Raw genomic sequence first — 71369 nt, forward strand, 5'->3', positions numbered from 1 at the left:
CTCCACCTCCCGAAAAAAAAAAAATCAAACTTACATGCACATCAAGGAAGATGGTAGGCAGCATCTCAGCACAGGTTTTCTGCAACCCAGCAAACACGAGCGTTGAAATAAAGAACTGTTGCCATTAAAATGTCAAAAACGCCATAAGCGCAGACTTGCTTACCGTGAGATGGTAAGTGTGTATTTTATCAAGCAGCGTCATGATTTCTTTGCTCAGGTCGAGCGCTCTGGAGTAGCAGGTCGGAGGCGCGCACTCCGACAGCCACACAAGGCTGGAAAAGCACACGAGAGCTGCGAGTCCCAGTTTCATCATATCACTCTGCAGCACTACGCAGGACTAAAACTCCAGCTGCTTGTACAGTCAATCGAGTAGCATAGAGGAGGGCCGGCTGCTATTTTAAGGATGGAGTGAGAGGGGGGGGGATAAAAAAAAAAAAAAAAAAAAAAAAAAACACGATGACGTGGACGCGCAGCTCGGCTCAGGAAAACATTTGGGATCCGCTGCGTTCTGCAGAGCAAATCATCCGTCTCCAAATACCAGCGGGGCGATTAATCTCTCCCTGCTGACAACCGACACACGTTTTTTCCCCCGTGTTTTCCTCTCCCAGTGTTATTTTTCAAACCAAGAATCTGACCTGCAGCCACCAAGTTCATCAAGGGAAATCCCAGGTGTGCGTGTTAATGTAAAACAGGTTCATTTACGGCATATTAACTGCAACCATTAGATGTGAAAAATGTTGTCTGGAAACTTTGTGTTTCTGTTTGTCCAGTGTCGTGAATTTGGACTCTTACACGGATGTTATTAAGTATGAGCTTTTTCATTAGTACACAACTTCAAGGTTTGACTTCGGTCTGTTCTTTTTCCTATAAACTGACTACTGGAAGTGTTGCCTTTTGAGAAGATCTGAACCTGCGCCTTTGGGAAGATGCCAGTTTTAGACAAGGTCGTGACATAATAATAACCTGTTACTCAACCACTCATTTATGACCAGCTTACAAGCAATCTGAATTACTGAGGTGAAAGGGAGAAATAACTGGGAACTTAAGTCAGCTGCCTTTATTAAAAAATAAAACATCAGATGCTACAAACACTTTGAAAAGCACTGGAAACTGTATTTTTATTTTATTTTGAGGGGGATTTGAGCATGATCACATATAAAACAACATTTTCATTAAAGGAAAAAAAATTAAAAGGCCAGACCAAGCTCAAGGTAGGTTTGTTGGGGCCACTGAACCTTTCTTCAAATTGAGGAAATTCCTCTTCCTTTTTCTTTTAGGGACATCCACACTGTCACATGTTTCAGGTAAATCCTGGAACACAAACAACCTTTCCCCGGTTGCGGGGCTTCCCTTTACTGTGTCCACGACTCTCTCTCTTGCACTGTCGCTCTGCAGCTCTTTAACAGGTAACGCTGATTTAAAAACTGGCTGCTGTGCTTTGGTAAAACTGTCCTCCTTTCCCTTCTCCTTACTCAGCAGTGGTGCGGCATCCCCTGGAAGCACAAGACCGGACCTGGGGAGCAGTTTTTCCATCAGACCTTCCCTCTTTTCCTGGAGTCTGTGAGATTTGGAGAACAAAGGAGCTTTTTGTTAGCAGGACTGGAGTATTAAAGTGCTTACCTCATGCGTGTGGTCACCACAGCCAAACCATGCAGTCTGACAGGCGCATTTCACTTCAATTAAGGATCTGTCAGTAATATTTGGTGACCGCTAAACTACAAATTAGCTTTGGCAGTACTGTAATATGGTGGCTGGTAGAAGAACAAAGAAATGTGTTGAACTCACCTCTCTTTATCCACAGAAAAACCTGGCATATTCAGCATATTTTTATGCACCACATCTTCCCTCAGTTTGACAGGAAGGACTCTATTCAGCTCCCCAGCACACCTGGTCAAAAAGTCACCAACAGAATATGAAGCTGTCAGCTGCAGTACAACCTCTGCAGTCAATTGGTTTTAATAAAAAATATCTTGCTATTCACTCACTGTAATAATTCATCAGGTTAAAGGGAGAGTTCTGTGATCTCATATTCAGAGAAAAGGGATTAAATGTTTTATCTCCTTCTTAGTAGGGTACAATATGTTAAGCTGGGGAGTGTAATTAATAAATCCAGATAAGTCCAACTGCAAAGCCTTTAGGAGAATTAGTGTGTTCAAGATTGTCTCCAAAACACGGAGCAGCATTTAGACGGGCAATCTTAATTTTAACAGTAAACAATGCACATCTTCTGGTTTCTCTGTACTTAATATCAGTCAAAATGCAAACTGATCATCGACACAGCTTTGATTAGCTATGCAGCACTTCAGTGAATGAACCACAGTTGCTGATTTTGAAATTTTCACATTTAGACAAGAGTTCAGGCAACATGAGTTTTCTTGTTCACCTAATATCACCTTATTCATCCTAATGTACCTGTGAGGATAACAATGAACTTCTAGCTTCAAAGTATTTCCGTCTTCAAACAGAAGTTGACAGAAATTCTTGCTGAGTCAACATAAAAGTTTGGCTTTGCAACTTTCAGCTGCTCACGTATTACAGCAGACTGATCTGCATATTTGGTTTGGCACAGATTATTATTATTTTTACACTTTTAGAGGGAAATTTTAAAGATTGGTCACTTGGAAACAACTTGAGTGCTTTATATTTGTACTCAAGTTAGAAAAGGCCACTGACGGGACAAGGGAGACATTTGTCCTCAGAATGGCAAACATAACTGCCACATCTTCAAATGCAAGTTCACTGAGTGTATGTGGAAGCAAGGATATTCAGGTTACAGGGGTAAAAAAGAAGAAGAAAAAAAAAAATCACTTATGGCTTTTTGGTTTTTTTGCCAATTTTTGACCCCCCCCCCCGCCCGCAAAAAGGATACGTGGAAGAAAATGGATGGATGGATTATACTTTTTTTTTGGTCATATGACTGCCGTTACAATGGCCAAAATGAGGTCAGAGCATGTGCAAGTAATCCTTATGAGTCAAAAGATCAGACTTCAGACGGTTTGCGTACACTATGATGCCAATGTGAGCATATAATTCTAATATGGTCCTCAGCCTTGGCTCTGAGCACATAAGCTCCACCCATCTGCTGTGTGTATGAGGGGCAGCTGATGGAAAGAGAGCTGGCTTCATGGAAAGATGGTAATAAAGGGAGAAGAGCTGAAAGGGCTTCTTGCAGACAGAGGGGCTGCACTAAGGCCTGGCAGATAAATAAGAGTTATTTTGTAAATCGTACAAAGCTACTGCCCAGGAATAAAAACATGGAGCTGAAAATGAACAGATTAGTCACTTTTAAATATCAAACAATACTGCATACATGAATTCACTTTTGAATAAGATTGAAAACAGCTGTTAAGAATTGGTACACTCTATTCTCCAAACAAAAAGCAGAAACAAAAGAGCTAATGAAAAGAAAAACACATGTCTTGCATATTGTTCCAAACTTTTCACCCCCTTGTCCTTTAGCCAGAAGCTCAGATCCAAAGCATGAGGCATTATTCATCAGTAAAATAATCCAGACTCAGTGGGGTGCAGACAAGACTGTTCCAGTGTATCAGGACAAGAGGGGAAATTAAATGTTGAGTAAAATAATTTATCTGTCCATCTTGGCTCAGGGAAAACAGTTACTTAAATTTAAGACAATGCTCTGTGTTTCAACCGGCTGCTGGGAAAACACACATTTCTTTCTTTTCAAATCAGTAACTTAAGAAAAAAAAATGAATTTCTTAAACCACAGAACTTGAATTGCTGCAACTCTGGCAGTATACTTGCAGCAAAAAAGAAAGACCCATTATCTTTATATTCAAGTTGATCTAGCTTTTCTCTTAACAACAGAGAGAAAAGGAAAATCTAGGACACCGGTGCATGACAAAGGCACGGTTTAGCCTATGTATTTAGGTGGAGATCCAACTTCAAACTGAGGATTTTGCATGATGAGAAGTCATTTCATTAAATTAAGTCATCACTCAATTAAACAAGGAACAATCTTTACAGTTTTGGTAAATGAGCATGACACACATTAAACACTGTGTGGCTGTGGCTGCTTGCCATGTAAATCAGAGTAAGCCAAGAGTCAAACGAAAAACACCACGCTGCAATTTGTCAAATTTAAATGTCCTCAAAGCATTTCATTGCCCAGTGTTGTGGCCCTCATAAATTTGTATGTTTTATCCCTTTGGTGCATGCACATTTGGTTGGTTTCTCCTGAGTCACATCCTCCACTGGCCCTTGTGCCTGACTGGAACAGTATCCCAGCCCCATGTGCCAATCAGACGGCATCTGTAATTAACTCACCTGCTTAAAAGAGCCCCCCCCCAGGCTCTTCGGATGTGTACACACACACACCGTAGGTATCCCTATAAAGCCTGAGCACGTTTGACCTCCAAAGTCCAGCTCATTTGACTAGTGTGATTGCTGTGAACAGTGCCTGGGAACAGTTAAGTACGGCATGCCCTGGCGCAGTATGCATGCAGTGTGATCTTTAACTGTGCCCAGACACGGAACTGCAACAATTCAGTGACGGCTGCCTCCATGAAAAATCGCTGTGTTAAGTAAAGAATAAATCTATAATGCTGGTGGAAAGACAGCGTGTCGCCACATCCAAAAACAATGAAACCAAAAAAGCTCTTCCACTGTGTTTTTATTTGGTTTGTGCTGCGTTTGGTTGAATTGTTTCCAAAACTATTAATTTCACTCATTAAAAGATTACAATTTTGTTTTCAACCATGTCCACCTGGTTGTTTACATTATTTCCCTTCTCCTTAGTGAACTGTAGCTGTGACATTATTCTGTTCAGATATTCTTTCCAGGAACAAGTTACCCCACTGACATATGTACATTTACTGTTATGACACTAGAGTAAAATTCACTCTCATAAGTCAAACACAACTATCTAATATGACTTAACACTGTTCAAATGTGAGGTATGAAACTTTAGACTCTTACAAAAAAAGATTGCTGAGATATAAGCTCTGAACCTGGTTCTTACCCTGGGTGCTCCTGTTCTGCAGACACTGAAACAGGGTGCTGTTTGGGGCAGAGGGCATCGCTGAGTGAAAGGAGTTCACTTTCAGGTAGGGTTGGGAGAAGGAGACGAAGGGCCTCAAGGAGAACCTCAGCAGACACATGACACTGCTTCACCAGCCGAGATGCAAACTCCAGATCCTGTTACAAAGAGCAGTGCAGAGTAACCATAAGTACACATTTTGTCTGCATTACCTGGCACTCATACAAAGTTTCAACAGTTTTTATAACACATATTATCTAAACACTTATCCTGAAATAAACTCAGACCTGGTCACAGTTTGCATACAGCCTCTTGAGCTCCATTTGTTCTTTTAAATCATCCACGGTTTGACCGTTGGCAGTCATGAAGTGAAACCTAAAAACAGAGTTTCCACATTGTAAAATGTAATGGCTTAAATCAACCCCCCCCCAAATCCTCATTGCTCCCTAGGTAACACTAATGTCGCAGCTTACCTCTCAGCCATCAGTGTGATAACCTGCTCACACTTGTAAAGTGCATCCTGAAGGATGGCCACCATCCTGCAATCCATGTGCAGCTGAAACACGCTTTCTTCCTCACCAGAGTCCTCTTGATGGGTTTTACTTGATTTTACACTGAGCTGAGACTTTTGCAGGCCGTCCAACTCTGTCCTTTCCTTCTGAAACTGCTGCTCCGCTTCCTCTAAGCCCTGTGGCAAGAGTCAAAGTAACCCTCAAATAACCATGTCTCAGAAGAAACACAAAAATTGAAGTTAAAAATGAAAAATTTCACAGAATGACACCTTATATGGTTCAACATAAGAGCAGCCCCTGCAACCACGCAATGCTACCACACAGGGAATAACCACGAGTCAGATACTACCTACCAAGCAGTGGATTTGTATACTCTGAGCCATGTGTGGTATCTCCAGATGTTTTCTTTCTTTGAGCTGTTGAATGAGCAGGCTATGGAGGGTAAGCATTGCTCTGGAGGTCTCCAAAACTTTGGTTCGCCTCTCAGCCTTCTGGTAATGGATGGTCACCATTTGCATGGCCAGGCTGTCTGCATGAGAGCGCAGATCATCTTCACTCTCCTGCTTCATCTCTTCCAACACCTGTCATATTTAGAACAGACAATTTTCAGTCACCTGGTATAAACTCAAAACCTTCGCATGTATAATTTTGACGTTAAACTCAAACTGCCTTAAAAAATTATGGCTTCCCTACTCTATGAACTTAATGGATCACTTTGACATGCTGTAAAAATACAGTATAAAGGCCTTTACACACCGGACGCGTAAATTCCATGCAAATGTTTCGTGCGTTAAAAATATTTTTTGGACTCGCCTGTTCTTAATGCAGCCATTCACACCAACTGCGTCATTTCACAGGACGATTTTGCGACATTTATTTTTTCAGATCAAGTTCGATTTTTCTGAGTTTCGTAAGCGAACAAACAAGTCTGACCAATCAGAGCGCTGCATTTAGTAACATGTGAGCTCATAGCTCAAAATGTACTGAATATACAGTGATGTGGGAATAAATGAATGAATGAAGTTTTGAATGAATGAAGTTTGAATGAATGAACAGTAAACCCGTACTATTTTACCTCAGACACACAGCTACATGCTGTTCTGAGTCAGTGAGCTCTCTGATATTATTCTCTGCCTCCTCACATGTGGCCCCAACTCTGCCAAACAACAGCTCAAACTGTCCCACTGACATCCTGAAATATGCGCGAAAGCGGCCGTGATGCAGCTTCAACACCAGGATCAACCATGAAACTCTCCCTGCTGCTGATTTCTTATGAGCTGGATGAACCCAGAATCTCGGTTTCTTCCTTCTCTTGTTTAGAAACATCAGGACCTCATTACATCATCGTTTGATGCCTACTGCATTTTGTTTTTCACCGTGCATTATATTCGCAAAAACGCAAAGCGTCCGGTGTGAATATAGGTTACACGACAGGTTCGCATCCGAAAGATTCGGAATTTCGTGTCGTTTTTTATGCAACGCATCCGGTGTGAAACGGCCTTAACACCAACTAACTTGAAAATCAATATCATCAAGTTTATAGGAAACAGCTTTACCTCGATCATTATACTGCTCTCCATCTCCTTCTCCCTCTCAAATAGTTGAATCCTGTCCTTGAGCCTTTTCTGGAAAAGCAGCAGGTCGGATGTGTCTGTTTTCTCCGTGGCCTCCCTAGTTTTCCCCTTGGATTGCGTATTTGTCTGCAAAAAGCCACAGGATCCAGAAGGTGGTTGGGAAAGAACTCCAAGCTCACAGTTATGATGTGATTAGAAATGAAACCACACTGTGGATCCCTTTTCTAATTTCTGAATAACAATGTGCACTCATCCATCAGCCACACAACTGAGGCTTACAGCCGTGTAGTTTTGCACTGGTGGTAACCATTCTGAATTTCTTATACCCATGAGAAAACATTAAAAGCACCATTATCTCTGGCTGCAGTTTAATGCACATCGGTTTCTTCCTTTGAATCACCTTCAGAATATTATGAGGAGATTCAAAAACAAGGAGGTATTAATGGAAACTGAATAAATGTGGAAAGCTGCTATACAGGTTTCTTTTCAGGGGAAAAAAAAAAATGTCACGAACTGGTTGCAAAAAATGCTTCACTTATCAAAACCAGAAGGTCTGGTGATGAAAGCGAGATGTGCACTTGCTTTTACCACCATATTACATGCCTCCATAAAGTGATGTATGCTTTGATCAGCGTTTCCCAGGGAAATTTAATTCAGAGCACTGCATACAACTCAAGAACTGCAGTGCAAAGAAGCTAAATTGTTTAGCCATACTACTTTAGCTAATGCCTTTTAAAAGAAAAGCAAAGGAGAAATCTCTGACAGCATTGTTGATTTAATTTTAAAATTAGTGGGTGAGGCAGGAAAAAGCTTCTTTTTTCCCCCCCTCCATTCATCCATCCTCTTAACTGCGTATCCAATTCTGGGTAGCTGGAGCTTTTCTTTTTTTTTTTCAAACTATGAAATGGGTGACAGTCAGTACAATATGTAATTCTACACAGTGACTTTTTAAGAGCATATAAAATGAGTTCAGTAACATGTGATTATGTACTCACCATCTGTTTCTCACTCTCCTTCCTCCAAGCTGCCAGGGCAGAGAGAAGTTTAGTTCGGGCGACAGCGTGTGGCATCACCAGACAGCGATCGATCACTGAGAGACATTTCTGAAACTCCAGTTTCATCTTCAGCCTGTCATCTTCAGACTGTGTCAGCTGGGACAAACACAAACACCTAAGACAGAGAGGAAACAAAAAGAGGGACAGATGAACACACCTAGACTCTGTGTGAGACATTTTATGGCTGTTTTGGGACTTCGGTTCTCAAAGAAAATTCTTGGTACCATTAATCCAGTTGGTTCCTGTAGGAGTGAACAGTGTGGCATTTTCCACTGTGGCTGCTTTAAGAATTCCCACCAACTAACATGTCCTAACCTTGTGGAAGCAGTTTGACTTTCTTTCTTTGATTTTCCATCTTCTATTGGGACCACATACACAATCTTTAGTTTCTGAATCCTCTAAAGTTACATCACTGACCTGAAGAAATCTCTGCAGCGTGTCCTGAGTGCCTTCTGCTCTTGCAGCTCTTTCTCCATGGCTTCCTTCAGCGCCTCCCTGGTGCAGCTGAGGATGCGTAGGGCTGCCTTGCCTTCCTGGTGCAGTCTTTCTTGGCCCACCAGGAGAGCACTCGCTCCTTGTCCCAGGGCCTGTCCTGATCCTTCCTCTGGTTCCATCTGCAGCAGGAAGTGCTGCTCTTCTGGAGGCAAGAGCACTAGTACAGCCTGAGTTGCAGAAGGCTGGATGGCTTTGATGTCTGCTATGGCACCCTGGATCACACGCATGGTCACCTAAAGAACAGGTATGGGGTCAAGCTCAATTCACATTTGTGCAATTTCATGTTTGTGTGCCTCACATAAGAACATTCACACACAAAGTGCCTGTAGTGTTAGTGTGGTACCTTGCGGATATCTGCAGCAGCTTCCTCATCCAGGTTGTTGATAAGCTCTGCTAGCTCCAAGCTGTGAGCTGTCAGTAGGTTCTGCCAACAGTGCAGATGCTGCCCTACTTCTATCCTTTGCTCCAGACCCTTGCACATGTTTGACAGATCCTTCTGTCTCTGTTTGTGGACCCTCACCTGGACAAGGTAAGAACCAGGATTTATTTCACGGGGAAATAAATTGCAATGTAGATAATTTTTATATCAATCTATAATGAATATACTTCAATGCATGTTCTGCTCACCATGTCAGATATGAGTTCCCTCCTTTTCTTAATCAGTCCGCAATGCATGGCTCTCCTCTCTTGCTTCAGTGCCTCATCCAGTCTCTGCCGCAGCATCACCAGCTCTTTCTGAGTCTTCTCTTGCAGCTGGTCGATCTGCTCTGCAGGCAGTTTGCTCCCTCTGGTGGAGAAGGCGACAGAGTACCACAAAAAAACCTAAGTGTAGCATAGTGTACTTGTGTTCATAGGTAACAACAAGATTCTTAAATACACAGCAAAATTTATGTCCCTGAATTTGGTACTGTATATTTCACATAATTACCAGACATATTTAATTTTTTTTTTTAAACTATTAAGATGCAGAAAGATTGGTGGGGGTTTTTTGTTGTTTATAGAGCAAACTAAAATTGGCATTAACCCCCTGATGTGAGTGAACCAGGTGTCCAAGTTGCTTGAGGTGGTGGAGAAGGTGTCAGATATCAGGCTGTTGAGGCTGTGGAGGCTGTGCACCAGGAACTTCCTCTGTGCACTGCGTTCAGCTAGCACGTAGCGGAGACTGGCAAGGACTACATCCAGCACTTCCTCTAGCTGATCCTGGGCAAAAAAAAAAGTCATAACATATGAATTCATCACTACTTTCATTCTTTGTTCTTTCATGTTAACATTTCACCACAAATGTAAGTGCATATCATAACACATACAAAAGTTGTTTTTTTTTCTTTAATAGAGCATGACACTCAAATGAGACATTTTCACCAGTTCTGACTGTTCACCTGACAGGTAAAGTATTCATGCTGAAGATTCTTGACTGTGCTCTTCTCCAACTCCCCCATCCTGGTGGCCTCCTCCAGCTCCTCTGAGAAGATCTTGTGCAGCTCCACCCGCCGCCACTCAATGATCTGCCTCTGGACCTTCGCTGAGGCTTCTTCATGACGGACCAACAGGATGCGCTGAAGCTGACTCTGGCTCAACTTGTGCAGCTTCTCCAGGAGGACACTACACTGAAGAAGCTCCTGGTAACATTAAAAAAAATAAGTTTAAGGTTTGGTATTTTATCGTCATTTCCTGAAACAGCTGTTGTGTCATTGCCATAGTTGTTTGAGGATTACATTTTTTGTCAGCTGGGCCAACCCAACCCCAAGCAACACCTGGCATGAGCCGCTGCTTTTTCTGTAATCCTGATAAAAGACTTTTGTAACAGAAAACAAACCTTCTTGGCAGAGTTAACAATGCAAAAGCACATTATTACTACCTGTCGTTCTGCATGTTGACATAGCAGCTCAGCCTGGGCCTTCTCAGCTGCCTGTCTGCGGTGCTCTGCTTCCATTTCTTCCCTAGTCTCCAAGTTACACTGACCAGCCAAGGCAGCCATGCGAGCCCCTCGCTCCTCCTTGAGGCGTCCCTCCATGCCCAGTAGCTGTCCGTGGAGCACACTAAGCAGCCTCTGCTGCGCTTGAGGGCTGGCCTGGCCCTGAGATTGAAGGCTGGCAAGCAAGGAGGACATCACGTCCTTGTAAATCTGGATCCGGACGGCCTCCAGGTTATTGGTGGTATGAAGCAATGAAGACATTTCAAGACTGGACAGATAAAATATACAATAAGCAGGATAAGGTGGTATGCCACAGGTACTGATTTTTATATTCATTTGCACATCCGCTCATTTTTGTCTTTTGTTGCTAACTGGTGTTGGCATCAATGTAAGTGAACCCTTACTGGCCTGATCTACTCACTTTTCCAAAGCCTGGTACATGTTCTGTGGCTCCTCCAGAACCATGATGTCCACCATCTTGTCTTCAAATGTTGCCTCCTCTTTGACGGCCTCACTGAGGTTGCAGTCTGCAAACTCAGCATCTGAATCACTTCTGTTTCTCTGAGGCAAAACAAATACCATACAGCTAAACGAACAAGAAAAATTCAAACAAACAAACAAAAAAATTATACTGACAATAATAACCAATAAGAATTGTTATTGCAACTAAATATAAGTTTATCATTAGGATTAAAGGATGAACTTGTGATACCCTTTGCTGAAGAAGGCTCAGTCTAGTTCTGAGACCTATCAAGTTTATGGCCAGAAACACCAGCAACAGCAGCACCATAGTGACAAAGAACCCAACAACAAATCCAGCAAAATGAACACCGTGGTTAGGATAAATCTGGAAAGGTGGACAAATACATCACATTTACAATTAAGCCATTTTTATGAACACAATAAATTAAACACTGAAAAGATTACAACAACAAACATGTGGTACTAAGTGCTGTAGATTTTGTTTCCAGTTAAGGCGCTCTCCCAAACTCACCCTGTCTGTGGAATTCACCCTCAGGGTTAGATTAGCTGTTAATGGGCCGAACATGCTGACATCATTCTGTGGAGTCAAGAAAACAACAGCCAGGCTAACAAGGCTGGAAATGACCTTATTATCCTGCAAATTAGAAACTAGAAATTTTTTGGCTTGACATAGTTGCCAATTAACAAGATTGATCACCAAGTTAAAACAAGTAGGAAAAATACCTGTGAGGCATTAGAGAAGGTGAGAAAAGCTGGAAGGTCAAGGACTTCGCTCTTATGACTCCTTACGTGAGCAGTATAATTGACAACAATTTGAGATCCAGCTAAGTGAGCAAAATAAACACGTCATCAACTGCTAAAACAACATGTAGACATATTCAGGTTAAAAATAATCTTTTTAAACATTCTGATTCCCAGACATACCCAACAATGAATCAATGGCAAACGTTTGGTAGCCTCTTTCCACGACCCGGCCTTCAGATTTTAGAGGTACGATTCCTGAAATGGAGTCCCGGATAGCCACTTGAGATAGGTTGGTGCCACCCACGGGCCCCACATTGTGAATCAGCAGGAAGAATGTCAACTGAGGGGGATCAGTGTCCAGCTTCACCTAAGTCCCACATGATTGAAAATTAAAGTTATGGCAGATTAATTAAGCAAAATAACAGCATTAAATGTGCATATATCTAATGGTTTTAAATTCTTCCCATATTACTGATGTACCTGTGCACACTTGTGAAATTTTACCCCAAATGCGGATGGAGGCACCACACTCTGAACCTGCAGGATGAATAAAAACATGATATATTTAGTTACTTCCAACACAATAATCCTTTTATTAGCTGGTATTTCTTTGGAACAGTTTAGTAATAATCACTTAAAAACACACCTGAGGCAGTGAGAGGCCCAGGTCGTATCTGGTGAGGGTGCTCCTGCTGTTCCTGAGGTGCAAGACATTTGATAGATATGGAAATGAGGAGTAAAAAGAGTGCCCCCATGGACCAGCAGGAGCTGAAGAAGAGAGGGGGCTCCTCTCGAAAAATGCCTCAGCCCCACTGATTTCCATTGCACCTGTCAGGTAAATGTATATACAATGTGCTTGATGAGCTTGAAGAAAACAGTTGCAAAAGCTGAAACAGAACCTGTGTACTTCCCAAGGAAAATTATTATAGGTTTCATTATAGAAATTTACACTAACAGGTACAGCACAAGTAGGAAAAAGAAAATCACAACTGGACATTATTTTTCACATGAAGTAATATACAACTTAATCAACATATTATTTCATTATTTTAAAGTTATTTTTTGTGTTATTGCGTAAGAGTAAGCACAAACCATCCATCCTAAGTAATGTGTCTGCTGGTTTTATGCCTGGGTCATGTTGTATTGCATCCATAGTGGGAAAGGCCTGATGGGAAAAGAGGATTCAGTTTTACCATTTATTCTCTAATATATAATTAACTATTTATAGTTGTGGTCATACACTCATCATAGGCAGAATGTCATGGTAATTTGGGGCTTTTAATGATGTCTTTTAACTGTTCTTTTTCCAGGGTGGAATGATTGCACAGCATACATCAGGGATCCTCAAATCCAGGCCTGGAGGTCCGTTGTCCTGCAGGTTTTAGATGTGTCCCTGATCCAACACACCTGAATCAAATGGCTGAATTACCTCCTCAGTATGCAGACAAGTTCTCCAGAGTCCTGCTAATGACTCAAGTGTGTTGAAGCAGAGACACATCTAAAACCTGCAGGACACCGGACCTCGAGGCCTGGATTTGAGGATCTCTGGCATACATCTTTAATTCATGCCCATGATGAGTGTAAACTTCGGACCACAAGTGTGACCACAAGAATTAAATATGAAGGATCTGTTTCATTGTTTACACATGATGTGAATCAAAATACTAGTTGCTAAATTTAAGGTTATAGGTGACAGCTAAATAAACAATTTCACTGTAAATCTCAAGAACAGGGGTCAAAATAGAGGCATGTGGTGTATAGCTGTAGTAAATATTCCGACAACACCATTAAAAACAGAGATTGAACCAAAAGAAAAAAGTTCAGGCACTATTGATTTTTACAATTGAGTTACTCACCCTACGTTTCTCAGAGCAAGAAGCGGTGCCGTTATAATAAGGCTGGCGTCCAGCTGTGTCCTCCAACACACAGGCGCGCGGCGTTACGTCGGGACAGCAACATAAATATAAAGAGGCTGGATAAAAATACGGAACCTGGATATTCAAGAAATATATACATATTGCGACCGTCGCCACGGTAAAGTGTACCCGAAGCATTCGTGACTTGGTATGCTACCACCGATGGGAGCCGCTAGCTAACTGTCTGCATTGCACTGTGCAGGGCGACGAAAACATTTCTTTAGCCTTTCTCGAGAAACACCAAATCTAACAGCGTCTCTGGTGCTCAACGACATCTTCCTTGAATTTTAACATGTATAAGAGAAACGGAGCGTGCCATTTCAACGATTTATAGGTCTAAACAAAGACAAGCTACATAATCACAAAGACAAGCTACATAATCGGAAAAAAAAAAAAAAACTTCGGAAAACATCTCCAAAACTTGGGAAGAACGCCTCAACTCCAAGACAGTCAACAAAAACAGATTACACCAGTTAGTTTCCGGTTCTTCATTTCAAAATAAAAGAACATATGCCGCCTGAAATTAAGAACGCTTTTATATTGAATGAAAAAAAATACATATGCTAAGAAACAATACGTTTTATTGGAATTTTTTCTCTTCATTTTGTCGGTGTGGTTATAGGCACTGACGTCCTCATTTTTCAGCACAGACAATTCACCGTGCTTTAATATTGAAAGCAAATCTATTTAATTTCCGACCTAGCTACTCAGGTGACTTGCCTACTCTCAAAATCTTACTCGAGCCAAAACTTTTTTAGTTTGTCGCTTTAGCTAAAAGTTTTTACTGAGATAGGTTGCTAAATTTCAAAAGCGTATATGTTTTTAAAGAAACACGAAAATCTTTAAAATCAAACTCGAGCAGAAAGGTTTACCGTAGAAAGCCAGAAGATGGTAGAGATTCGTTTTTTTCTAGCTAGCGCCAGACGTTACCGTTTACTGGAGGAGTCCTACAAAATTCTTCATAATTTTTCTACAGTTTGAAGTCGGTGAGAGATGTCAGAGAGGGAAGTGATAGCGGAATGCACCACCGATGTTTTGGTCAGTTTCGCCGAGTCGCTGCATGTATACACAGGGCTGCTGACAGTGGCTACAGTGTGCGGAGGGCTGTCGGGAATATTAGCTGCTGCTCTTTTGTACGTTTTCTGTCTGAAGCCTTTGCTGTTGACGAGACAAGTAGGCACAACTGGCCTCTTCCACATTTCGCTCAAGCAATTTTATTGATTCCTTACACTTTCTATTTCATATTTGAGATTCTTTCCCACTTCTGTATCCCATTAGGGTTACAATGCAAGGAGGCTGCTTGAACCTGATGATGCGGAGTTAGACAACAACCAAAGTGACTGTGTCAGTAACAGCAAGAAGGAGGCTCGAAGTGGCACCACTAATGACAAAGTATTACTCTAACACCCAAATACTGAAAGTTAGTCTTGTTTTGCAGGGGTACATAAATAAGCTAAATACATCTGGTCTATGCTAACGTCCGATATATTTAAATAGGATGAGGTGAAATAGGTAAACTGATAGTTGTGGTCAGAGATTTGCAGACACTCCTCATGGGCATGAATGTCATGGTAATTTGGGATTTTTAATCATTTCTTTGAACTGTTCTTTTTCCAGAGTGGAATGATTGTACAGCATACATCTTTAATGACTTTAAAAAACAGGAATTGAAAAGTTTTAATTTATTTCGTATTTTTTTCTGTTCCACACAGGGTCAAAAGTACCTACAGATTCAAATATATACATACACTGGTTCATTTAAATTGGTTGGTTTCCTGGCAGTGGCCCGGCTTTTAAGCGTAGTCTACAAATTTTCAGTGGGCTTGAGGTCAGGGCTTTGGGAAGGCCATTTCAGAAGCTTAATATTAGCCTGTTTTATCCATTCTAAAACCAGTTTTGATGTGTGTTTGGGATCATTGTCCTGGTGGAGCAGCCAATTGTGTCCACGTTTTAACCATCTTGCTGTTGATTTGAGGTGAAGTTGATAAATTTGGAGTTAATGCTCATTCTTTATTATTTCATCCAATCTGTGCAATGTACCAGTACCATTGGCAGCAAAACAGCCCCAGAGCATGATGATGCCACCATGCTTGACAGTTGGTACAGTGTTCTTAGGTCTGAAAGCCTCACCTTTACTCCTCCGAGCATACCTCTTGACACTGTGCCCAAGTAGCTCAATCTTTGTCTCATCTGACCATAAAAATTTTCTCCAGAAGGCATTTAGCCTGCCTATGTGGGCAGCTGCAAATTTCAGTTGAGCTTGAAGGTGTCATTTTATAGCAGGGGCTTCTTTCTTGGTCTGTGGACAGTGATGCTGGTGTTCCAGCAGTTTCCAGTTCATGGCAGGCTTGAGTCTTGGTGATTCCTAGGTTGTTCCTGAATGTCCTAAACAGTCCTAACCAAAACTTCTTCCAATGAGTGCTGACAAACAAATCCATTTTATGTTGTCAGGGAGAAACTACCAGTTGTAGTTGTCAACCATGATCACTAATGAGAAGTTAACAGACCTTGGCCTTGGCAAGTTAAAAAAGCATTGCAGAACTGTCAGCACCACTTATTAAAATATTATCTTATTAAAAGTGAGTGTGTGTAAATATTTGAACCTGTATGTATAATTTTGACTTTGTGTAGATCAGAAAAAAAATCTAAAATAAATTCAAATCTGTGCACCCCAAATTACCATGACATTCATGCCCATGATGAGTGTATGTAAACTTCTGACCACAACTGTATATACATAAACTTTATTCAATGTCACAAAAATATTAATATTTAATACATGACTTCTCTTTAATCTTTTGTTTACTTACTGACCAGGAGAAGAAGCAGCCACCCATGAACAGTGATGTGGCTGCATTTGCATCCAGAGCAAAAGTGGTTTATCCCATCAACCAGAAATACAGAGTAAGTCCACCGTCTCTATAGCATATGGCAGAATTCCACATTCACAACTGCGTTTTATTTCAAATGTGCTAGTTTTGCCTTTTTTTGCCAGTTCTTTTTTAAAGCACAAATATCAGTAGAGTGTGAATCATTTTACATATGGAGATAAATTCACATGAGTGAGCAACACTGCAGCTGAAAGAAATCTGCAAAATATACCCACAGTACTGTTAAGTGCAAGTGATTGAAGAGTATTAAACATTAAACCGGATGAAACTAATTGATGGATATTTGGATTTGACTAACATATACTAGTAAGTAATAAATAAATAATGTAATCTTTCATTAACTACAATATGCACAATGCTAGTAAGAAACACAATTCATATCAACTATATGTATGTGTGGTGTTTTACAGTGACAAGTCTGACACAAGGCCAAGTTGGCTACCGATTGCACTATATTTTTTACTGTACCTGTCAGCCTTTAGCAGATGGAGCGTCCAATCCGTCTCTACATGAGCACTCAAAGTTGCCAGCGATGCCTAATGAGGAGTCATCCTCCTCCATGGACGGAGAGTCTCTGAGCCAAGAGCAGGACAACGATGACAGCAGTCAGTTTATCTCCTCCTCGCTGGTCCCCAAGAGTCTACAGAACCAGAGTTTTAACAGGGTTTCCCACTATCCCCACACACTGACACAAACAGGGTAAGAAACTGTGTTCTGTAAACTCCAAGATCCCCCCCACACACACACACACATTTCAACCACCCAGTAATCATGCACAGATCCAAGCAATAACACTCATCTGTTGTTTCTGCAGTTTTGAAGGTAGGATCAGCCTTTACTGTTTGGCCCTGCAGGATATACAACAACACTGCTCTCAGCTTCAAGACGAAAAATATCTGGTGTGCATTTGTCATCTGTCTTATGTACTGCATCTCCTGTCGATATTCAATAAAGAATGTCAACATGCTAATATTTTTTGTTTACTTCATACGTTAGATTTTTCTACAGATGGTGAAAATAATATTCAACTCTCGGTTTCCAAAAGACAAAAATGATGCTTACTTTTCCAAAAATATTCTTCAGATACAAGAAAAAGTAAGTGTTTATGACTTTTTTTATAAATAAATATAGTAAGTGTAGAATACATTTTAATGCCCATCTCAGTTTTCTGTATTTAGAAAGACTGGGCTTTAAAATTGTAAACATTAGGATCAGTAAATTATCATTTATCGTTTAAGGAACTGAATGAGCTGAGGAAACAGTTGCCTACAGGCCAAACTGTCAGTGACAAGAGTCACGATGCTCCATGCACATTGGAGGAAATTGAGAGAACTCAGAAAGATCTCCTTGAACGTGGCCTTCAGATGGTACAAGTCAAGAGAAACAACTGTTTCACATCTGTTAGATTCCCTCTCTTTAGACTGTCCTGTCCTGAATAAATAATTAATCATTTTTCTTCGTAGGCCAAAAGTTTCAGCAAGCAGGTGGAGGACTTGTGCTGGCATCTGCTGAAGAAGTCCAGCTTTTTCTCTCCAGATGAAGCTCAGAATGTGATTCTGTCTCTGATTCAGACACTTCTGTCAGCAGAGAAGCATCTGCTGAACGTTCAAGAAGGAGATCTAAAGGTAATCTAATCCTCATTTTGTGTAAGATTTATTTTGAGTCTCATCACTTTTGTCATTATTTGAGCATCTGGATGCGCTACTTACTAATGAATATGTCTGTTATTATCTATTTCTTAGAGAACACAACAGAAGTTGTTGTGGTGGGAGGAGTTGACGGGGCTTATTCAATCCCAGCCTGCCTTGCTAAGGCAGGAGGTGACGCTGAGGCAGGGCTTGATAGCCACAACTCTGGAACAGTTGACAAGTGATGACGTCTTGAAATTTAACCACATGGAAAAGATACTTTCAAAAATTCAGGCTACACTGATTGAAGGCCTTCAACAGTGCACTGAAGGTAAGATGAATAAACTGGAATTGTTTTAGTAAGTTTTATTTACATAGCATATTTCAAGATAAAAATGACAAGGTGCTTCACATCAAATAAAAACAAATAGACAATAAGAAAAAATAAAAGGCTACCCAAATAGCAGTTTAAAAAGATGAATCTTCAGCTGCATCTTGAATGAGTCTGTAGACTGGAAGGGAGAAGGGTCTTGTCACCTTTAGTTTTAAGTCTAGATTTGAGGATGGACAATAAATCAGAAGACCTGAGAGTCCTGGTGACATATGGCTACAAAAGTTCACTGATGTAGGTATGTGTTTTGCCATGCAAAGGCCTAAAGGTGAAAACGACAACTTTGAAGTGAATTCTAAATTTAGTAGGGAGCCAGTGCAGTGAGATCAGTGGAGGTGTCACATGAGAGCATTTGGAGGAGCTGGTAAGGAGCCTAGCAGCAGCAGGAGGTTTTACTGAGGCAGATAAGAGTGAATTGCAATGGTCCAGGTGAGATGAAATAAAAGCATGAATAACAATCTCCATCTCAGATTTAGAAATAATAGAACAAAGTTTGCTAATATTTCTCAGCTGATGGAAACAAGAACGAACCAAACTCCTAACATGCAAATCCAATGATGGGTCCCCATCAAAGAGATGGGCCTAAAACTGCTAAATGCTGAGGATATAGATTATGATTTAAGTAAGTTTTAGTTGAATCTCATGAAATGATTATGTGGTTCTATCAAATCAGAGATGTTTGTTACTTGAGGCATAAACTACTAAAGTGGAAAATGGGAAAAAAATAATGTAATGATACTTTTCCAAAGATTGACCAAATGTGTGTGGAGTCAACTTCTAATATACTCGAATGATTTCTAGAGACAAATGGAAACCTATAACATCTAACCTACTTTTTAAATTTAAGTGATGTACTCTCTCAAAATAGGCCATTTTCTGGGAATCCGCTTTAGCTTCTTAAATAAGGTCAAGTTCTTTCAGGACAGCACAGACTATCATATCTATTAATGCATCACAGACTCTCAGCCTCTTTCTGCATAACCCTTACTTTTGTCCTAGACAACAAACATAGGATAATGCTGTTTAGATGTAAACTGTGGCTACAGCTGTCAAGCAAGGAATGTTTTCTTTTTGGACTTATTTTCACTTTTATTTCCATTTGTGCTTGGGCTTTTATTAATTGTAAGAAACCTATGCAGTCTTGTGACATTTGTCTGTTGGAGGTAATCTATCACAACTACTCATTTATTACAACATGTGAAGCATATTATTTAACTTTTACTCTGTATTCAGCAAACTATCTTTACAGTGCAATATAGAAAAAAAAATGCATCTTATCTTGGTAATTCTCAACTGGACAGATTCACCAAAAGGTTCAGCCTCTATGTTGCAGATTGCATGAGAAAGACAAATGAGCTGGTGAGTGAGAAGTGCAGCCGAAAGGAGTCAAAGAGGAAGAAGCTTCAGAGGAGTCAGAGCAAGGAGAAGAGTCGTGCCTTAGAACTGAGACAGAGCCCCAGTGACCTACAGGAGCTCACCAAGGTCAGCTCCAACACCCGATTATCTGTTGATACTTGAGGATTTTCCCTCTTGTCTGTTTTAGTGACAGTAGATCCATATCTAGGAAAAAGGGCAAATGGAAATTTATGTTCCCGCTTATGTTTCCTTCAGGTATATCAGGAGTTGCTGATGAAGCACAGGCAACAGATTTGTGACTTGGAGCAGCAGCAGGACAATAGGGTGGCTGACGCCCTCTGTGACCTTTGGAAGGTAAATGATTGAATGCCAAATTCTGTGTGCTTACAAAACCTGCCTCTTTTTCTTATGTGATTTCTGTATCTTCAGAAACTTCGTACCTCTTGGTCAAAAAGGCTCGGGGATCTGGCAAAGGATGTTTTTCTCACCTCTGTTCCTGCTCAGACGAAGCTCTCTGCTGAACACTGTGAGAAACTGTGGCTGGATCTGGAGCAGGAGCTGTCTGCTCAGCTGCAGCAGGCGGCGTGCACTACCAAGCAGCAACTGGAGGACATTAGGGCTGAGCTAGATAAAGATGAACAGGTAGAAAACACACAGTGAATCGGCTTCATTGTATCAAATTGATTGGGGTTTGTTTTTTGCCTGTATTTTATTACATGATCTAATGACATGAGCATTTTACAAGATTGCTTTTCAGTGTCTCAGACTGAGTTTCTCTTTGTGTAGGTATGGAGTGAAAGGATTGCTTTAGGGCGGGCCTGTCTGCAACATCTGAGTGAACAACAGATGAAGATCATCCGAATCATGGTAGCCAGACAGAGCCACACACTCAACAGGTAAAATCATAAAAAAAAAATATTTATGGCATATTGAGTGTATAAAAAAAGTTTGATTTGCACTGTGGTCAGATCCACTTATATGAGTTAATAGAAAGTAATGGAATATAATATTTCTCTTAGTGAAATGGGGACGCTTATTGAGAAGAAACATGAGCACTTTCTGCTGGTGGTGCAGAGGTACTTTGTGGTCAGGCACTTCTGTCTGCACATGCTGAAAGAGATGAGGCTGTCCAAGCTGAAGGCGCTGTCTCAGACTGATTTCAGAGCTCTGTTAATGGGAGATCCCAGTAAAAGCCAGCCCTGTGTTAATTCAGCTCTCAAGGTGGGGAAAATGTACACGTACAAATACAGTATTATTTATTTTGTGGTATAGTAATACTTAGTTTCTTATTTCAGTAAATTTACCCTCAGTGAGGATAACACATCATATTGACCACTGTTGTCTGCTAACAATCACAGAATAGCAGTGCCAGCCTAGCAGAGAGACATCTGGGCCCAGAGAGCCAGCTGTTGGTGAACAGCTTCCAGCAGGAGTTCCTGTCTGAACTGGAAACAGGAACAGAGCTTCTTCAGAGCCACGCACAGCTGGTGCTAGGCAACGCCCTAAGCCACGCCATTCAGCAAATGATGAAAGCCCCGCCCACAGAGTCACAGACCTCTCCTAAACAAGAGGATAGCTTGAAGGTAACATCTGGGTTACAGTTAATTCATTTAGATTATTTTTTGTAAGTGCTTAATAAATTAAGAATCAGCTTCCAGTGGTCAGTTTTCCATACACTGCAGGCTATAACCTTTTTGTTCCGCTAGCACCACCTGACTGAAGCTGCTGCAGAGAGCGTTTACTTGACCAAAGATTCTCTTACTTCACTGGTCCAAAGCTACTATTCCCACCTACAGGATATTACCAGACAACTGCGCCAGGATGAGTCAAGCATAAACCAGGGTGAGATGACAGAATATTTAAAAATCTTGAAGGACCTTTTTCTAATTTGTTGAACGTTATCATTTTTGTTATATTTGTGCTTTATTTTGAATTACCATGGGAGTAAAGATTCTCCTGGACCTGTTTTTATGCTTTTGTCATAGACGCTCACTGGCCACTTCATTAGTTACACCTTGATAGTACTGGGTTGGATCCCCTTTTACATTCAGAACTGCCGTCATTCTTCGTGACACAGATTCAACAAGGTGCTGGAAACATTCCTCAGAGATTTTGGCCCATATTGACATGATAGCATCACACAGTTACTGCAGATTTGTCTGCTGCACACTGGTGACAGTGGAGACCATTTGAGTACAGTGAAATCATTGTCATGGTTAAGAAACCAGTTTGAGATGGTTTGAGTTTTGTGATATGATGTGTTATCCTGCTGGAAGCAGTCATCAGAAGATGGGTACACGGTGGTCTCAAAGGGATGGACATGGTCAGCAGCAATACTCAGGTAGGCTGTAGCAATTAAATGATGCTCAGTTGGTGTTAAGGGGCCCAAAGTGTACCGAGAAGATATCCTGCACACCATTACACCACCACCACCAGTCTGCTGATACAAAGCAGGATGGGTCCGTGCTTTCATGTCATTTTATGCCAAATTCTGACCCTTCCAATCGAATGTCACAGCAGAACTCGAGATTCATCAGACTGGGCAGCGTTTTTTTTTCTTTCCTCCAATCTTCTCGTCCAGTTTTCGTGAACCTGTGTGAACTTTAGCCTCAGTTTCCTGTTCGTAGTTGGCAGGAATGACACCTGGTGTGGTCTTCTGCTACTGTAACCCTTCTGCTTCAAGTTTCGATATGTCATGCATTCAGAGATGCTCTTCTGTACACCTTGTTTGTTTCAAGTGTTTTTGTTTTGGTTTTTTTTTGCTCAAAGCAGTCTGGCTGTTCTCCTCTGACCTCTGGGCATTTTCTCCCAGAGAACAGCTGCTTAGTGGATATTTTCTCTTTTTCACATCTTTCTACATCTTTCAATCCTAGAGTTGGTTGTGTGGGAAAATCCCATTAGATCAGCAGTTTCTGAAATACTCAGACCAGCCTGTCTGGCACCAATGACCACGTCATGTACAAAGTTAATCATATTAAACATGGCCAGAGTTTCAAATAACACATTCAGCATGTGTTCAAGTATTAACTGTGAGCCAAAGCTCAGGATTCAGACACTTTTTTCTATTCTTGGCTCTGTGTGATATTGAATTGAGTAGATATTGCTAATATGGCTGTGAGCACTTGGTGTCTGCTAAGAGTTGTGATAGTGCAGGGTTGAAATGAACTGTTAACAGATGATTCTCTGCTGGACAGATGTGTTGTAATTGCTTGAGGAATAAAGGTTTACCTGTAAGGAGAGAGAGGGACCTAAATTGAAAGCCCACCAAGTCCCAGTATAAGAAACATAAAGCTTATTTTGAACTGTCAGTCATGTAAAGCAGCATGAGTAAAGTCAGAGAATAAAAATATAGAGCTAGAAAGACGCATGCTAGGTTCCAGCAGTCTGCATAAAATGGCAATTTTTACATTTAAATTTGTAAATCATCTTTTAGTTAGACAGAAAATCCACTTTACTTAACTTTATTCTTATAAACATCTTTCAGAGGTGAATGAGAGGCAAGAGAACAGCAGAGCTTTGCTGAGAGAGCTGATGAACTGGGGCAAGAAACCCGGATCTGCTGAATTTCAACAGAGGTACATTATGCTGGCAGAGCTGGTCATTTTTGGGGGGGGCTATCCATGTAATTTTTTAGAATAAAGGAACATAATTTGCCATTTCTTTCTTTCTTTCTTTTTTTTTTTCCCCCAAACGTATTAGGGTTGAGCTTCACAAAAGGAAGGTGCTGGAGCAATATGACCTGGATCAGGAGATGAGTTATGAGCAGCTGAGGCAAAAGAAAATAGCGCAGGATCAAACCATGCAAAGGCTCAAAAAACAGTTAGTGGTTAGTATACTTCATGTGTACTGTACTTCTTGATGGTAGGTGCATGAATAGATTTACAATCCCTACAGTTGTCTTCTGTAAACATTGTGATGCTTTGTCCATTAGGAGGCAGAAGAAAGCTTCATAACTGAGCTTGCAGCTTTGGCCCGGATTTCTGTCCACAGTCCTGAGCACAGCAGTGACGAGGACGACATTGGTACACACCCTTACCCCAGACAATAAAAATGTTTATATTGCCATTACACTGTTTCATGTCCTTTTTAATGTGTTTTTATTTAAACAGGTGATCGAAGTGCCCCAGTACTGGACCTGCTGGCCCTGAATCCAGCATTAGATCCAGCCTTGAACCCTTCACTCACCCCGACTATGGCAGCACCAGTGAAGAAATCTAAACCAGAGAAGGAAAGAAAACAAGAATCTCACCAGAGTTGAAATCCTACCATAACATTTACATTCAGTATTCTTGCAGTAATAGTCTGTAAAAGGTTGACTCCTTTTTTATAGTCTGCCTCTTTTAAAGCCACAGTGCCTCTGTTGATACTAGTGTTGTTACCATGTTGTCAAATCAGATTTTACATACTGCTGAAATGTTTCCTTCAGTTTGTCTGTATTTTTTAAATGTGTAATAAAATAACTCCTTGAATGTGTTGACTTTTGTCTTTCTATCATGCCCGGCTACAAGAACTGCCACTCAACAGGCCTGACAGTAATACATTACTGCCTACACCCACGCTGCCTTTCATACCACTGCTCGTTCACTGTATTGATTCCTGAGTACATGGGATGATGGATGCTGTTCTAGTGAGTTGGATGAATTAGAGATGTCCATTCTCATTGTAGCAGAGTGCTACTACTCAGCGATGAAAGCCTTGCATCTCTCTTGGTCTAATGGGGTTTTAAGTACAACCCTTTATGGATGATAATGCAGAGTAATGGTGAAAAGTCTGGGAGGGCTGAAGTCTGCCAGACACTTTAGTGTGTGCACAGCAATCTAGCAGGCAATTTAGCCTCCACCTTATGGTTCACTGTCGGTTTAAAGTTGAAGGAGTGTCAATTAGCAAACATCAATTTTTAATCTGCCCTTTATTTTCATGCTCAGTTTGCACACAACCAATTATTGCCATGGCAGCCTGAGAAAATATGCTGTAGGTCTTGACCCACTCAAAGACATCAGTGTCTCGCCAAGTGTCAGTAAGAAATGTCGGTGTTCTGTTGACGTTACACGTGTCGTCGCTGATCTGCGGTGAGGGGAAACCGTTTGGATGTATTTTGAGGTCCCTTAGGGGACTGCAGGGACTTGTGGGAAGATGACCTGATTTCTAATTTTCTCCTCTCCTTCCTGGGCTGTGGGCCAGTCCCTGCTTCAAACAGCGAAGCCCGTGAAAGGAGTGCGGTCAGAGCGATGCTACCCGGATCTATTTGGAATATGACTTTTCTGTCAGCGTGAATTTGGATTTTAATGATGGCTACAGGCGTGGCTGTAATTCTGCGGTGGTAGATTCAGGTGAGTGGAAATACACTGAGGTTTACCTTGGCATATGCTACGGTGTCACTGACGTGTTAACAACCCACTTTGCATCAGCAGCATTGTCCTGTAACTGGTTTTATTCCAGCTGACACACAAATCCAAAAGGGGCCTTTAAAAAGAAAAAAAAAAAGGGAGAGAAAATGGTCCGTCCTGTTTTTATCTCACGATCGTTTACAAATGCAACAATTGGTATAAAGTTTCTAAATGCACGTTAATAATATGTTCATCCATATGGTCTGCATTTGTTCAGTAAATGCCCCGAAGCTGTTAATAGAAAAAACTGGATTAGAAATGTCCAGTGAGGTAAATGTGCGCAGTGTGACGGCGTCATCAGATCAGATGATCGTTTATTTTAGGATCCTAGAATAAGGTCGCTTTCCAAAACTGAAAAAAGTATCCTCTGTCATACAGGAAGAGTAAATCACTCCTGTAACTAACAGAAACTCGTAACCTCATAAGAAACTCAACACTACAAATGTGATTGTAAAGTGAGCCACATAGTGCCATTTAGAAACGTATACTCTATTTTTAATAATAACAATAATAATAAAGACATTGTAGAGCAGCAGTAAAGATTAGGCTACAATAACTTCAATTACATCATATTTTTATGAATACAGTGTATGGTTGTTATTCTAATTTAAGTTTTATTAAATGAACTATTAAAATCAACCTGTTTTCCTGGGGAACTTATTTTCATCTCCATTCACTTTACATCTGGTCTGTTATGGGACTTCAGTTCCCTCTGCAATCCTGTTTAAGTGGCTTTAATATATTTGTATTACTTTTATACCTTGTCTTTCACATCTGAAGCAAATTAGTTGTGCAGAATTGTCTTGCAGTTGAGAGGTGCTGTACTTTTACATGTACCAGGCGTCGCCTTGCTAACTGCTTTCTTCTGCTTGTCAGGTCAGCAACCATGGCTAACCTGCAGCAGGAATACCCTGGAGTTCTTCTGGGGATCCTGGAGGAACTGGCCAATATGCGCCAATGGCTTACCTTCCAGGATCTTTGTCGCATGGTCAGCAGCCGCTTTGACCTCGAGCACCTTATTGAGCTCAGGAGTTTGCTGTTTGCTGCTGCAAGCAGGGATCCCTGTTTCCCAGCCACCCTGTTCAGGGACAGAGTTTCTACAAGAGGCCAGGGGCTATCACCCATAGGTGTCGCTGCTGACATAGTAACTATCTTCAATCTTATTCAGATGACGGGTGGGGTCTCTGAAGGCAGCCAACCAATGAGAGCCCAGACTGTCCTGCCTGTTGACCAGTCCCCAGGCCCCAGTCTGCCTGGAATCCACCAGCTGAACATTCCTGGTCGAGAAAGAGCACGCGCCCACTCTGACTCCAGTGGCCAGCCTATTGACCAGCACTTGCTGTTTCCAAAATCAAATTACTCCATACGGAAGCGAGCAAGTCTTCCCCCAGATCCCATCTCACTTGTGTCCTCCCCTCCAATAAGGGCGAGGGCCGTGTCTTTCGACTTGCCTCACACCACGCTCCTGTACCCTAGCAGTCAAATCCCCGACGACGTGATGAAGAATATCTACCTACCTTTGGAAACGGACAGCGAGTCTAGTGGAGAGTCTGCTCCCGTGGAGGTGTTTGAAGCTGAACAGGGAACATCAGTTGACCAGAAGAGAAACATCTTTAGGAAAGACTTCCACAACCAGCCACCTTTAATACCCCAGGTCACTGTTAGCAGTGAGTCTCCCAGTCCCAACAAAGTGCAGAAAGGATTTGACAATCTCAGCTTTGAAATGATCCCAAATCCTTACCCATCACCCACAGCACTTCACCAGGCACCAGAGCAACGAACTAAACACGAAAGCTTGGATGACCTACAGGACTCAACTTATTTTGGACCCGGCTCTATTCCAGAGCCATCCCCACGGCACCTTCAACCTCCCAGGACAAAAAAGCCTGCGTGGAGCAGTAAGAGTCACAGTCTAGAGGATCGGATAGGGCTAGACAGCATTGGAATGGGCATGGAATCACAAGGGGGACAACTTCCAAGGCGATCAACACCTGCTATCAGCCGTTTTGTGGGGTCTTCAGGAGGTGAGAGTGGAGATAGTGGATTGCCAGGTGGAGGTGATGGATTTAAAGCTCAGGGAACACAGACAGACCCACCGGACCCTCGGCGACTCCGTAGCCTTGTTCATGCTGATCGCCTCTCTTTTATGACCTCATTAGATGACCCTGAGTTCTGTGAAGATGACATCAGTGCCATCTTTCGTTTCTTAGATGACATTAGTATGTGTGGCTCCACGGGAGTCCTGCACCCCAGTGATAGCACCGCTAACCAAGACACCCCCGAGGCCCGACGTGGTCGACTAGGCCAACTCCAAAGGCTCTTCCACTCTCTAGAAAGCAGCGATGATGGGCTCAAAGCTAGTGTCTGTAAGCTGCTACTCCGTATGAGCCAGATAGAAAGACAACTTGAATCACTGAATGATGTGAAGTCTGAGATTTCCCAGGTACTTTCTGCTTTGCAGCGACTAGACGAAAAGATCCAGCAGCCCCCTGGAAGTGGCGGACAAGTTACAGGTGGGAGATGGCTTGAGCCTCTCAGTGGTGTCTCCTCTTTTATGAGCCACCCTTTAACTCCTTCTGAATCATCAGAGCCCCAACCTTTGTCTGCATCTGGACATCTCTTTCCAGGTACAAGCTCCAGTAGTCTGGACTGGAGCCGATGGAATACTACAGGAGATCAAACAGAAAGCAGCAAAGGTCAGGCAGAGTCAAAGGGGGCGAAAGAAGGGAAGAAGGATGCACCTTCTACTCGTGCCCCTAAAACCCAGCCCGAAGAGAAAAGTGTCTCTGACTCTAAACAACTGAATGTCTCTAACTCTGCAAGAGACTGGACAGTGTCGTTCTCGAAAAATAAAGATGGCAAAGTTTCACAAAGAAAATCTGGACAGGTAGAGTAATTCCACATAGTACATTTTACACTCATTTTGTTATTTTTTTTTTCTAGATTTTCTATGATACAAAAACTAACTGTTAGAGATTAGGTCAATAGCATATAATTATTCTCCCTTAAAACGTACTTAACTGTCACTCATTTTGAAGGCAAGCACACAGTTTGAACCATGTATGTAAACATGCTGTGCAGCCACAAAAGCCTTTTCTTAGCCCTGTACTTTGCTGACTGTGATTATGTGGTTATTTGACGAGCTAATTAGACCACTTTGTGGACTATTGGTTGAAACTTTTACGGTGACTAAGATTTGGTCAGCGCTGAAAAGAAATACAGGCCATCCATTCAAATGTATATACACAGTGGTATTTAGCTGAGCTGACATTGTTGACCTTCCTGAATTTTAAATATTTGTAAAAGTTTAAAGATAATTATGGTATAAACAGCATACATAAAATCTATGTTTGGTCCATATTTATTCTAGGCAGATCAATCAGGCAGCACCACTAACCTACTCTCCCAAAAGCCCACCAGCCTGGTGGAGCAAGTGTTTAACTCGTCCCTGTTCCACCACAAAGACAGCAGTCTCACAGGGGGGCTAAGCTCCGGAAAGGTCATGGACCCCAGATTGGCTGAGGGAAGGGGACGACCAATATGGACTGTAGATGACAGAGAGGCACGAATCTCACCTTTGGACTTACAGGCAAGAATTAGTGATTCTTAAAGAGATAAAATTGTTTAAAAATTTTAAAAAACTGTTGTGTTTCTTGTCTTGTTTCTTGAATTAAGTCGATGACTGTAGTGGATAAATGACTAAACCAAAGAATGTAAGTTTTTTTATAGCCTAACATAAATGCATAATGCAGACCGAAGAAAAGAAGATGAAGAAAGACTATACTGTACATCAGATAGATTGAGATATTATCTCTGCTGAATCCACATTCACCAATCAAACTTTATTTGTATTGCACATTTTATACACATCACTACAAATTAAAGTGGTTTGCAGATGACTGATTGGCCAGTAACAAGTGTGAAATAATAAAACAGATATACAGTTATAAGCGTTATAGAAACTAAATGGCATTATGTCCCTCAGGCTCCGGAGTCTCTGAACCCCAACAACATGGAGTTCTGGATGGACGACATCTACACTCCAGGCTACGATGCTCTGCTCAGGCGGAAAGAGGCTGATCTCCGCCGGGCCAAGATCTGCAAGCTGGTTGCACTCATAGCCACTGCAGTGGCTATCATTCTCATCATAGTCATTCCCATTTGCACCATGGGCCAATGAAGACCCTTGCAGAAGCTCACTTTAATTGCCTGATTTAATTTAATGAATATATTTATTTTCAGCAGCTATGAGCTGTACCTAGGAACGTGTATGGCATTTTTATGGAGATCAGTAGAGGAGAGACGGTGACTTTAGAGCAGGTTTGGTGAGCTGCGAACGCTCAGTACCTCCTTTTATTTCTCTGCATGCAGCATCGTTATTTATGACTTCAGAAAAACAGGAGGATTTTAACTGTAACTGGAAATTACACCTAGTCATTCCCTTGTACACTTACAGACGCACTGTAAATCATCTGCCATGCCATTTTTTTCTCTCTCCCATTTGCTGTGATTTATTTCATGACTTCTGTTCCTACTAAACTGAAACGTCTGTCAAAGGACACAATTCATTTTAAAGGTTTTAAACAGTTCTACAATAACTCATAGCATATGTTGAAACTAGTAATACTGAGCCAATGCAAAAGGGACATTTTCCTTTTACTCGCTCATCTTGTCTGCACTTTTCTGAGAAACAACACTGATACTGTTGCATTGTGAATATGCTTGAGCACTGAACACTGCCTGACATGTTCTTGCTGTTCCCCTGAGAACAAACTAGGGCTTACTTCACCTCTCTGTAAGATAATAGTTTCATTAGTAAATGAGAGTTTAACATCTGTAATTTATAAATAGAGTTGGAAGATTTTTTTAATTTTAGTTTCATTTCAAAAACTTTTCTTGTACTTTAAAAGATATACTGCTCAAACAATATTAAGTTATTAAAAAAATAATATTTTTATAGAGTTATCTCCCATTTTTCAAACTGTTTAATCCCCTTGTGAATGTGTCTGACTTGTGGGGCAGAGTGTTTACCAAGTGTTCGGTTTCAGGAAGTGAAAGGTGGTTGTAGTTGCTGTTGTTGTTTGTGATGCTTTGGCTCGGGAGCAGTGAAAGAAAGTGGGGGCCCTTTCCAGTAACCACTCTCTGAGTGGATGATTCCACTTGTAATTTAATTGATGGGATGTTTGGAGTCCACCTATGCCCATTATCTTTTCACAGTACTCACTTGGCAATAGCTTTTCCACATTTTTGCAGACTCACTTAGCAGATTCATCTGCTGTCCTTTTAAATCTGTTAACTAAGGATGTTAACTTTTTGTCCCCGATTAAAGACTCCAAAAGGGCTCACATGAAATCTGTTCAGCTATAGTAGAATCCAACAAAGTATCTCTACAGCATATACTACCTGTGTAAAGCTTCTATAGCTCAGTTCTTTTGCTGAGACTGTCAGCATACTGTCGATTGAACTCCGAGGTGAGGCTGTAATGTAATGTGCGGGGTTCCCTTTATTGTGGTTAAAATATAAAGCGCACTTACAGTAGACTGTAATCTAATACATCCCCATCAGAAACCACAGCCTTAAAATGACCAAATAATTGAATTAAATACACCGCCTCAACAAAAATGCGATATTGTGAGCCCCGCAACTTTAATATTTATTGCAGGGCTAATTGGATTGCATTACATCTTCTAGGTGTGCATGCTTTTGTGCCCACTTCCTCTGATATGGATTGTTTTGTTTGTTCGAGAATTGTCGTGCCATAAAAACTTCACTTTGCTTCAGTACACAAATGCACAGGATGTATAGAGAGAGTGAGTGGGTTCTGCTTCAGTGTATGGTCCTAAGTAGATGCATTGTATACCTGCCAAGTGCTCCCCATGAGGCTGTTTGTGGATCCATTACATTTCCAATGGTGCCACTGAGAAGACTTAACTCAGCACAATCTGCAGGGTGTTTCCTCTGAAACTTCTGTGCATTAGACCATCCTTGTACTTTTTTAGTCCTGAAATGCACATGACATTTTTTTGTTTGAAATGTTGATGCTGTTTTTTGTAGTATCCGTGCAACTTTTAGACAGACAGATGAAACCTTTGAACTTGTTATTCGAGTAAACAATGTCTAAAAAAAACAGTTTAAGAAAATATGCGCTGTACAATTTACTGGTGTGCAATGCTTCAGTGATGCGAGGGCATTTGTTGGCTGGCCTGTCTGTATAAACTCGACAAAGGGGTGTGTGCCTTTTACAGCATTTTGTCTGATTTAATAAACAATAAATGAAAACCTAAATGGAATATGTCATAATCATGCACTTATAACATTACAGAGAATGGAAAAAATCCTCCTGAAAGGAACTGCACTGCAAATTTCATTATTTCTCATTTTTCCTCAAGTGTGTGGCTACACTTGCAGACAGGAGAATAAGTCCATCCAGTTTAATAAAAGGCTGGTGGTAATTAGAGAAAAACGAGAATTCTGGCAGTTAAATGAGCTAGGACTAGAGGAAATGTACAAATAAAGATGAATAATTGATAAAGACATAGATGACATATTGACTGACAGGTCAGATTATCTCAAATCAGCTATAGTGGACTTGCAGTGCTCAGACAGTTCTGAGGTAATGCAAATCAAACAGCTAGTACATCAAAAAACAATCATACAGGTGAAAAATGTTCTAATATGGACACTTACATGTAAATTCTGCAGCTGAAACTGTGTGTGTGTGTGCATGTATGTGTGTGTATGTGTGTGTTATTGTCATTAAATCTGGCATAAAGAGCTGCTGCTGCGCCCAGATATGCCATCCGCGGCTGATTAATGATGCTGTTGTGTGCATCCCAGTCGACACAATGAAGGCAACAAGATACAAGGCACAATTACTGACTGTTTCACAATTTTATGATTTCACACATAATTTCACATCACTGTATTGCATTCGGTGATACACACAGAGAGAGCAGGGAGTACATATATTGTGGTGACTCACCCTAAATAAAACTGCCTTTTTAATATATTGTGAAAACTGCATAGTCTTTATATAAAATCTGCTGATATTACTAACAGTCAGAAGGCATTTCAAACTAAGTGGCCTCATGTGGAGACCTGAAAAAAACAAAAACAAAAAAGTTTAATACGTTAAACTACAGACGCAGCCACACTGAGTTGGAATCATTTATTTGTAACCCTTTTGATGTTCTTGTTTATATTAATACACTGGAGCTGGTGAAATAAATTACAAATTAATGGTGACTAGATCAGTGGGTAAAGTTACAAAAGCATCCTATATGATGATAAAAATTTGCAATTTTTTATGCAACTATTCATTGTTTATATAATAATAATGATGATAATGTTGCATTAATTTATTTTTTAATACAGTAACATTGCGGTTAATGACTGCTGCTTGCTGTTTGATATTCATATGATAAATGCGTTTTGATTGGACACACAAGACTGCCTTTTGGAATCGGACGTAATGCCCTTCATATTTACAGTGCAGTTACAACTCCAGGATCCGAGGGGGCGCCAGTGCGCATAAGCTTCCGGCTTCAGCCGACGAGGAAGAAAAGCGGCGCTGATTTTGAACTTTGGAGAAGAATGTGTAAACTTTATCGGACAGGTGTGGCTTTGTTGCTGCTGCTGGGATAAACGCTGCTTTTAGCATCGAATTTTGTTACAGTACCTGCTCGTCGCACTGTTACAACATTTTTATTTATAGGTACGTTGTTTTTGTTGTTTTGGTTTATTATAATGGTAGGTTGTAAAGTCTGTCTTAGCACGCCAGTAGCTTCATCATAGACACAATAACCAGAAACCTAGCATGGAGTTAGCGTAGCCGCGTACGAGTGTTTGAATAAACTGACAATACTAGTGCTTAAACGTTACTGTCCATTCTGACTCGCTTCAGTACTGAGAGTATGAGGTGTAATTTAAGGAACATTATTGTTTCTAACCCGTTTCTCTTCAGCTAACACATCTACAGGGAGACACCATGGAGCTGTCTGCAATGAACCTGTACAACCAGTTTGAGAGTCTCAGAGTCCAGGTGGACGGTCTGAATGAAAGCATTGAACCACGTAAGTTATTTCCTCGCGTTGCTTTGGTATTTGGCACCTTTGTAGAAGCCTGTCGGCGACACTGTGGCGTTTATGCAGTAATAGTATTAAGCTCATCTGCTGTGGCATTGTGTTATAGTTAGCAGATGCGATAAGCTGGAAGCGTTTCAGCAGGCTTATTAACACCAGCCGGGTGTTTCCATATTTTAAGTGGTGTAAAGACTTATATAAACCGCAGACTAGGAACACAGAAGCAGTACTGATTATAGAGGCTCTGCATTAGTAACTTAAAGGTTGACTGAGTCAGGGTTACAGAAATCTAGTGGATATTGAAAGTGCACCTAATGACACAAATAGTAGTTGAAATAACTATTAGGAGTATAAAAAGAACAGAAAATCAAAATCATTGTTTTTTTTATTCACTTCACAGTGGAGCTGTCTTGTTTTTGTCTGTCTAAATAGTAAGATAAGATAAGATAAAACTTTAATGATCCCACGACGGGGAAATTTGCGCATTACAGCAGCTCAGTACAGAAAACTAAAAATAGAATAGAATAAAATTAAATTAAATTAAAATAGAAAAACACTATACACATATACATAAGCACTATATACAGAAAATATATAGTCAATACACACATGTACGTATACACACATATACACACACATCAAAACACTATATACAGATATCAAAATATTATATACATTTGTAGCTGGTAAGGTACACAGCATACACGGTATGCATTATATGGGTGAGTGTAATAAATAAATTAAAAAAAAAAAAAGTATACATGATAAATAACAAATCTAAATAGAATCCCTAATAAATAATATATTGTGCACAGCAGCAATTCAGCAATCTTTTTTTTCTGATGTCTAAATTTCCAGAGTTCCTGCAGATGGCAATGAACTTTGAGGATTGCCGCAAGAAATGGCTACAGGCAGGTGAGGAGCTAGTTTCCTGTAAAGAGATGCTGGCTAAAGCAGAGACCGAGAGGGGAGCTTTGGAAGTCAAACTAAAACACGCCCGAAACCAAGTGGACGTGGAGATCCGCCGGCGGCAGAAGGCTGAGGCTGTATATGAGAAGCTAGTTAGTGCCACGCTATTTTTAAATTTTGAGCACATGCAATATAAAGAGAAAAAGATGGCAATTCAGATGATGAGTGTTGTTTTCTCTTTATAGATCACTGAATTTATAGTTGTTGCATATAATGCATTTTTCTATATGAACTTGTCTCTTTCAAACTTGGGTGTAAAAGGAGCGACAGCTACAGCTGATCCGAGAGCTCCTGATTTCAGAGAACAGCGGTGGCAGCGTCCACCTAAGTGAGGAACAGCGCTCAGCCCTGGCCTTCCTCAGTGCCCACTCCCAAGCAGCACAAGCTGCTAAAAGCAACCTCAACTCCAGCCGAAGGTCAGACTTACCTAATCTGGTTGTGAAACAGTAAGAGTGCATCCTTGCTTTAAGGGAAAGAATTTCATGTGTGAGAGAAACTTGTATAATCTACCTAAACACAATGTTATTATCATACTAGACATGGATGCAGGCAATTGATTTGATGTGTCTTACAGACTGACTACTATTGATGAATCAACTTCTTTGCTGTCAGACATCAGCTATGACCAAACAGATGACTCTCTGGTAAATTGATCCTTTCTCTCAAAGGTTTATTTTATACGAGAACTGCTGATTAAATGGTGTGACAGCAGGACTCTTTAAGGGACAACAATAAATTGGCCCGATAAGTTTAAAATGCTCTGTGTCTCTGCTTTTTCTGCAGGACTGGGATTCCTCTGTGATGAAGAATGTCAGACTGCGCAGGCGACAGAAACGAGTGAGTGATGCCTTTACTCACATGTTGCACACATACCTCTTTCCTTGCATTGATTTTTAATGGGTAAAGGCAGTCAGTGTTTTTATTTTATATCAGATGTCTCTTGATATTTACTTTGGTTTTGAAAATTCCATTTTAATCCATAGCGTTCCTCCAGAAAACCTTCTGAAGGTCACTTACAGACAGTGAAGAAGCCCCGCTCTACTGGATGTACATCAGATAGGGTAATACTGACATCTGCAGCTGGCTGTGCTTAATAACATTAAAAAATCTTGGGTCTTTAAAACAAGTTGAGGTGGTTGCATGTATGAATTATGAAAATCATATGAAACATCTCCTTCCATACAATTCAGATGAATGAATCCATTGTGGCCAAAACAACCATCACTGTGCCTGTAAATGGTGGTGCTGTTGAGGCTGTCTCCACCATTGAGACTGTGCCCTACTGGACACGCAGCAGAAAGAAGAGTGGTGAGAATTTTTGACATCTTTTATTTATTGCTCCTTACAGACACACTGATCTAACAGAATGCAACATAATCATACTGAACAGCCAGTGTACTCTTGACATAAATGCTTTTGACTGGTGAGTTTCCTCAGTGTTTTGGGGTTTTGATTAACATGTTACTGTGCTTGCAGTTGCTCCAGCATGGAGTGATACACCAGCTACTGATCACTCTGAAACGGTCAGTGAGGCTCCCAGCACACCGGTCTCTGAATTTCCAGCCCAACCCCAAACCCCCAGAGCCAATACAGGAGGAAAGAAGCACCACTTCATCTCCAAAACAGTATGGCTAAATTCCTATTGACTAAATTGAATTCATTGTAAATAACTATTCTTAAGCCATGCCACCCTGTTTAATTGAATTGTGTTCCCTCTATCACTAAGGTGATCAAGTCTGAATTCTGTGTGTCATGTGGAAGAAGAACAAAGTTTGGCAAGCTGTATCTTCGCTGCCAGGATTGCAGGGCTGTGACCCATCCTGAGTGTCGTGACCTCTGTCCCATGCCCTGTAATCCCACAGCTGTTAATACTCCCATCAACAACACAGCGGTACACATTTAAATACTTTAAAAAGAGAGAGGGGAAAAATATATATATATATAAAAATATAAGTAATTTAATTGATGCAATTTTTATGTAGGCCACTCTAGCTGACTTTGCTCCGGTCACCCCTCCAATGATCCCTGCTTTGGTTGTTTACTGCATTAAGGAGATTGAACAAAGAGGCTTACATGAGGTGAGAAAAGCATTATTCAAGCCCTGTTTATGTGTTGCTTTCATGTTAACACTCTAATCTTTTCCATTGAGTTATAACAGTAGATCATTTCCCTCTAATGCAGTATTTTATTTCAGAGTAATCCAAAGTCACAGGCAGGTTGCACACTAAGAGTTGGTTACTTTTTTTTTTTTTTTTTCCCTTTACCCCAGGTTGGCCTGTACAGAGTCTCTGGCCATGAGCGTGTGGTGAAAGAGCTGAAGGAAAAGCTCATTAGAGGAAAGACTCTACCTCCTCTTAACAAAGTCGAAGACATCAATGTCATTGCAGGCGTCCTCAAAGACTTCCTCAGAAACCTTCCAGAGCCACTGCTCACCTTCCACCTCAACAAAGCCTTCATGGAAGCAGCAGGTGAATTTGTGAGACCTTGGGAACTGCTCAGAGATTTCTGTATCTGCAGGAATCCTTATGTGTTTGAATGTTCACACGGCATTTTTCTTCTGAGAGAACTGAATTATACTGAATGGTTTAATTTTCTGCACGGGCAGCTGGGATGTACTCCAGCTCCCCTGCAACCCTGAAAAGGATAAGCAGAAGAAGATGGATGGATGGAATAGAAGGAAGAGCTATGAAGATTAATATTAAATGTATGATCTGCATTTATTTTTTTATTTTTTATTTTTATTTTTTCAGAAATCCAGGATGATGACAACAGTCTTGCAACGTTGTATCAGACCATCAGTGAGCTGCCTCAACCAAACCGAGACACCCTGGCCTGTCTGATGATCCATCTGCAAAAGTAATTTTTTAGTGGTGTTAAGAACCCTTTTATCTTATTTTTTTAGTTGCTTCTGCTTAGTACATAAGATTAATAGTGGTTCAAACATGTGAAACAGAAGGACTTTGGTCCACATTCTGTAAGGCTTTGGACTTGGGAACATGTTGAAACCTCTTGAATCTCTACATTAAAAAAGAAGTGATTTTTAATTTTTTTTTTCCTCCATTTATTTCATTCTGTTCTTAGAGTGTCTCAGAGTGTGGATACCAAGATGGATATAAACAACCTGGCCAGGGTTTTTGGCCCTACCCTTGTGGGTCATGCTGTTCCTGACCCAGACCCTATGACCATCCTGCGTGATACCAACAGACAACCAAGGGTGAAGTGAAAAATAAGGAACAACTTCTCTGCATATATATTATGTTCAGAGCCCTAATGTGTATCTTGTAAAGTAGCACATAATTCATATATATAGCTGTGCCTTTGTGATCAGTGTTTCTGTCCTTCAGTGTGTTTGACTATAAATAATGGATTTATTTTCTGTCTTCTTAGGTTGTAGAGCGCTTGCTCAGTATTCCAGGCACCTATTGGAGCCAGTTTGCTTATCCAGATAATGCAAGCATTGAAAATGCACACAACACGGACACTCCAAACCACAAAGGTAAATCAATGAAATGTACATTAAGGCTCCTCTAAAATGAATACCCTGATAACAGTGGGTTTAATTAGATTTTAGAACTGGTAGAACAGATGGGTATATGATAATAAGGGAATAAAACCAACCAGCATTAATCCTTTTTTCAGCAAACTGAGATTCTGTTGATCTATGGGTTTATCTGTAGTGAGCATACTGGGGCCAGTGACGACTCCAGAGCACCAGATGATGGCCAAAACACCTTCTTCCAGCTCGCTGTCTCAGCGCATGAAGCAGACCCTCACCAGTACCACCTTGTGAGTTCACTCACTCTTCTTCATAATAAACAAGGACAAAGCAGGGCCACTAGATCCATACATTTCTTAGCCTGAGCCAGGCTGAAATATTAGCTATTTAAATGAATCAAATTAAAATCTTGACAGTTTATTTATTTATTTATTTTTATGTATTTCTGCCCTCAGTAAGATAAGCTTCGGGAAGTACCAAAACACACACTAAGCTAAGCTAAAGGCAGACAGATTTTCTGGAAACTGTTGGGATTTTTCTGTTTTACTATTGGCTAGTAAACAGGAAGTTGGTCCAAAGTCAGCCAAGAACGTGAATTGGATAAATGGTCAAGAAAATAGATGAATGGATGGATATTGGCTAGAATTTGGTTGGTTCTGTATACAACACGTCAATTGGCAAAAGGACTTAATATCTGATGTAATATAACCTTACTGAGCATTATCATGGGAGCAGTTAAGGACTTGTCATTATGTGTGAGAAACATTTAGGTTGCTTTGATGCAGTTAATTGTAATGGACAAAGTTTTTTTTTTTTTTTTTTTAAATATTTTTTTAATAGTATTTAGTTATTAAGACAATAATTCAGCCAAAGTAGTGCTCCTGTAACAGGAACCACAAAAAAAACTGAAGACACAGTTTAAACTTGATGGCTTTCAAATTGCTGTTTTGTATTGAGTGTTGTGATATAACCATTGAAATATCATGACTGATTCAAAACGGATTGTATCATAATGTGTGGTTTTGGTGAGACCTTCCCAAAATCCACATACTTGATTTAAAAAAAAAAAAAAAAATTGCTATTAGTTTTTTCATTCATAGCAGCCAAAAGATAGAACACATGTTAATGTCACACTGTAGACAGTACAAGTGTTTAAAAAAAAAAAAAAAAAAACTCAGGCAAATAATTTATGAGTAGAACCTATTTAAGCTGCTTCAGTGGCGTATTACACATGCTGGGGTACTGGCAGGACTCTTGACTAGAACAGACCCATTGTTATCCTGGGAAATAAAACCTCTTGTGGGTACCCTAATACAGATTCATGGCGTTAACTCAAGGCTGTAAATTTGAGTTAAATTTGTACAGTAAAGAGTTCAGATCTTTACATTAAACAGAAGTGACTGATATTCACAATATCTCCACAGAAAAAAATTGGATTCTAAAAGTTTTTCAGGTCACTGCAAGTCATGTGAAAGTCACATGACTGCCTGCATGCAAAGTGATCAATAATCAAATGAACTCAGTTATCTAGATATAAGGAATGGATTCCTAGTTTTCCCTCTAAATATTCATCTTCACAGTGACTCAGTTTGTTTTTTTGTTTTTTGTTTTTTTTGCTAAAATTACTATTATTAACCTGTTAATTCTGTGTGCTCTCTCTGACTGTGACCTCCTCACCCTTAGGTTTGGAAGCAAGAGCAAAGCAACATCTGCCCCTAATCGCCAGGGAAGCTTCTTCGCTTCTCCCCAGCTGAAGTAATGGCAAATAAAGGGAAAACCGCCTCACTCACATTATACTTCTAGGTTACGTACTGCAGTAAATGAACATATATATTTATATAATCATGTTGGAATACCACTATGCAATTTTAGCACATTTTATTACTAGAGATTTTTTTTAGAGGACTTTCTAACAAGATTTATTTTGTTTTGAAAAAATGATGAGAGAATGTAAGTTTTTTGTTTTTTCTATCGTTGATTACTAATGTTTTATTGTTGGCTATTATTGTAAGAGGTTTTAATGACCAAGCAACCATACCACACTGATTCAGGGATTGAGATCTTCTGCTTCATGTGACGTTCAAAGCTGTTTTCAGTGGTTTTGTTTGTTTTGGTTTTTTCCCCCTTGAACATGTGATTATAATCACAGCTATTGATACACTGTAAGAAGTCATTGGTATGCACCAGCACACATGAAAAGCACACACAGCTAGAATGAACAAAGACTTAAGAAGCAGCGTTATTGGCTCGTCCTTTTATTTTTATTTTATCTGATTATTATTTTTATTTATTTTTTTTGCTTTGGTTGCCTTGTCATTAAAACAATGATTTTATGTTTTGTTTATATATTAATGTTAATATGCTCTGATCTATACCAATCACGGCAGTTTTTGAAAAGAAACAACTTTTAAATACGTTAAAAATGTAAACACTGAGGTAAACACTGATACCAGTTGGGAAATTAGGATGCATTTTGCACACTGTAAAAACCAAAGTGTATTTTCTACATGATAACATTTACCACTAGAGGCTGCTGTTGCACCACTTTCCATATGCAATCCTTAACCAATGAAGACACCATACTGTATGGTTATGCACATAACCAGTCAGACATCCTGACACTCCTTTAATTTGATATATTTAGAAGAAGTTACTCTGCTAACGTAGAACAGTTACGGCAAGAGACTCTTGACTCACATTTATGTGGTCATCACAAAAAAGCTTGAGCTGCTTAAATGCATTACTGTGAAAACTAATTTGCATGCGTATTTGTAACCACAGAAGCTTTCTTGCACCATTAAACTAACAAAACAAACAAAACACACACCAAACTAAAAGGGTCAGTCTTCTGCTCTCATCACTTGTAGCAGATGTCAGTGCGGTGACGCCGGGTCAAATGATGGTATTTAGGGTGAGATGTCCATTTGGCCAAAAACTGAAATGCCATTTTCACCCATGAAAACTACATCCAGCTGTTCGTAAGAACCCTGTAACACTGCATTGTTTTATACATATTTGATACATTCTTGTACATGTATTCTTTTATGTGCCGCTGTTTTTTATCTAAATAATATGTAAATGATTGTATTCTGCCAGAGATTCTGTGAAACGAACATTAAGATTCACACTTTTGTCTTAGCACATATAAGATAAAAGAGAAATCAATGCCTGAACTAAAAATTAAACATAAAGAGTATTTCTTTTGTGTTAGTAGGTGGTGTTCGTGCATGAGATTGGAAATGTGGTTTGAGGCACCCTGCTGAAATAAGACTGTAGATCACGAAAGGCCAGATGTGCAGGATATGATTATGTTACTGGTAATTCAACCTAAACAAAACCCCTCTTATACTTGAACATGGATTAGTATTACACTATTAACTCAGTAGGTTATTAATGCACAGCCTCAAAACCTTTCATGTTTAACGCTTCATTTTTCCTGGTGTAAATTGAATGTTGGCCATTGCTATTGAAGATCTTCAGTGAAAGGGCAAAAGCACAGTACCAGCTATTCCAAAGCTGACGTGGTGCTGAATGATAATGCAATTTGGCTCATTGTTCCAATAGTCATTACAGCTATTTCCATAATCTGTTGGGCTGAATGGGCAGGCGATGAGGTCCAACATTATTATGAATTAAAGCAGTGATCATTTATACATCTTATAGTTATTCCATTAACAGTTACTGTGGAGAGTGCTAAGCCAGGCTGAACCCATTGACATAGATTTTCTATGGCCTCATTTAATACAGAGCTTCAGCAACACATCAGGCCCTCAGAGATCTAAGCCCAGCTGTTTTGAGTGAGTGCGTGTGTGAAAATAGAGTGTGCATAGTTCATCCAAATTGGTTTGTTCTCTCTTCCCTTCATTCTGTCTCTCACACGCTGAGCCTCGAATGACTGCAAAAAAAAAAAAAAAAAAAGACCCTCCAAAAATGTTTGAATTTCAAATCAGCATTAATAGTTCATTAGCCTGAAATAAGGTCTCCTGTGTGTCGATCTGTCCTCTCATCGGGGGATTGTGTGTTTATTTATGCTGTACGGTGCAGCATACGCTCGGCGGTTGCAGACATCAAACAGCTGGCTGTGTGCAGTGTGTCTCTGTAGCTCCATATTCCAGCATGCCCTAGTGTGCAGTGATAGAGCTCCGTTCTGCTATGGGACCAGCGAGGGCCAAATGAGTAAGTAGTCCAATTAAGACCTCTTAAATAAATTACAGTGTAAGCTGGTAAACACATAACAACAACAACAACAACACTGTTTAATTCCTCTATTTATACAGTGAATTGCAGGCAGTGATGGCAAAGGAAGCAACAATACTACCACCACCATCTCTGGAAGCTGAATATAATCAATACATTACTCAATTCATATGGTTTAGTTATTGCTGTTATTGAGTGAAAATAAAGTGTATGTGTCAACTTGTCTACAGCAATGCCTGCTTAAGGTCAGGGTAATGCGAAACAAACAGATGCCTGTCAATTCCAAGGATCTGATCATGCATCTAATCAATACATTTCTGAAGGCAAAAAGTCAAGTTAAGCGCCAGACAAATGCTGTTTGCATGTCCCTCCACCTTCACCCTGTGTTTTTGGAGAGCTTCATTTTTCAGAGTGGAAGATTTATATGTGAATTAGGCAAGGCATCATTGAGGTGTACTTCTAAAATCACATAAAAATAAGCTGGGCTAAAAGAGCTGCTAAATCAGATTTTGTGGAGCAAAGGTACAGTGCTGCATATTTATAATAAGGGCCAATATACCGCTTCCTTAGCAGGCTAAGCATGTGCTTGAAAAGTGGTCCTCCAGATTTGTTTCTGACACTCTTTTCAATGAATTATGTGACAGATTGTGTGATCAATATGCTTTCCATTTGGCGGATTAAATGCACAGCACTGTGAACAGCTGAAATACCAAACTATGTTCTGCCTTTATAAAACCCTGAAAACGGGACAAGAATCATTGTGCAATCTACACCCACCTAAAGCCGGTGTGTCTTTTTTTAACTGCAGATAATTGCGTGGCTTTTTGACTTTCAGAACTCTTGTGCTCTCTTCTCCAGCTTTATCGCTTGTCCCCCCCCTCTCCACCCCTCCTTTGAATCGAACCGCTGTCTTAGCTGGCTACCATTTGTGGTCGATACCTTGTTACCACAGAGAAATCAATTATCTCAACCAAGCAGCAGGGGAAAGAGGCAATAATGAAAGAATGCACCTCCTTCCCAGACGATGGCAATGGTCATTAAATATGAATTTATCATTGGTTGAGGAGATTTATGTTGCGAGATGTGGGCACAGAGTTTGCGCTGTTTTTGCCGTATAAGTCCTGGTTACAAGTGTAAATGGAAACGTTCACAGGTTAGCAGACTGACATGTCCTACAGCTCAGCCAGATATTTGATTATTAGAAGCTGCCCTGCATGTTTAAATGACATCTTTCAACCAAATAAGTGGAAGAAGTGCAGGACAACAAAACACAAACATTATTTTGCACCTGTAAGGTTTAGTATATGATAGCTTCTTGCCGCAACATTTTCATGACATCCATGAAAACTCCAGGTTCTTTCCAGTGACGTCTGACCGCCATTCACTCAGGTGACAGCGGAGAGGGTAGTGATGGCTGACTTGTGGGCAGGCATGCCTACAATACCTGCCTGTTTGGGTCTGTAATGAGCCGTTCTGACTTGTCTGACAGCTGGTGCAAGAATTGGAGGCGCTACCATCACCACAGCCGGAGAAAAAGAGAGTGCAAATGAGGGAGAAAGAGAGGGGAAGAGAGGAGAATGGAGCAGAGAGGGAAAAATGTGTAATTCGGGCTTGCTCTTAAGGCAGCAATAAATTCCATTTTAATGGGGCACCACAAGCAGTAGCAAGCACTCAGCAGTCTGTTGTGTTTGATGCCAAATTATGCAGAATAAACAGATTTGCTGTGCAGCTGGTCCAAACACACACTTTCTCTCCATCTCTTTCTCTCTGACTTGCTCTGTGCCCATCTTTTCCACCGTACACTCACAAATCTCCATGCCACACACACAGCCCTCTCCTCTTCCTCCTACCCGCCCCCCCCCCCCCCCCCCCCCCATGGACATACAAGAATTAGACAAATCATCATGAAAAGACGGCAACTGTGCTTTGATTTATTTTCTTCCACTTAACTGAGTACTCATCTCCAGCTGTCACGCACATGTTCAAGGCAGAGTATTTGTTTTAAGAGGGAAAGGAGTGAGCTGCACGCCACTAATGAGAAACAACATGTCACATCAGGCTCATTTCTTTCACAGAAGACGAATTGTTGGTCATCCTGACCAATTTTATGGTAGACAAAGTTGCACGTGATGTATGGAGCCTCTGTGTTTGAAATCAGCATTGCACACTAACCATAGTGCAGGTGATGCTTTGGAAAAAAGAAAAGATGTTAGTTGCCGAGAATGCTTTGAAAACTCCCAGAAACAATTTACTCTAAATAATAATAATAAAAAACAGTCCTTCAAAGGTGGACTACATTCATGTGTATGGTTCCTGACAGCTGAATGAGTGGCCTGTTTGGTAGCTAACACTGTTAGCATTGGTGGATGCATCCACACACACACACACACACACCTATGACTGTATGTTTCTATTGTTTCCATGATAAATTTTTTTTTTTTTTCAAAAACCAGCTCAGTGTGCAAACATACACACTAAAAAGTCCCACCTGTACGTATGCAGCTGAATGCATCTGTGTGCCCTCCTGCACCTGTGCATCTGAACACATGTAACTGAATGTGAATGTGCAATATGGAATATTGGAAGAGGGATGTATCCATGAAAAGCTTAGTGTTTTTTTTGTAGTCACTGTGTATATAATGGCCACATGCCTCTGCCTCTGATTTTGGGATTGTTTTTTTTCTGCATGGTAGGACACAGATATAAATACTGCATGATATCTTTCAAAATCTCATTTTTGCATTTTTTTTCTTTTGTAGTCTCTTTTCATGAGTGTGAACCTCAATAATTACCAACTGCCTTTGCCAGGATAGCTAAAGTTGAGCCTTAGCAGCATGTCAGCATGGTTCCACATGTTACAAAGGAAGCTTTTAACAAGCTGCGTCTAAACATGTAATATAATAAACAAAAAGGCATCGGGTCACTGTGCTGCTGCACTTTAGGATCATTTGAAAAAAGGCTTTTTCCACCAATCTGACACTTAACTAGAGCCCATTTTTAAATGCAACCTATGATTTTCCTCTTGGCCACTAGAATGCACTGTTGCCTCCTGTAATCCGCTTGCTGCTCCATCTGAACACACCCATTAATTTCACCCATCTCCACATCTCTATCCTGTAGGACTCCCATATGTGGTTGTTAGGATGTGGGAGTGGTACAGCATTGTCAGTATTTGTATCATTTGCAGCACTCAAGCTTTAATTTGAAATGATAAAGTATTGCTTTGACACTGGCAGTCTGCTCAGGTGACAGATATTAGCATTTTCCTCCCAAGCGTTTCACCTCTAGGGAAAATTAAATTGGCTGGATCAGAGTTCATACATAAATGTAAGCTTAACAGGCATCAGTGTATGTAGGAGCTCTATCACATGTGTAAGCCACATGGTCCTTGTTTCATCTTAGCCCTAAGGGTGACAGACATTTGCTGATCCTGCATATAGCTGATGCAAACCACTACATTTTGGATAGAACATTGTCATTCAGATCCATAAGTTTATACACACTGATATGACTTTTTCAAATTCTGAGGCTACAGTTAGTCATGGTTACACAGTGACACGGATAAGTTACAGAAGAATGTAGTACTGGCCAGAAAAGAGCAACTGCATCTTTTCCGCTGTTATATTTGATAGTTTGATATGAACTGAGTTTGCCAGTTGCCAGCTGAGAATATCTATATGCTCACACTTTAATGTCTGATACTGACAAAAGTGTTCCCTGTATGCCTCCAACATAGTTTTATACAGTATCAAATTGACTGTCAGCAATTAAAATGAAAGCATCACAGCCTTTAGCAGTGTACTGTATTTTTCTTGATTTAAGGGGAACAGGTTTTGACTGACTTAAATGTGTTTTCCCCTTTGGCTGGCTATATTTGCTTGCTCTTGAGGCTGTTCAGTACTACAGACCCATACAAAACTGTACACTCAACTGATCTCCATTGGTGCTGATACAAGCTTGTACATCCCAAACTGCAGCCTGTACGATGAAGAATACCAAACAGACTGCTTTGGAGCCTCGGGGCTTATAGAGAGACAGATAGTAAACTCAGTGCTTGTTAACCTGTTGGCTAGTTAGTCTGTGGATGCTGCTTGGCTAAGTCGCACAGTCTTCAGGGCCCTCAGTGCCAATAATGGTTTGACATTTTCATTTAAACACTTTCAGCACCTTAAATGAGTCAATGTATTATTTATCATATGCAGTTATATACACAGCATAGAATAGAACATGCAAACATCCTGCTGCTATAGACCGGTGCCTCAGCTGTGCTGGCTCCAAAGATGTTGGATGGTCAGAAGTGGAATATTCCACCGTCTCCTTTTTAATAAACTTTGGTTGCAAAAATGATGCAAAACTATTTCAAGCTGCATATGCAACAGACAGTTTTCACTATTGTCAGTTTTCATGGGATTTCCTGTTATTCTCTCATAAAAGTGTGTATGTGTGTGTGTTGTAGACTGATTTTTCTATGTTGTAACATTCAACAAGTTCATAACTCCTTTTTACCAAAACACATCTATGAAATACAGCTTCAGTTTAGTTTTCAACTTGTCATAATATATCAACACACTTTTGATTTCATTTTATTGCCCCTGAATTTAAAGGTTTAATTTTGTTATTACAGTATTATAACAGGCTTATTCTTTAGGTAAACTATGTATCATGGGAAAATGATGTGACTCTACATTATTTAGTGTTGCATTAATGTTTGTGCAGATTTTTTATTTTTTTTTTAAGTTTTCCATGTTAACATACTATTGTTAGGAAACTATATCCTGCATGTTGAGAGAGAATGGCCGTGAAACACCAGCCACGCTGCCTGTCAGCTGTGCAGCCTAACACTGGGCTTTGGAACACAACAAACAAACTCTTCTGTGCGCCATCTTTTTTTCTCAAAGAGTTTCATGTGTTTACATGGAAATCACTGCCAGCGAGAATGCAACTCATCAGTTGGTTTCTCACATGGGCAAACATCTGTTGCTTTTCAAGTGGCAATCAAGGCTTTGGGAATAAAAGCATCAGTTCATTTTTTTTTTTAATTCTTGTCCATACCTCCTTTTCTTTTTCTTTTTGTTCATGCTGCAGATGGAGATGCATGTGGTGATAGAGCTGCTGAAAGATATTAAGCCTTGATTCTTAATGCCAGGTGATACTGCGGGCTGCTCTGGAAGAACCTGTTACCTGTAGGTCTGTAAGGCATTGCAGGCAGAAAATAACAGGAAGATGAAGTCTATATTTCCTCTTTTTAAAAAAAAATACATTTTATTGTACAACTCTCATATTTATTTGTTTGCAATATTTAAGAATTTGCAGTATGTTTGCATAATACTACTGTATTACGCTGCTACAGTTGTGTATTATTTAGTCACTTGTCTGCTTTCTGAAGCCCTGCGTGCTTTGAACATAGCTGGCTTTGAATGCAGTGATGACGTTTTGGATTTGGATGAATGCATACCTTTAAGAACTGCATGCATACAATTGAGAAAACTGCATTATGGCTGAAAAACAAAACAAAAGCCCCTCAGGGCTGCAACATTAGCCACATCCACTCTATTAAGTGTTGGGGGGAAAACAGTATATAAACTAATTTTGTATTTTTAGAGCTTTTCAAAACTGTGATATATTAAATCTGTTCCATCAGTGGTATAAATGACAACAAGGCAATGACAAAATGAAAATGACATTTTGGCTTGAGGGTGGAATTTGATGAAAGTGTATTGAGGACCCCCAAATTAAATAGATTTGTGCTCTGGGGAGTATAAGTAAATGCACTCAATAAATCTGTTGAACTCCTTTGATCAAGATCATTCTTGTGTGATGTGTTCCCTTTCTTTCTCCTTTTTACTGATGGTTGCAGTAGATGAGAAGTAGGTTATCACCCAGATCGTTACGACCTTTCCCTGTGGCCCATGGCAATCCATGCCAAAATTCGTAGCAATCTGGTGGATATTTGTTGATAAAATCTTGCATATCAAAAATCATGCAATAAACATTTTTACCTTTGTCCTCTAAAAGAATCATAGCTGCCGACTGCCATCTGATCACCACATTGATTGAAGCCCCAGACAAAATGAAATGCTTGCTGTTGCTGATCAATTTACAACGAATCTGACCAGCCGGGTTCAAGACTGTAACAAATTGGTTCTCTGTTGAGTTCGTGACCATTTTAAGCTGCATAAAGATTCCAGTCTTTAAAAAGGTGGGTGGATATTTCATTTATTTAAGTAAACACGTACACATGATTAATTAACCATGGAAATGGAAACTTATTTCTGAACTAAAATGAATTCAGTTTCGTCTTTCCAGAGTCTGACTCATCAAACATCCAACCACAATCTTCGGACTTCCTCACGACAAGATCATCTTCTTCTTTTTTTGAAAATGCTGTCAAGAAAAAGTTTGAGTAACAACAGATCCACGGCACAGAGACTGAGGTACCGGCTCACTGTGAGTAGATCCCCATGGCTCAAGAAATAGAGCTCTCTGAGTATGGCACGATACATGAGCATGGGGGTAAAAAGGAAAGTGAAACTGGAACCGCCGTCAACTCTGAACAATCAGGTATGAGAAAATGCAAACTAAAAAGAAACTAACATTTTTGAGGTAGCAGTGTCACAATGCTATAGAACGATAAACTGCACTGTGTATATATTTGGTTTTGTGTTCACAGAAAGACGACTCCTGAGAATAGGGCTTTTAATTTTAGGAGTGTTGTGTATCTTACAAGCCATCCTCAATGTCTCCCTGCACCTTGCCCGTAAGTTGTGAACAAAAATATGATGGAAAATTTAAAATACCACAAGTGCTATAGGGTGTTTTCTTGTGGAAGGATTTTTAAATTATGACCCACAATTTCTGCTTACTTGCAGTGTATTCAAAAGAGGATATCAATCAGTTTCCTTGCAACATCTCTGTGATAGAAGACGCTTGGCAGACCGAGCTATTTCAGCGGAATTCAGCCCAGTTGTGTTCCTGCTGCAAAAATCTGCTGCAAGAGTTGCTGAGACAAAGAGACCTCTTACAGGACACAGTCAGACAGTTTGGCAAAGAGGGAATTGGAGAGGATTACGAGATCTCTGGTTCTGGTTCTGGTTTCTGGGAGGAGTTCTGATCGATTTGAAGATGAATGCAGGCAACGCTCACGAACTGACGAAAAGCAAGTCGTTCTTCAGCCAGAGGACTGCATCCAGTTTCACACTCTGAAACTCTCAGGCAATAAAACAAAAAGATACAAAATCAGTCACACTTTAATTAGATATATATATTTTGAATGAGTCCAGTAGAGAAAAGCAGTTTCAGTCAGATGTTTTAATTATATTGTTTTACATTTAGTATGAAATTTACTCTGTACATATATTCAATTTTGTATATTAATCTTTTGCTACTGGATAAAACAAGTGGGATGGCACCTTATTAATATGAAAATTGGATTAAATGACTTTATATTAAAGAAAGCAGCCCCTCATTAGTGTAGACTTTGGCCATAACAGGGCAGTGAACAGGCTATCAGTCCACCACTAAACAATTACTTTGCTGAAACTGTATATATAAAATGGATGTACAGTATATAAAGTAATTCATAAAAGTAATTACAAATTTTTGTTTTGTTTTCACATAACTGAAATTTGGGAAAATAATGACTTTTCCACCACAGCAGTCTGGGTTTGGCCTGTGTAACTTCTTGTGAGACGTCTGTCCCACGACCAGGAGAAGTGAGAGAACAAAACCCTAGCTAAGACATTTTCTGTTCTTTTGGTTGGACTCACATCCTCTTAATACTGACAGTGCCTGTATAGCAACATGTTGTATGGGTAATTTATAGAAATGTTTTACTATCTTCTATCCTGTCTGTTTTTGGCTTGTCCTCATTTCCTTGTTGTATGTCCATGTCCATGTCCCGTGCTGCTTTTGCTTTTACTATCAAAGGTACAATGTAAGTAAAAAAAAAAAAAAAGTTTTAACTTTCACATGTGATGGGCCCCCTGTGAGGGTGTGATCCATGATAGTTTCTGTAGGCCATACACTACAAAAGAAGTTGGCTGGACTAACTTTAATTGCTTAATTTGAATTATAAAATGAGGGTTTGCTCTTCTCTTCGTATATCAAAGGCAACCTGCACACTTGGGAAATGGCACGAGTGGAGTACAGAGAAGCTTTCATGTTTTTTTTGTTTTTTTTTTTGGATTTGGAGTCATTCAGCATGTTCTTTGTTGTTGTTGTTGTCCAAGCCTAATACAGGCATATAAATAAGGAAGTCTTGGTTTGTTGCTGTAAACTGGCCTCTCTGTAGCTGTGAAATGTGGTTCTACCAGCTACTAATCCAACATCACTTTGTAGAAGAATAGAAGAGTACTTTCATTTATGAGCCAATTATAAATCCAATTCTGAAAAAAGCATCATAATGAACTAACATTTTTCTTAAAATTGTACATTTTCTCACTTTAAACATTTGCCATCTTTCCTGTGTTTTATTGTGAAAGACATCTGGGTTTATGCAATTTGCACATCACTACATTTTGCGTCAATTTACATTTTACTCAGCGTCCCAGATTTTTCTGAAGTGGGTTGGTAATCCTCTTTTGTCAACAAACTTTCTTGAGATCGTCAAATCTTTCTTTGATGATAAGTTTGTCAAAGTTAAACTGACAGGAATGAGAACTGCAGTGCATTCACTAATCATTTCTCATTAACACTGCTGGCTTTGTTTTAATTAGCTGCTCTGACTGACACCAGTGTTCCTGTGACTCTGTATTCCAGGCTCACATTATCCTCCCTTCCAGCTGCTGCTTGTCAGTCATCCTAAAGTTGTCTCTTGTCTCTGTCTCAAAATAGAACCACATGTGTATAGCTTTACATGTGGTGGCAAGGGACACGTGTTTAATTTCAGTTTTTTTTCCTCATTTTTCCCCACTATTTTTCACTCTTTTTTGCACATTCGAATGTGGACTTACACCATTCAAAAAAACACTGTGACAGTTCAGATAACGGTAAATTACCATATGAGAAACATAAAATTAGTTTGCCATCTTTGAACCTTTCCCCAAGCAACTTAAATATTTAAAAGAGAATACGGGAATTTTAAAGGCACAGGATGAAGCAGTGGGTTATGGAGTAAGAGAAGCTCTTTTCACAGTGCTCTATAAGCACCATGAAACCATAGTAAACAATTAAGTACACATGGGTATTGCAGAAATATTAATTTCCAACTAGTTCACTTTGTATAAGCCCCAGACTCATTTTCCATGTGCCTGAAATTAAAAATGATTTATTCAATCTAAGAGTTCCTTTCGTGCTTGAATGGTTTCTGTCTGCTTCTTAGATTTGAAGTGTGAGCAAAATGAGACACTGTGTGGTGTGAGGTTTGATAGCTGTACCACCTGTTCACACAGCAGTTGTTTTTGGTCCAGTAAACACCTGACTTACCTTCACTTATGTGACTGCAAGAAAAATCTTTCCCAAGCTATTTAACATGTAGCTACAGTACACGGTATTATTGCTTGATCTATGGATTTAATATTGGAACTTTAGATATCGACATAAGTTTGAAGAAGGCAAAGTGAAAATTTATATATATATATATATATATATATATATATATATATATATATATATATATATATATATATATATATATATATATATATATATATATATACAGACTAATAAGTCAATATATATATATATTGATTTTCATTTGTAAATGACATTTCTGAACCATTTGACAGTTTTACATGAGGATAAATAAGATAACTGAGGGACAATGACACAACATGATCAGAGAAACCTCCCCATGAAAGGAGCAGACCCACACGTGTCAGAACATTGTCCTGAGTATAAACAGGGAGCACGGCAGATTTCAGACAGTGTTGCTGTGCAAAAACAGCAGGCTGACTGTTAGCTGCTGCCATGCTGTCCGAACCCTCCTGGTGATGGTGAGAATGCCCGCAGATGGTCAAGTATTTGAAAATGACACAAACATTCAAAATTTAATAAAAGATGACAGGATTGTGAATATCCTTGCGTTCTCATAGAAACACAGATCCATACGTGCTCTTCAAACAATAAGCCTCTGCTGCGTGAAATGCAAAATTAAACACACAGTAGAGATATGTGGAACAAAGATCAGGTGTAGAAGGGGGACAACATTTCATTTTTATAGAGCTGCTCTATCATGGAAACTGATACCATGAAGCTCCCAGCACAGTTTTTGTGCTGATGTTAATGCCAGAGGAGGATTGGAACCCTGCAGTTATTGTGTCAACAGAGTGTTGGTTACACACTCAGTGCTCAGTCACCCCACTCCGTAACTTTATGTGCTTTGTCGCTCTGCGGCTGAGTAGCTGTGGTTCCTAATACTGAATATCTAACTGGCTGACTTGCTGATATAGTTGATTCCTGTTACAGTACCACCTTTGAATTCAGTGAGTTCTTCAGAACGACCCATTCTTTCACAAATATTTGCAACGGCAGACTGCATGGGTAGGTGCTTGATTTTAGACACCTGTGGCAATGGGACTAAAAAACGCCTGAATTCTGATATTAAGAGGTGTGACCCTGAATGTTTGTCCATAGAGTTTATATTTGTCCCCTTTTCATCAAACTATTGTACCATCTAATAACTGGACTGTAATACCAGTTACATGGATTATTAGCTGGTTTTGCTTTACAATCAAACTTTTAACTCTACAAGTTTTAGTCACCCTTCCTGTGATTAAATGACTTGTCTGCTAACATTTTACAGGCTCATCAAACAGCCACCACGTGGAGCTCACGCTGAACCAAGCCCCTGCTGGCTTTGTCCAGTGGCATTTCCAATAAATCCAGTGTATATTAAGAGAAATAGACACTGGATTACAACGTGGATTACAACGTGGCATCTCATTCATGTCATACACTAAAAGGTTTTCCAAGTTGCTTCCTTGAGATGCCCGATGATTCCAAATTTCCATATACATCAACAAATTTGGACTTAGTGCTGAACAAACTGCAGCTTAAAGTCCACAAAGCTCTGACAGTGTCTGGGATTTTGCTGCTGAAAATAAAATATAACATTAAAAACAGAACCTGACCACAAAAAAAGTTGAACTGACATTGAAAATTTGCAAACGTGTCACATGCTAAGTGTTTTTTTTTTTTTTTTTTTTTTTCTGTGTCTTTTTTGGGATTTTTACAGAGTGGTTTTTCATTTGAATTCCTCGCTTCCTTTTTCAAGTTCAAGAGAAAGGTTTGAATATAGGGGACAGGAAGAGTTTTTGTCATTCTCATTCTAAGATAACGTCATTTTTCCTGACTTCTTGTTGACTCTGAAAAAAACCTGCGACAGTGCTTTCGCTACAACACAAACTCAACTGATAGAAACTGAATTTGAGACAATTTTAGGTAAACCTCAACAAACAGTTCCAAAAAACCTGAGAGAGTACATTCCACAGCACATCAGTGTCATGATGACTAAATGCAGCAAAGAGGTCAACAGGGTCAGGGAACTTGGAACTTTTTTTTAATTTATTTTAATTTCCAGCATAATGTACAAACGTATTTTTCTTCAGCAAAAGTCTTCTTCCTTTTATATGTTTTCAAATTCCTGAAGTAAAATTCAGATTGGACCTTTTTGGCCTTGCCCTGCTTCTGAGTCTTGTGTAACTGTAAGATATAGATGGAAGAGGCTTAATGAACAAAATGAGATGTCTCTGCAGAATAAAACTACAGCAATCAGGGTCAGAGTTCAACTCTAGCCTTTCAGCTGCTAATTGGCTGAGCTTGTGATCTAATGTCCAGTCAGTATCTTTCTTTTAGCCCTCTCCTCGTGACAGCTCAGAGACAGCAACTGACCCAGATCAACAGTTCTGTACAGCTGGTCAGAAGTGAACTCTACACAGAACTCATTTCCTTGCCTTGTATTTTGTGTTAAAATGTGACATCAGGAATCCAAGTGGAATATATATTTAGGAGGGCGAGATCTTCAGCTGAAGAGAAAGCAGCTGTACAGGAAAGTACCACATCTTCTCAAGCAAACTTTCACTCTAGTCTTCTCTATGTAATTACTCTGTGAAAGTGAAGGCTTAAACTAAACAGCTTTGACCTTTAAACTACCCACCTGGGCTCTGAAAGACCCCCAGAACAACACAGTTAGTACACACACAGTACCAACTTAATCTTGGCTTATGCTGGGTTCTTTTCTGTTTTCAGTGAAGGAAAAAATCAGGAGCTGACAAGAGGCAGGGAGCTAATCTTCCTACAGTCGGGTTGCAGGGACAAGTTCGAGATAAGACGGGGCTACTGATAAGGTGGTAGACCCCTGCAGCAGAACTACTAGCTCTGAGGGGGAAGATCCTTGGACCTGATATAAAATGAAAGAAAGAGGCTCTGGAGCTCTGGGGCCAAGGCTCCCAGGAAAATTAATTATACTGATGGCCTCATATAGCCATCTTCAACACATGATGACATTCTGCTCGCCTTGAGCGCCTCGGTTGGAAACCAAAACAAGCTGCTGCAAAGGATTGTATGTCAATAGCGAGGGTTAAGTAGAAGTCTTATGCGTGTTGACTTAAGTCACTGGAAACTTGCACAACAGGATGTAGAAGTAAACTGCACCTTAGTGACTCACAGCTTTATCACAGCACTTCTGCTAATGACAAGACTTTGTTCCTCCTACATGAGCTTTATGCTGTGATTCATGAATAATACTTTAACACTAAAAATAAAAAGGTATTCAATATCAGCAGCACACTGTACATGCAATATACCAGCAGCTGAATTAAGCTTTGTACTAGACCAGCAGCTTCACCAATATTACTGCATTACACATTAAAATCTCTTCAGTCCGGCCATTGTGGAGGGAAACATTTTATGCTGCACCGAGTGCTGAAGCATCATTGTATCTGACATCTTATTGTAACCTCGCTGTGTTCGGTTATAACCTGTCACAGAGGAGAGAGCGAGATTAGGTCATTATTCTATAACCGTGAATGTTCACACTTGCCTCGCCAAGCGTCCCCCTAAAAGTAGCTGGTGTTCTCACTTCACAGACGGCTTGCACGCACTTGCAGCTGTGTTCATGTAGGTCCCAGGGGGGCTTATTAGAGGGAATGGTAGGGCTTCTCACAACCTCTGCACACACTCACTGCTTCCACTCACAACAGCCAGCAAAGAAAGAGAAGTTCACAATTACCAAACTCGCATCACCCAGACTTCAGACACTTACTGAACTGGCTCTGCAGCATTAAGCAGAAAGGTCACTAGCATGCTTGAAATTCTGTTTCAAAGATTCTAATCATAAAGTGGGTAATGTAATGCACATTCGTGGCCTCGTGCACTTAACTGTGTAAGATTATATGAAGAGAATGCAAACTGTCAGCTACAACTAAAAATCTGTGGATGTCTGTCATGGGTAAAAAAGGAAATTTTTACAGGACTGCATAAAGTCCGGTGAAAAAATAAGTACACCCTTCCTGCTTCCATGGGAATTAAGAGGCAAAGTAGCAGCCAGGTGCTGTTAATCAAATGCACTTCATTAACTCATTATCGGCAAGTGTGTCAATCGCTATAGAAGCAGAATTCTCAGCAGTTCTGGTCTGGAGCGTTCACGTGTGTGTTAACACAATGACACAATCTTCCTGGGAATGGATGTTGAAACAAATTGACCTCAAGGTCACACCATGCAATGCTCAGAGAAACTGCAGAAACTGCAGGCTCACCAGGCCTCAGCTACCATGTTAAATGTGTATTTAAAACAGACTGAAGAAACATGGTGAAACAAGAATGGTGGTTGGGCAGTGATGATATGGGCTTGTTGTGCAGTCACAAGACTTTTGCACCTTACAGTCATTGTGTCGACCATGAACACCTCTGTATAAGAAAAGTATTCTAAATGTGGGGTGAAAATGGGTCGTACAACAGGGCAATGATTCCAAGCACAGCAGCAAATCTACAACAGAATGGCTGAAAAAGAAAAGAATCAGGGTGTTATAATGCCGCAGTTAAAGTCCAGACTTCAACCTGATTTGAATGCTTAATGCTTAAGAGAGTTGTGCCTGCAAACCTCAGTGAGCTGAAGCAGCAGTTCTACCTTCAGTTTCTCCCCATACTGCGGCGAGTCCTGTGAGAACGTTCTTTTTCACATGGTGGCATTCTCACCAGTTGGAGTTCTCACAAAGTTGTATGTATAGATCATGGAACATGTTTCTTCAGTTTTCTTTCTGTGAACAATATGCCAATAAATCAGTCATTATCATCTAAATAGTTTGTGTTCACTGGCTCTAATTTGGGATGTCTGGAATTTAGGATAATGAGCTGTGAAGCCTAAGTTCAGTCTGTTGACTGATAAATCTATACTGCAGCTTGCAGCATTATTGTCCTTCCTTACTGCTTGTCTTTATCTCTTCTTTAGGTCTGGAAATAGCTGGCATCATTGGAAATGCAGAACATGGGCATTTTGACAGGAAACTCTGAGGTAGCTCTGAGCATTTCCCTTGCCTAGATAATGGGGTTTAAATGGGATATTCAGTTGTGTGCATTCTGGTTAATTGGACATCAAACACAGCATGTACGTGAGAGATTAGACTTCTGAGGATATGTCAGAATAGAGGAGCCTACGTATTTGCTCTCTATCAGATACTTTGTTCTAAATCTGTATTATTGGACAAGAAAAGCTTCTAATTCAATTTCTCACTTTAATTTAGTAGGAGGGGATTAAAAGGAACTCCTGAGAGATGTTGCAGGATTATGTTATGGCACTTTCCTGCTGGTAAGCTTTCACTTTGGAATGGGCCATGCTGGTGGTGCTTACAGATGTAGAGGAGACTTGGCGAGTATGTATAGGCTATATGATGCAGGTACAACTTGGTGAGTAAGTAAGCAGGTTTCTTTATAAATGACAGGAGTTTTATTAAAGGTTTACCGATAACCTTAAGCTCATGCATTGTGTGAGGTTAAGGTGACAGTGACATGCAATTTTCCATTTTGAGCCCATCATTTCCTAGAAGAAAGAAACAAGAGCTAGCAAGTAACAAAGTCCAAATACTTCCTTACTGTACTTACTTTAAGTAGAATTTTCAAGGATGCATACTTAACTTGAGTTTTTATTCTTCTGACAGCACTTTTAGATACATTTGTATTTGAACACAAATCTATTTTGTACTCCTTACATTTTCAATACGGGCTCGCCACTTTAGGTTTAAAATGTTTGAGGTGACTTATTTCACATCAGTGCGCATCTTCCCGACATCAAACCGAAAAGAGAGGGAACATTAACACATGAAAGGCAGTCCTGTTGCATCTCTCACCGGTGCTTATCGTACATGACGAGATGAAATAAGCAAAAATTATTATAACATTTATAGCGCTATACTCAAAGTGAGCCAGAATGATCTGGAATGATCTGCTACTTCAGCATGTAATTAGTGCTACAGTAGAGGAGCATTGTGGTGAAGTTTACAGTGATGAAGTATCACGGACTGATGCAGAGTAGACGTGGTGTTCATGGTCAGTGATTGCTTACATCAAGGGTAGCAGACTTCAGTAAAAGTTCAAGCTGATGATTCACTTTACCTAACTCTACACTGATACTGTCTAGGGGTTGGAAATCAGCTATGATGACGTGTATAACATGATTGTTGAATTCAGTTGTGTAAATACATCAAAAGGTCAGAGAATCTGATGCAGCTCATCAAAGCCTGTACACAAAATCTACAGGAGCTCACATTATTGTAACTCTTTTGCGCATGCTGCACCAGTACAGCTGATCTTAGTGTTCCCCCACCTGCAAAATCCAATTTTAACCCCTGACTACACTTATTTTTCTGTTTAGGTGTAAAGTACAATGTAAGCAGCAAAAAACAGAGATATTTTTCTTAAATTCCCCTTTGTTTTTATCTGCTTGTGTTCTTTATAGCAGCTGTTTAAGCTGAGTACATTTATGAGAATTAGAATTGTATTCCCCTGTATTAATATTAATTTATTATTATATTAATAAGATGGGAGAGGTTCAGTTAGCTTTACACAAAAATAGCAGGTGGATCAGCTACTTTTTAATTTTATACTTTGAAACTCTACTTTTTGGCTTTTATGTGAGTAAAGAATTTGAATCAGAACTTCAGCTTTTGCCAGAGTATTTTTTAACACAAGTATCTGTACTTCCACTGATGTGAAGAACGCCTGTAATTTTGTCACCTCTCGGAGAGAGGAATTTCTTTGTACATTTTGTTGGAATTTGTTCTAGATTTTGTCACTTTCCTGTAATACATAACAATTTTGCAGAAATATGACATGAAAAGGAAGGACACATGGTCAGTAAAAAAAAAGATTTAGCTCTAAATATTATGAAAATGATGCATGCAGTAATTATTTATTTCCCCAGTTTTAATCTTGTTAAGTTTCAAACTGTTTCTATTGACAGCAGAGCCACAGTGCAGATGGTTAATGCAAAAAACTTAAATACAACATGATACCAGCTACAAATACTACAGTTGAATCAGGATCTTTCAATTGCCTGAATGTTCCCTGAATATTAAATGATAAATTAATGATATACTATGATATGTAAGTTTAATGAAGGAAGATGTTTTTCAAGACCATTGTATTGGGTCAGATTATATAATATATAGTTTCCATCATAATGCATACTTTTATTAACTCCATATTAATGATGTATAAATATACAGTTCCTTAACTCTACCTTAATTTTCCATAACAAACACACACACACACACACACACACACACACACACACACACACACACACACACACACACACACACACGCACGCACAAACACACACACACACACACACACACACACACACACCTTCCTTTGCTGATCCTTTCTCAAAAAGTGTCTCAACTTTCCCTATTCCCATTTCCACAGGGCCCCGTATCTCACTGTGGGAAGGGAGAGAAATAAGCAGAAGCGTGCTGCCTCTGCCAGCCTGTCGGATTTGAAGTTTATTAAGTATATCAAACTGGGGCCAGCCCCCTCAGGGAACATTTGCAATCCAAAGCTCTGCTTGCTGTTGCTTCCGCCAGCATCAAGCTGTCACAAACACTCCACTTAATTTGCAAAGCAGTGCACAGAGGGGGGGAAAATAAGAAAATAGGAAACAAGTGTCATTTTCTACCATGTGTGAGTACACCATTTGCATCTAAATCAATCTGATGAAAGTTGTTGGTTTTTGCTCTTGGGGAGAGGTGAGGCACTGGGTTGTTAACAGTACTAGATTTTTTTATTGTGCCATATACAACAGCCTCAATAAGATTTCTGTACATTTCTAAAAAAGCTATTAATTTTAGATTACATTCACCACTGAAATGCACAATTCTATGCTTACCCATGCTCTATAGCAACATAATATACGGAATGTCCAATATCTGTTACCAATGGAGGTTAGGATGTGTTTCGTTGCTTTTGCTGTGCTGAGCTTTATTGATTAGTTTTGAGCAACACAAGTGATTCAGTGAATTTTTCAGCTGGTATGTCCACAGCCACCACCAGCAGCATCACCATCATCCAACACACTCACCAGCTGAGTGCATCACAACTCAAAAAACCGATGGACCGTCTCGGCTCCACACACCTAGACCAGATATGCAATTTATCAGCTGGAAAACATGCAGGAGGGCTAAAGGTGGAAGAACCTCCTATCTTGTCTCGCTACACCAGCCACTGCTCAGTATGCTCTACCTGGGCTCATTTCACCCTCCAGCAGACAGAAGAGTCTATATGGCCCCCTTGGTAAAAGACCTGAGGCACTCCCACCCAGAGTCCTTCCACTCTGCCCCCTCGCCTTCTCGCCTGAGGGGGAGATCAGACAGACAGGGCCAACAAGACAGGGAGTTATGATGCTATCTTTTGTGTGTGCGTGTGCACGTGTGCATATGCGTGTGTGTGTTTGTGCATGATTCTGTGATTGTTATTACTACTGTGTGCTCATGTGTTGATGCAGGATTTGTCCTTCACACTGGGCACTACAAATACCCACAGTGTTCAACAAGTAAGTATCTCCTCTCAGAGAGGATGTGTTACAATGAGATATTAGAACTTAGCGGGAAAACGGATTACTCTGGCACCAGAATTAAACAATTCATTACCACCATTCTTTTTATAACTATAGACTAATTACATTAGCCATTATGGTTATGTCATAAGTCTGTCATGCTGCTTGCATAGTGCAAATGAATAGACTTACCAGAGGAGATCTGGGCCATTTTTAAATTGGTTCTGGGAACCTATGGAGCACAAGTTATGCTCTGGCTTGGGGTTACAGCTCTGACACAAGCGATGATCATACAGACCGGCCCCACTGTGAGGACATTAGTTATGTGAGCAAATGAATGTCTAACAAGCTCATTTCTGGTGTATTTTATCAAATGCTAATTCAGCCTCTGTCTCTGTCTCTGCCTCTCTCACTCTTTCATTTTTTTTTGCCATATTACATTAAGATACTCAAGCTTTTTCTTTTTTTTTTCCTCAGCTGCTACAGCCTTCATCTCTGAAAATGACAAATTGTGAATTCTGTCTCTGATGATGTGCACCACAAAAACAATTCACATATTCTTTCCTCTCTTTCATTAACACTGTATGCTTTTATGTTGAGCTGATGTTGACGTCACTATGTTGATGTCCACCACTGCGGCCTGACAAATCTCAACAACTGTGGATTGGGAAACTTTGTACATTCATGATCTTTAGAAGAATCCTGCTATTTTTGATGATCTCTGGAGTTTCTTCTGCTGCTAAAATGAGGTTGACATTTGACTATTACTGCACACAGAGAGATTTATATGATGATTACCATGAAATAAGGTGCGGGAATCATGTTCTCCAGTGGAATAATTGTGATTCTCCACCTTTTCACCTACTGAGCAAATACTTGCAAAGATAATTACATTACTATTAGCCTCAACTATTAACTATTAACTATGCACTAAACTCATATGATCAGGCATAATGGACTAGGTACCACTTGAGGCCAAGTCAGGAGTCAGTCAATTCCTGTAAACTACCATGTCAAACTGCCCAATTTTACAGTATTAAAAATGTATTTACAGCGTGGTTTTCACCTGTATAGATATTTTCCTCCATCTGTTCATCCATTTTCTTCCGCTTATAATTTTCAGGGTCTCAGGTGGGCTGGAGCCTATCCCAGCTGTCATAGGGTGAGAGGCAGTGTGCACCCTGGACAGGTCGCCAGCCTGTCACAGGGCATAGTAAATCTGTGCAGGGTGAGTGTTCTTTTTTCTTTTTTAACTTATCTGTCTGGATACTGGAGTTAGGTGTTTGACAGCTTTGATTGACAGGTGTCCCAACACAGGGAACTGAAGCCGATCAGCATCTGCTCGGCCTCACCTCCACTACTTTAAGTCATTAAACTGGACATCTTCACTGTGTGTATATGTGCCGTTAGTGCCTTTTAGTGGATTATCTAACTAAAATTACGGCTTGCTGTTTGTGATCCAGTGTTAGTGTTTTATTAGTCTTTAATCACTTATTAGCAGATATGTATATCAGTGCCTTCCACCTGTACAGTTAATGAATGAATCTTCCTACCAGGCTTACCAGCATAAGCTGATAACTTGGCACTCCACACTTTCATCCAATTATGGCCATTTCAGACACGAAAAGCCACCATGGTGGCAGCCAGAATGGTAACACTGAAGCTTCAGCATGCAGACTTGTCCATGCTTCATACTATCTATACGTTGATCTCTGGCTACAGATTTTTGGGTTGTACCTCTGTGCACCCTTCAGTCAATTATATATTATCCTGGAGAAGCCTCTTTCCACTCGTTGCTCTATTGTCACGCATCACTGTGGTTGGTGCATCTTTTTTCAGAGCAATTTGACTATGTTGTGTGACGGCCAGAGAACAGATTTTGGACATGTAGAATTTGTCATTGAACATAAACTTTTGCTCTTTGAAGAATCCAGTGGATGAGTCTTTCTTCTCTGAGCATGTTTTCTCACACATGCAAAACACACAATTTCTTGCAGAGCTTTAAGAAGCACTCAAGAGCCCACAGCTTCAGCCCAACAGCACAGAGATGTAAGAATTCACAATGACATGCCTGCCTTTGATCTTTATATAACAAAAGACTATTTTCCATGTCTTACAATGTCAGACCCTTAACCAGGTTCTGAAACACACACACACGCACACACACACACACACACACACACACACACACACACACACACACACACACACACACACACACACACACACACAGAATATCTTTTGAAAGTGTACAAAGTCTCATTGGAGCTATTCATGTAATCAAGATATGCCTGAAGCCACAACCACCACTGAATAAAAAGAAATAAAAAAGGACATTGTCAACTTCATTGGTGTCCCTTTGATTTGATTCTATTTCAGTAATGTTGAATGATAAAGGGCATTGTGGAAAATCTGGATAAATGCTTAAATTTACCAGAAATAAAATATGATTGTTTAGTAGTAACATAACTTAAAAAATGGAGGTGGACATAATTTAGGTTCATCAGTTCATCAGTAAGAGGAGCAATAAGTGTATCCTAAATATATTTAGGCTCTTAAGTTTCAAATGTTCTTCTCAAAGAAGGATTAGGATTCCCTGTGTCAACCAAAGTGTTATAAATGACACATTTCTCATGTTAAACATTTTTAAATTCATATATTAACAGTACTGTCCCAGTTGATCTACAAAGCAAGATGAGAGGAGCTATTTGCATAAGGGCAAAATCTGTGTACAGCACTCATACATAAGTAAGTGCAAGCTGTGACTGTTGCTTTTCTTTTAGTTTGCAACCTAAGGCAAGGGTTAGCAGACTTACGCATGCAGATGAATGCTAATGCTTTTGAAGTGAAATTATGCATTGCTTTAAAATTTTAACACCTACAAAGTTAACAACATACGGTATGTGGCAACATGTGCTGGAGTGTCGACAGTGGTGCTCCTTGGTTCGAGGATAGGCTCGGCACAGCTGGGACCGGCAGAGGTTAATTAAGCTCCAGTGAGCAACATTCACTTTGTGACACATTTACTTTCAGATTTCTCTCAGCAATCAAAAATAGAAGAGCCACACATCTGTTTACGATAGTGTGTTTTGAATTCAATCATTGTTGCTGTAATGATCACATAAATAATGATGATAAATAGATATCATATAATGTACAGAATATTTGCTGGGATGTGAGTAAATGTACTTAAGTAGAAATCTGATGTGCTTGCACAATTATTGCCACAACATTTAGTTGACTTGGTTTTAGTTAAGCTGTCGTTACATAGTTACTAGTAACAGATGAAGATTTACTTATGAAGCATAGGATGAGCTTGTTAAAATGTGTTCCACTGTTTTAAGCTCGACTTCTGCATGTTGCTACATTAATGCACTGAGAGTAATAATTATATTACACAAGGATATAAAGGAAGCTCCTATCTGACCCTTTTATGCTTTTACCTTTGATACTTCAATGGTGACATTTATACATTTTTACTTCACTGACATTTTTAGTGTAGTAATTTTATCTTTATTGGACTATTTTGATACATACACAGAAATATTAGACCATGGAAAAGAGGCCTTAAGTGGAATGTAGCTAATCACTACTATGAAGATACAATATGCTCTAATAAAGTAGATTTTCTTTTCTGTTCATCATCAGCATAGCTGACCTACACTGATGTGAGTCCATCCTCATTAGATGTCAAATGCCCTTAACTAGCATGCCCCACTGGAAAACCTTTGTCCACTACTTAGTTAATGAAAGAAAAAAACGCATCAACTTCAAAGATGAGAAATCTCTCAGCACTATGTTGTTTGAAGTGGCAAGCCAAGCTTGCTGCTTGAAGCCGAAGCTTGCACTGGCAACGCCACCGCTTGTATTAATGCACAACCATCACTCTCCCCTGCATCTAAATGTTTCATTACAGCCAAGGCGCAGACACAATTTCGCGGCCTATATGGGGCCGCTCACCAGCAAGCATGCCCTCTTAAGGGAAAATAAAGCATGACAAATTGAAATAAATGAGAGAGGGAGAGAGGAGAAGAGAACGTGGAGGGCAACGATGACAACGACAGGCCCTTTCTCCATATGGCCTCACAATGAGAATAACTCCTATTTTTCTAATATCTCTGAGTTTCTCCCAGAAGTCTTTTCTACTCCTACCATTTCTCCATCTATGGTTGCAGAGGTGAAAAGCAGCCAACTGTCTTTAATATTAAAGTGATACTTTTGACAAAATAGAAGGCTCAAAAGGGAAAGTATTTCAAAAGATGAGGTTTGTGTGCTTCCATTTCAAAAAGACCTTTGATGCTTGAGGTTTTCTGCTTTCAACCAGTCTACCAAAGTTATCTTGCACCATGCATGGAGTATAATACATTTTTATGATGGGTGATTTTATCTTTGATATAGTACATATATGATACTGTTGTACCGGCAAATTGAAAAATGCACTTGGTAAAAAGCCAGACAAATATATCATATCCTTATCAGGTGTGAAACACATGGGATTTACAGTAAGATAAGTATATTGTTGATCAGCACTATCTATGTTTTTTATCTACTAAAGGCTTGTGACCCTTAGAGCATCAAGGAAATGACTCAATTCAGATAATCTGACGATTTTTTTCTCCACAGACTAAGACTGTTAGAAGGACAGTCTCAGCTCTCAGGTCAGTATTTGCAGATGTCCTGACAAATTCAGTTTTTGAAAATATAGATTTGGCATCTGCTTTATGATGTTTTTCTTAATGTAGATGCTATGGGATGGTAGGAGAATTATTATACGGTAGTACTGAAAATGGGAAAAAATTATATGTTTAATATAGTGCCAGGCTCAAACATTAAGGAAAAAAAAAAACAAAAGGGTGAAAAACAAGACCTAATTTAAATTGTGTCATAAAGCTAAGCATGACTTATATTATCATGAGGGAAGATGAAGTGAAGCTAATCTCAGCAAACAGATAGATCAACATGCAGAATCTGTAGGCAAGCATTCTTGTACTGAAACTATTATAGTTTTGGTGTGTAATCCATTTGTAGTCCATTTGTACTTCCTTTGTAGTCCAAGTAATACTGACCAATCATGTTGAAGAGGACTTTGCCTGCATGCAGGCAAAAAGAACCTAAGTCATCAGACCACAGTGCAGAACGAAAATGATACAGGTGTTTTCAGGGGTGCATTTCAAGTCAGTGTGCGTCTCACACCCACACACACACACACACACACACACACACACACACACACACACACACACACACACACACACACACACAGAACTTTCCCCTCCAAACAATCCCCTTACTCCAGCCCCCCCATGCCCTAAAACCCTATAGTCCCCATATCAATGAAGCAGCACTGATATTCTACCACAGCAGGTGTGTTGCCATAGCAACACGGGGCTTTCATCTCCTGACTCCTAATTGAGCATGCATATTTTCTTTGTATCCCCCAATAACCTCTACCCCCCCCCCCCCCCCCCCCCCCCCCCCCCCCCACCCCCCCACACACACACACACACACACACCAAAAAAAAAAAAAAAGGCTGGTCAATCACTCGTCTCATCTCTCTCCTCTGATTGGCTTGTTTCTCTCATGCTCTCCTTCAAAGTATTGACCTTCATACACGGCTGACTGCCGAATGACAATGAGGAGAAAATCACCTGTACTGCTGTCAGCGCAGGAGAAAGCCGGGCAAGGACTGAAAGAGAAAGAACACCTGTTGCATGTTTGTGCAGCAAACCATTGAGCTCAGAAGGCACTTGAAGATATGCTTCTTGAAAATAATGTCTTAAGTGAAACAGACAGAAAAGAGGTTTGTGGATTTTTCTTTGTCTGCCTGTCCATTGTCAGTGCTCGATAATTAATTAAAGCACAAGAATAAAGGTTGACAGAGAAACAGTGGCAGGGCATGAGAAGAGAAACAGATATTATGTACTATGCAATAGATGTTTTTAAAAATGATCAATAGTGATCTTAAACAATCCTGTACTCTGTCTTTATGCATGTCTCACAGAGCAAAATCTTACTTTTCTGCAGGTTTTCTTTATACTGTTCTGCTTCTTTGGGGGATATCAGAGCAGTCATATTGACTTTATCTTCTCTCTCCTCTCTACCTGTGAGCTCACATTGTCTGCTCCGCTGAGCTCCAAAGGCTGGCGGTGGCAGTGTGGGAGGGGAAAATGCGGAAAACTAAGTCCTCATTATCCGGCCAGTTAGCTCTTCTTATCTTCCCACTCATCTCATCACTGACATCGACACCGGTGTGTCGATCGTAGGGTGGAAGATCTTTTAGCTGCCGCTATTGGAGTTTCCTCTGCTAGGTGCTTTGATAGCGGCAAGTTGGTTCAGGAGATTGATGACTGAGATTGTTCACTGCTTTTCTGCCCTGTTGTGTGGCAGTAGGTGACAGAGCCGACACAGCGGTAGAAAACCACTGCGTAGGCTCTGTCGCCAAAGTTGCAGGAAAACTCTTGAGGCTAAAATCTGTAGGAGTCCTTCTCAATTAAATTAATTTGTAAAAAAACCCAAAAAAAACAAAAAACCTCACAACAACCTCTTTTCTCTACTTTACGGAATTAATGTTCCAGTTTAATGTTAATAATATTTCTGCATTTCCAGAAATATGTGGGCTTTTTTTAATGTTCCTGTTTCACTGCTAGTTATTTATAAACCCCAAGTCACGGCAACCTTTATTTTTTTCCACTGTGTGCATGTTTCTAAAAATGGTTTCTGCTTCTATTAATGTCCCAAACGCTGATTTTATTTTCTGCCATATTTAAAGGGGTTTACCTAAAATAAAGAAAGAAAGAAAAAAATCACTCTTACTGATAATCTATGTTGACAGGGGTTAAAATGGTATTATGAAAGTGAGGTCATTCATTGTGACAGATCTCCACAGCCCCCATTCTCCTATCTGCCTCATTTCTAGTCATAGCAAGAATATGTTTTCCACAAAAGGAACTGACTCTGCCCATCAACGGGCTGGTAAACACAGTAAAGCATTTAACAACCAAAATCTTGGCTATTTCTCTAAGATGTGGTGGAGAGAAAAACCTAGATAAAACGGCACAGCCACGAGGCTGACACAATGCTGAATAAATGCTGGTGTAAATATGCCACTGTGAAAGTGTGTCACTGTTCAGGGCGGTGTGGTGCGGCGCTGCAGTGAAGAAGGTTCTGGCTGGGAAGAACCTGCTGGTTGTCTGGGGCTTCTCTGTGTTTACTTCTCGGGTTCTCGTTCTCCAAAAGTCCAAACGTGACATGATTCTAAACTGATCGTGAGCGTGTGCTAAGTGGTTGTCTGTCTCCTGTAACATCTTTTTGTGTACCCTGCCACTCAACGGGGCAAAGGAAATCAGATAAAGCAGGTTCTACAGTAGCTCTCTAGTATTAATAATGTCATGTGTGGCAGGCAGGGTGGACCCAAATGCAGAACTCCAACGCAAGCTGTTAATTGATTTTGTTATTTTGTAGTGTAATGCTAAAATAGCTTGATTTGGGGTGTGTGATTGTGTTAACGAGGATTTGTTGGTGTCCAGATCACATTTTTGTCCCTTCATTTGCCAGTGTGCGCACACAGACTTCACAGTTGAAAGCGTGATAGATTTGATGTTTACTACGGCACATCCAATACCATTATTCTGTTGGTTACAGCCAGCTACTATATGGATGCAACTATTGTCTGTATTTACTGCCCCCCAAAGATGCTGAATGGCACAGACTAATAATTTATTTTGTCTCTGGTTTATGCTGTCATTATGTTGTGAGCTAGCCACAGTGTAAAAGAATTCAATCAGTAGAGAAATATTTATATGGAAGCCTGACTTGTCTTTGATATGAAGTCTGATAAAAGCTGTTTTTACATCATGAGTCAACATGCTTTCATTACTGATGTTTGACTATGACTATTTAAACCTAATACTTTCTCACATCTGTCTTCATAAAGCCTTAACAACAGTGCTGTTATCTCTGTCCACATTCCCTTCATGTTTACCCAATCCATTACCAAAAGAGAAAGGAACCTCAAGCACCTCTCTCTACCCACAGTCCCCTCTCTCTGATGTGACTACAGATGTATCTGGGTTGGATCACAGAGGGACAAAAATGAATTTGTTGGCATAGCAGCTCTGGCATTTTGAGACAACAAGAGACAAAGACACATCAGAAACTGGAAGGAGTGCTTTGTACCACCTGTCTCCCGTCCGAATAATCTGATCAAAAGAGCACAACAGAGAAGAAGCCTGTTGGTTCTGTCATAGATGAGCTAAATTTGATTCACAGCAGGGTTTCTGGGAGTAAAGGGAAAAAAAAAAATACAGATAATTTCTTGAGCTTTGGAGCTAAGAGCGTGCATGTGAAACATTAGCATCAAAAAAATGATACAAATTCAAAGTGTATTTAAAGCTTCAAAAGACACACTAAGACTATTTTTTTCAGTCATATTTTTCTTTTATTTTGTTACTTCTAAACTTTTAATTAATGCGTCTCCTTAAGCCACTTATCTTTTTTTTTTTTCTTGCTCCATGTCTTGTTTTCAGGCCTTTTCCATTCTTTGTCTCCTTCTGCACCACCTGGCTGTTGGTTGATGGATGGCTTAAGGTGATCAAACCCTAGTAAATCACAGCATGTTACTCCCCCCCAAACCAGCACTCACCCATGTTCTCCCCCTCATGTACACTTGTTGTAGATGCAGTTTACAGGTGCACAAATGGTTGGAGAGAATAAAAAAATTCCCATCTTTTTCCCCCACTGTCTCTCCCTCAAGTCTGTTGAATAGCCTCGTAGCCTAACCTAACCGAATAGTTCTTTAAACTGGCTCATGCATTTTCAGATCATAATATTCACACATTTTCAAGTACTTTCTGTTTGGAGCAACATGTAAATCCAAAGGTCCGGCGGCGGAGTCAGACTGGTTATGTTGTCATTTTCCTGATTTGCTGAGAGAGCTGTGGAATTGCTTCTTTTCCCCTGGCGCAGAATCAGTTCAAACGGTCAAAAACATACATACCAGCTGAATGCAAAGCAGGATGCCTTAATATCTTTCTGCAGTACTGAGGCATTAGGTCATTACAAGAAAATTCAGATATTACACAACCTGTGTCTTATTGCTGCATTTCTGGCTCGTACAATTTTATGTCAACAAGACTTATATGAACACTCTGCTGAAGAGTCATAAAAAAGAGGCAGCTTTTTCTTTTCTTTTCCTTTTTTTTTTCCTTTAAGGATATTTTGCTGCTCCATGCCTGTGTTAAATATCTAGCTGAAGCAGGAGGAGGTTAGCACTGGTTAGCATAAAGTATGCCCACTATAGTGCGTCTGGATATATACAGAAAGTTACTTTCTCTAACTAGGAGAGCTGTGCTCAGCCTCAGTATGTACTGAGGATTCACTCTTTTTGTTACAGATCCCCTTGCTTGTAAATTTGATGGGAAAAGAATCCAACCTACACTCTCTCACTCATGAAGACAAATTCAAAAGAGTGACTTTTTATGGACTTTCATTTAATTGTTTTTTTTTTTCATGCTTTTTGAATACACTGTAAATCCTAGAATGACAATATATAATTTTTACATGTCTGATTGTGGACAAAGGATAAGCGGAAGTGAATGGATGGATGGATGGATGGATGGATGGATGGATGGATGGATGGATTGTGGACAACAGATGAGCTTCAACTGGATAATTAATGAGCTTTAGAAGCAGCTTTGGGAGTACCACGCTAGCTGTTTACGGCTGTTTCCAGTCTTTACACAACACAAGGCTAATCACTTCCTTAATCTAAATAATTGTGCAGTATTGTGCTAATAGCTTACAATGCTTGTCTTTGTTCTAATGTCTAAGTAATTGCTTGTGGTTGAGCACCTCTTGTTATACCTGCTAGGGGCATGTGCCAGTCTACCTTTGAAGGATATTTTAAGCATCTACACTGCAGTTTGTAATTTCATTTATTTCTTTTAATAAAATTTTAGTTCAGCCCCTTCTATTACTGACACATTTTCTCTTCTACTCCTGTTCCAATTATTAGGATGTCCATAAAAAGTCTCTGAGATGCAAAGAAAGAGAAGCGAGATTTGAAACATTTACTCGCACTGGGTACCATGGTAACAATTTGGTTATAATTTAATGTCTTTGTTGTGTAGCTGCTGAATAGAAGGAGGAACTTGCTGCTGAAAGGCTGTTCATCGCACTGCTGGATGAATTCTAATAATCTGTCGTCTCTTTTTCTCTGTTCTTTATCCTTCAAAGCCCCTTCCACTCAGCTCTCTGCCGTTCATGCAGCTTTGTATAAAGGGTCAAAGAGCAGCCTCATCAAAGGGTCATTTGTGAGTCTCAATGGGGAAGTAGGCTTGCTCCTTTCCTTAATAGGGCTCGGCTCAACAGAGGCATTTTAGAGGGACTATTGAGGGGGTTTTGTTCCTAAATAAAGCTTTATAAAAAGGAACTATGGAATCAAGGAACTTTGTTTCCTATTGGTGGGTGGTGCACGCAGAGGTGATTAAATGACATGGATCACCACAAGAGTGTGCTAAGAGGTCCTTAAGAGCAGAGAAAAGAAATGTGTTCAATAACGTGTAAGCAAGGGGAAAATAACATGAAGGATTGATGTGCACTGCTGATATTTGCCACAAATTCAATTTTTGGTTAAGCGGCACATGCATATCTGTTTCGCAAAGCTATATTGTAAGTAAGATGCTTTTACACGAATACACGATCACAGCAATCACTGCACTGATAAAGTTTCTTACTTTATATAATTACCACAAAGTCACTTACTCATTTACAAAAACACACACGCACACACAGGCACATCCGCTCACACCAACACCACCTCAGGCAACAATAATCAATTAGAATATCCTGGCAAAGGCTGGCTGCACCATGTAAATGATTTGATACAAATGAGCTTTTCCTAATTAAACGGTCTAATTTGCTAAAAGGGGTGTGAGAGGGAGGCTTACGCCAGAGCCAGCTGAAATGTGCAACAACAACAAAATGCCCCAGGTGCTGCTGAAGATGATAAATGGGAGTAAAGCTGTGTGTTTTTTGAAATGAGCTGTTATAGTGAACATGGCATGTGTATTTGTGTTTTTATAGGGAGATGATTTATTTCCTGCAAACTCTATTATAAGGCTGAAAGAGATGCTTTTACTTGTCCATACAAAACCTTGTGCTGACAGTTCAAATACTGTGTTTGAGACAAGTAAGATTTGTGCTTAGCAGAGGCTCTGAGATAATCAGTTCCAAAAAACTTGCTTCCACAAGTGCAATTTTCATCCATGTGTTAAAAAATTTTGGATACTAACTC

General features: G+C 40.0%; 4 protein-coding genes across 7 annotated transcripts; 3 read left to right on the forward strand and 1 right to left on the reverse strand.

The window, feature by feature from the left end:
* Positions 1-1053: 1053 nt before the first annotated feature.
* LOC115780435 (limbin) lies at positions 1054-14406 on the reverse strand. The gene is made up of 23 exons (XM_030729625.1): positions 13634-14406; positions 12870-12942; positions 12424-12605; positions 12258-12314; positions 11958-12144; positions 11757-11857; positions 11545-11610; positions 11263-11397; positions 10972-11111; positions 10494-10818; positions 10015-10254; positions 9660-9835; positions 9263-9422; positions 8979-9155; positions 8558-8868; positions 8081-8255; positions 7068-7211; positions 5865-6092; positions 5473-5687; positions 5287-5374; positions 4982-5157; positions 1786-1887; positions 1054-1558 (listed from the first exon to the last, which is right to left on the reverse strand). Exons 1-23 carry the CDS (start codon positions 13829-13831, stop codon positions 1207-1209), a joined length of 4008 nt encoding a protein of 1335 aa, XP_030585485.1. The 5' UTR covers positions 13832-14406; the 3' UTR covers positions 1054-1206.
* On the forward strand, positions 14375-24416 carry evc (EvC ciliary complex subunit 1). 3 transcript variants are annotated; one of them, XM_030729626.1, is made up of 20 exons: positions 14375-14866; positions 14972-15085; positions 16511-16597; positions 17060-17283; positions 17399-17483; positions 17581-17679; positions 17823-17951; positions 18048-18209; positions 18327-18543; positions 19937-20085; positions 20215-20313; positions 20389-20601; positions 20746-20855; positions 20979-21180; positions 21318-21542; positions 21666-21801; positions 23444-23534; positions 23659-23785; positions 23891-23981; positions 24069-24416. In XM_030729626.1, exons 1-20 carry the CDS (start codon positions 14687-14689, stop codon positions 24215-24217), a joined length of 2889 nt encoding a protein of 962 aa, XP_030585486.1. In that variant the 5' UTR covers positions 14375-14686; the 3' UTR covers positions 24218-24416. The 3 variants fall into 3 exon arrangements, with proteins under 3 accessions (XP_030585486.1, XP_030585487.1, XP_030585488.1); XM_030729627.1 differs by having other exon boundaries at positions 14375-14826; XM_030729628.1 differs by having other exon boundaries at positions 14375-14731.
* A 566-nt stretch (positions 24417-24982) lies between these two features.
* Positions 24983-30240, forward strand: LOC115780744 (major intrinsically disordered Notch2-binding receptor 1-like). 2 transcript variants are annotated; one of them, XM_030730127.1, is made up of 5 exons: positions 24983-25289; positions 26223-27859; positions 27974-28233; positions 28717-28935; positions 29332-30240. In XM_030730127.1, exons 2-5 carry the CDS (start codon positions 26233-26235, stop codon positions 29524-29526), a joined length of 2301 nt encoding a protein of 766 aa, XP_030585987.1. In that variant the 5' UTR covers positions 24983-25289; positions 26223-26232; the 3' UTR covers positions 29527-30240. The 2 variants fall into 2 exon arrangements, with proteins under 2 accessions (XP_030585987.1, XP_030585986.1); XM_030730126.1 differs by having other exon boundaries at positions 26223-28233.
* A 2682-nt stretch (positions 30241-32922) lies between these two features.
* On the forward strand, positions 32923-41012 carry LOC115780439 (rac GTPase-activating protein 1-like). The gene is made up of 17 exons (XM_030729630.1): positions 32923-33060; positions 33310-33418; positions 34286-34488; positions 34658-34812; positions 34971-35040; positions 35180-35233; positions 35380-35457; positions 35587-35704; positions 35873-36021; positions 36123-36287; positions 36379-36474; positions 36666-36864; positions 37147-37252; positions 37478-37610; positions 37784-37892; positions 38074-38182; positions 39576-41012. The coding sequence occupies exons 2-17, from the start codon at positions 33334-33336 to the stop codon at positions 39649-39651; spliced, it is 1905 nt and encodes a 634-aa protein (XP_030585490.1). The 5' UTR covers positions 32923-33060; positions 33310-33333; the 3' UTR covers positions 39652-41012.
* The last annotated feature ends 30357 nt before the right edge of the window (positions 41013-71369 follow it).

This window comes from Archocentrus centrarchus, chromosome 5 (genome assembly GCF_007364275.1).
Source record: "Archocentrus centrarchus isolate MPI-CPG fArcCen1 chromosome 5, fArcCen1, whole genome shotgun sequence".
Taxonomy (NCBI): domain Eukaryota; kingdom Metazoa; phylum Chordata; class Actinopteri; order Cichliformes; family Cichlidae; genus Archocentrus; species Archocentrus centrarchus.

Excerpts from the sequence above, each read along its gene's own strand:
- LOC115780435 (XM_030729625.1), bottom strand. The coding sequence starts at position 13,831 with ATGCTTCGGGTACACTTTACCGTGGCGACGGTCGCAATATGTATATAT. Across the intron at positions 11,858-11,957 it reads TGCCATTGATTCATTGTTGG|CTGGATCTCAAATTGTTGTC; the intron begins GTATGTCTGGGA and ends TTGCTCACTTAG. Across the intron at positions 8,869-8,978 it reads CTGCTGCAGATATCCGCAAG|GTGACCATGCGTGTGATCCA; the intron begins GTACCACACTAA and ends CCTGTTCTTTAG.
- evc (XM_030729626.1), top strand. The coding sequence starts at position 14,687 with ATGTCAGAGAGGGAAGTGATAGCGGAATGCACCACCGATGTTTTGGTC. Across the intron at positions 15,086-16,510 it reads GTGGCACCACTAATGACAAA|GAGAAGAAGCAGCCACCCAT; the intron begins GTATTACTCTAA and ends CTTACTGACCAG. Across the intron at positions 20,086-20,214 it reads ACCTACAGGAGCTCACCAAG|GTATATCAGGAGTTGCTGAT; the intron begins GTCAGCTCCAAC and ends TGTTTCCTTCAG.
- LOC115780744 (XM_030730126.1), top strand. The coding sequence starts at position 26,233 with ATGGCTAACCTGCAGCAGGAATACCCTGGAGTTCTTCTGGGGATCCTG. Across the intron at positions 28,234-28,716 it reads CACAAAGAAAATCTGGACAG|GCAGATCAATCAGGCAGCAC; the intron begins GTAGAGTAATTC and ends TATTTATTCTAG. Across the intron at positions 28,936-29,331 it reads TCTCACCTTTGGACTTACAG|GCTCCGGAGTCTCTGAACCC; the intron begins GCAAGAATTAGT and ends TATGTCCCTCAG.
- LOC115780439 (XM_030729630.1), top strand. The coding sequence starts at position 33,334 with ATGGAGCTGTCTGCAATGAACCTGTACAACCAGTTTGAGAGTCTCAGA. Across the intron at positions 33,419-34,285 it reads GAATGAAAGCATTGAACCAC|AGTTCCTGCAGATGGCAATG; the intron begins GTAAGTTATTTC and ends CTAAATTTCCAG. Across the intron at positions 35,234-35,379 it reads TGCGCAGGCGACAGAAACGA|CGTTCCTCCAGAAAACCTTC; the intron begins GTGAGTGATGCC and ends TTTAATCCATAG.